Source organism: Neophocaena asiaeorientalis, unplaced genomic scaffold (genome assembly GCF_003031525.2).
Source record: "Neophocaena asiaeorientalis asiaeorientalis breed wild unplaced genomic scaffold, Neophocaena_asiaeorientalis_V1.1 scaffold87, whole genome shotgun sequence".
Classification (NCBI taxonomy): domain Eukaryota; kingdom Metazoa; phylum Chordata; class Mammalia; order Artiodactyla; family Phocoenidae; genus Neophocaena; species Neophocaena asiaeorientalis.
Window position 1 is genome coordinate 4214627 of NW_020175432.1, and position 72089 is coordinate 4286715.

Genomic DNA, 72089 nt, shown 5'->3' on the forward strand with positions numbered 1-72089 from the left:
TACAGTACCCTGTGCTATAAAGTAAGACCTTGTTGTTTATCTGTTCTATGTATAATACTTTGCATCTGCTAATTCCAAACTCCCAGTTCATCCCTCCACCATTTCCTCTCCCCCTTGGCAACCATAAGTCTATTCTCTGTGTGAGTCTGTTTCTGTTCCATAGATAAGTTCATTTGTGTCATATTTTAGATTCCGCATGTAAGTGATAGCATTTGGTATTTGTCTTTCTCTCCCTGACTTAACTTCACTTAGTGTGATAATCTCTAGGTTCATCCATGTTGTGCAAATGGCATTATTTCATTCTTTTTTATGGCCAAGTAGTAGTCCATTGTATATATTAACCACATCTTCTTTATCCATTCACCTGTCGATGGACATTTAAGCTGATTCCATCTCTTGGCTATTGTGAATAGTGCTGCTGTGAGCATAGGGATAGATGTATCTTTTTAATTTATTTATTTTTGGCTGCATTGGGTCTTTGTTGCTGAGTGCAGGCTTTCTCTAGTTGTGGCGAGTGGGGGCTACTCTTCATGGTGATGCACAGGCTTCTCATCGCAGTGGCTTCTCTTGTTGCGGAGCACGGGCTCTAGGTGCACAGGCTTCAGTAGTTGTGGCACGTGGGCTCAGTAGTTGTGGCTCATGGGCTTAGTTGCTCCGCAGCATGTGGGATCTTCCCAGACCAGGGTTTGAATCCATGTCCCCTGCATTGGCAGGCGGATTCTTAACCACTGTGCCACCAGGGAAGCCCCAGATGTATCTTTTAGAATTGTAGTTTTCTCCAGATATTAGCCTAGGAGTGGGATTGCAGGATCATATAATCTGCATGTTCTTTTTTTAAAATATATTTACTTGGTTGTGCCAGGTTTTAGTTGTGGCAGGCGGGCTCCTTAGTTGTGCTCACAGACTCCTTAGTTGTGGCATGCATGTGGGATATAGTTCCCTGACCAGGGATCGAACCTGGGCCCCCTGCATTGGGAGCATGGAGTCTTTATCCACTGCGCCACCAGGGAAGTCACTCATCTACATATTCTTAATTCAATACACCAGCTCTGGCTTCTCACTACAGGGGGAACAGGTTTTATTAAACTAATGCAAGCACTTGAGATTTCCCTGGTGGCACAATGGTTGGGACTCTGCACTTCCAATTCAATGGGCCTGAGTCCAATCCCTGGTCAGGGAACTAGATCCCACGTGCATGCCACAACTAAGAGTTCGCATGCCACAACTAAGGATCCCATGAGCTGCAACTAAGGAGCCCGCCTGCCACAACTAAGAACCAGCACAACCAAATAAATATTGAAAAAATAAAGTAATAAAATAATGCAGGCACTCACTGAACAAGCACATAACAATAAAAATCTCCAGAAGGAATGGGTCTAGTTCCCAAAGTTGCTACATTATATTTCCTAAACTATCTAGTTTATATCAAAAATATGAGACATGTAAACAAACAGGAAGGTAAACCATACAGTGAGAATAAAGAGCAATTGAAAAGTGACCCAACTCTTAATAAGGAGACCGCAGTAAAATTGCCAGGTGATGTCTCAGCAGAAAACAGGGAAGCCAGAAGGCAGAGGGAAACATTCGAAGTGCGCTAGGAAAAAAGGCTGTCAACCAACAATCCTATATTCAAAACTACCTTCTGAAAAAAGATGGCAAAATAAGGACTCTCTCAGATCAACAAAAAGTGAAAGAATATATTGATAGCCAATTGCCTCACGGGAATTACTGGAGTTCTTCAGGCTGATAGCAAGGGACTCCAGAAGATAATTCATATCAACATAAAGAAACAAAAACACCTGTACAGGTAATTCTGTAACCAGAAAAGGCAGAATCAATACATATTTTCTCTTTTAGCAGATGTCAAAAGTACTGTGTAAAATCCTATGTATGTAATGTGTTACTAGGCCATTATATATAGCAGTGTAATATCTATGTAGTATGTTTGCCATTAAGAAGCACAAAGGTGGGAGTAACTGTACTAGGCTAAGGAGATGACCACTGATTGTACATAAGTGTGAGAAAATATTTCCGGGTTATATCATAAGTTGATATAATTTGCATAACAATAATAACAAAAATGGCAAAAGGGAATAGAGCTTTATATGAGTAATGTTTCCATATATCACTGGAATTATGCTAGCATAAATCTGAGTCTCATTTTTTAAATTAATGCATATATGTTAAATGAGCAACCTCTAAAAAAAATTTAAATGTATACTGGAGATGTCATTTAAAAATGAAAGTGGATGGGCTTTCCTGGTGGCGCAGTGGTTGAGAGTCCGCCTGCTGATGCAGGGGACACGGGTTCATGCCCCCGTCCGGGAAGATCCCACATGCGGCGGAGCGGCTGGGCTCATAAGCCATGGCCGTTGAGCCTACGCGTCCGGAGCCTGTGCTCCACAACGGGAGAGGCCACAGCAGTGAGAGGCCCGCGTACCACAATTAAAAAAAAAAAAAAAAAGAAAGTGGAAACTTGAAAATATTCAACTTAATGTAAAAGAAGTTTATAAAGGAGGCCTTAAGAACTAAAAACAACATGAGAATTGTAGGATACAGAAAGTAAAATGGCAGGTATAATTGCCACTGTGTATTACTACTAAATGTGAGTGGTTTACATAGCTCAAACAGGAGGAAGAGATTGTCATCTCAGATTAAACAAAGAAACCATGATCTAAATATGTGCTATGTAGAGGAAGCACACTTTAGATTCAAAGACACCAACAAATTGAAAATAAAAGCCTGTGATAGATATATCGATATATCTGCCAACAACACCAACATGAAGACTGGAGAGATTATACAAATATTAGGCAAAATTGACTTGAATACAAAAGATATCATTAGGCATATTGAGGGACATTACATCATTCCAACAGGGTCGAACTTTATGGCTTGTATCTAAAACAGAACCTTGAAAAAATTATTATAGCCATTAATAGCTCTACTAGCAGAGAAGGAAGACCTCAAATCAGTACCCTGTATGTACTTCAAGAGACTGAAAAGATGAGGTCTTAAACACAAGGAGAAAAGGAATTAATACAAATTAAAGTAGAAATGAGTGAAACAGGGAATAGTAAAACTGTAGAGAAAACCAATGAAACCAAAAGTGAGTTTGTTACCCAAAAGCTGGGTTTGCCTCTTGGTGGGTGTTCAGCAAAAGACATCCAAGCCAAAGGTGTGGAGAGGAAAGGATTTATTTGCAGCAAGTAAGGAGAACACAGGGATCTTTCCCAAAGCAGTGTCACTCAGAACAGCAAAACTGGAGAACTTCTAAGCTATGGGTACATGCATATTCTGAAGGGGCTTGAGAAGAGGAGAATTCAGCCAGGAATTTGAGCAAAGGTTCACAGAGTCCAAGCTTTAGTTGACTGAAGTCAGGAGGGTCAACACCATCATTCCATCCTTCACTTGGGGGCCTTAGGTCCTGCAGAACTCAAAGACAGGTATCAGATTTTTATGTGTACCCTTGAGGAACTAGGACGCTGTTTTATCCCTGACCTATGGTTACTTGATCCTTTTCTTTTGTTCTTACATTCCCTTATTTTGGTTAATTACTGAGATCTATTCAAGGGCAAGCATTCCGGCCAAGCTTAGATGACAAAATGGCTTAGGCCAGAAATGACTTCTTGTCTGTCAAGAAAGTCATGCCTGGTTCTCTTTCTCTAGGGACCCCTTACCCTGTCTTCTTACAAGTTCTTACAAATTGACAAATCTTTAGCTAGATAGATCTAGAGAGAAAGAGGGTATATTCACATTCATAGAATCACAAAGAATGAGGGGTATGACTATGGACATTACAGAAATAAAAAGGATTATAAAGGAATTCAATGAACAACTGTATGCCAAAATATAAGATAACTTAGAAGAAATGCATAAATTCCACAGGAGAAACAAGCAACTGAGACTAACTCGAGACAAAAAGCAAAATCAGAATAGAACTATGAAGTGGTTGAGTTGGTAAACAAAAAACACCCATAAAATAAATCTAGGCTCTACTTTTGTGTAAGTGGCTTCTACAGTAAGTTCTCCAAAAATTTTAAAGAAGATTTGTTACTGCATTAGACTGGAGACTCCCCTCCTGGGCCCCTAGCTGAACCAACACACCCCTGCCCCCGAACCCTCACTGGGTCAGGGAGTTCTTTCCCGCTCAGGTTTGAGCTGCCAATAAGGAAACTGAGTTTGGTGCAAGCAAGACAGGCTTTTATTCAATGGCCAGAGAAAGAGAAGGGGGGGGCTAATGCTCTAAAGACACCTTCTCTCTGATTACAAGTGAGGACGAGCTTTTTATAGAAGTGGGTGGTGACTTCCCTGGCAGCCCAGTGGTTAAGACTTCACCTCCAAGGTAGGGGATGTGGGTTCAGTCCCTGATCCAGGAGCTGAGATCCCACATGCCTCACAGCCAAAAACCAAAACATAAAACAGAAGCAATACTGTAACAAATTCAATAAAGACTTAAAAAATGGTCCACATCAAAAAAAAAAAAAAAAAAGAAATGGGTGAAGGTGCTTATATGAGGCAGGAGTCTTTTGTCTTCCTGATTCATGGAAATGGGTGGAGATTTCCCAGGATGCAATTCATGCCTCTATTCTGACAGTCTGTGGTGCAGGGGGAGGGTGATATTATTATTACAATGATATGGTAAAGAGCTGTAAAGTGACATTTGTCCCAATTTTGAAGTTCAGTCAGATTATTCTGGATTCTCATCATTAATGTTTCCTGGGTCTGAGTCCCTACTAACGATTCCATGACCAGCACAGATCACAGGGCGACAGATGATATGTGACAGTCTCCAGAGCAAGTGAACCATACACAGCGTTCGACCTGTGCCAGGCCTTGGGAGAAAAAAAGGACATTCACGTGGGTGCGGAGCAACGCCCCACCAACCTGCCTCAGGGGACTCCGGGTTGGACAGATCGCAATACCCCGCCCCCTTGTCCTGAGTGACAACCTGCGAGAGGAAGCCTGACTCGGCAAAACCACGCTTAGGCGCTGGGATTGAACCTACACTCGCCTGGCACAATGTGGGGAAGAAGAGGGGCTACGGGTGCAGAGCTGCGGGGAGAGGCTCCAGGGTGGAAATTCCTGTGAGAAGTAACGGGACAGGACGCCCGGGGTCTGGGCTTCGGGGGCCAACCCCCTTCCCCCAGCCGGAGGGGACAAAGGTCCGAGCGGTACCCCAAACCCACAAGTATCCACTGATTCCAACGGTGACCATGAAGAGGCCAGTTCAAAAGATGTCCAGTTCCGACCAGCCCCTCTCCGCGTCTCGGCACCCCAGGGCACCACACTCACCATTTCGAGGTTTCCTAGGTCAGAGTCCCTCCTAACGACTCCAATGACTAGTGCATATATGTGAGGGTCTCCAGAGCCTGGGAAGCTTACACAGCGTGCTACCTTATGTGTGGTGGGAGAAAGGACTTCTAAGCTGGTCTGAGGGTCGCCCCACCCACCTGCCTGAGAGGCCTCCTGGTTGGACAGATTCCAATACTGAATTAAGGATATGCAGATTACGACCTGCTGAATAAGGTGGCACACCCCGTTATTGACCTTAAAAATAAAATGGTCATCTATTTTACCAGTAAAAATAGGTTTATGGGGAAATAGAAAAGGACTGCAGCTCCTGAGTTGCAAGCAAGCTACAACAGAAGCCATAGTCAAGACCAACAAACAAAGCAGAGGAACATTATTTCACTGAGAAAAAGAAGGAAGTTGGGAAGGGTTATTTTAATGGAAACTCCATTGGAGAAAAACAAGAGTTCAGGGTGATGACAGTTTCTCACTGGGTGAGTAGTTGAAGGGGTCGACTTATTGTAGGAGATATAATGTGCATTCTTTTTCTATGTGGCGTATAATGGGTCATTCTTTTGTGATGCAGATTCTATTGCTGGGGTGTGTAATTAAACTGACAATTCCTCCTGTAACTGAGGTGGAGAAGATCTGGGTTAGAGCTCCCCTGATTAACAGATTGAAGAATAAAAACCACACGATCATTTCAATAGATGTAGGAAAAGATTTTGAAAACATTCAACATCCGTCTATGAAAAAAACTTTTCAAAATGGGTGTGCACAGGGAACGTACATCAACATAATACAGACCATACATGACAAACTCACAGCTAATATACTCAATGGTGAAAAGCTGAAAGCATATCCTCTAAGACCAGGAAAAATACAAGGATGCCCACTCTCATCACATTTATTGAAAATAGCATTGGAAGTTGTAGCCACAGCAATCAGACACAAAAAAGAAATTAAAAGAATCCAAACAGAAAAGGAAGAAGTGGGCTTCCCTGGTGGCGTAGTGGTTGAGAGTCCGCCTGCCGATGTGGGGGACACGGGTTTGTGCCCCGGTCCGGGAGGATCCCACATGCCGCGGAGCGGCTGGGCCTGTGAGCCCTGGCCGCTGAGCCTGCGTGTCCGGAGCCTGTGCTCCGCAACGGGAGAGGCCACAACAGTGAGAGGGCACGTACCGCAAAAAAAAAAAAAAAAAAAAAAAAAAAAAAAGAAAAGAAGTAAAAATGTTGCTGCTTTCAGATGACATGATACTATACATACCAAATCTAAAGATGCCACCTAAACACTACCAGAGCTCAACAATGAATTCAGTAAAGTTGCAGTATAAGAAAATAATATGCAGAAATCTGTTGCATTTCTATACAGTAAAAACAAACTATCAGAAAGAGAAATGTAGGAAACAATCCAATTTACCATCCCATGAAAAAGAATAAAATACCTAGGAATAAACCTATGTTGTAGGTAAGAAGACCTGTACTTGGAAAACTGTAAGACACTGATGAAAGAAACTGAAGACAACACAAACAGATGTTAAGATATACTGTGTTCATGGACTGGAAGAATTAATACTGTTAAAATGACCATAACACACAAGGCAATGTACAGATTCAATGCAATTCCTTTCAAAATATCAATGACATTTATCACAGAACAGAAACAAATAATTCTAAAATTTGTTTGGAAACTCTGAATAGCTGAAACAATCTTGAGAAAGAAGAACAGAGCTGGAGGAATCATGCTTCATGACTTCAGACCAAACTACAAATGTACCGTAATCAAACATTATAGCATTGGCACCAAAACATCCACAAAGATCAATGGAAGAGAATAAGAGTCAGAAAAAAATCCACCCAATTATGGTCAGTTAATCTACAAAAAGGAACAAGAATATACAATGGAGAAAAGAAACTCCCTTCAATAAGTGGTGCCGGGAAAACTGGACAGCTACATGTAAAACAATGAAATTAGAACATTCTCTAACACCATGTACAAAAATAAACTCAAACTGGATTAAAGATCTAAATATAGTGCTTCCCTGGTTGCACAGTGGTTAAGAATCTGCCCACCAGTGCAGGGGACACGGGATCAAGCCCTGGTCCAGGAAGATCCCACATGCCATGGAGCAACTACACTACTGAGCCTGCGCTCTAGATCCCGCCAGCCACAACTACTGAGCCTGTATGCCACAATTACTGAATCCCGTGTGCCTAGAGCCCATGCTCCACAAAAGAAGCCACCGCAATGAAAAGCCTGCGCATTACAACGAAGAGTAGCCCCCGCTTACCGCGACTAGAGAAAGCTGGCACGCAGCAATGAAGACCCAAAAGCAGCCAAGAATAAAATTAATTAATTAATTATAAAAATAAATAAATATAAGACAAGAAACCAGAAATCTTCTAGAGGAAAAGACAGGCAGACTTGCACCTAAATCATAGCAATATTTTTTTGGATATGTCTTTGAAATCAAAGGAAATAAAAGCAAAAATAAACAAATTGAACCAAATTAAACTTAAAAGCTGTGACACAGCAAAGGAAACCATGGGCAAAACACAAAGAACACCTACTGAATAGGAGAAAATATTTCCAAATCGTGTGACTGATAAGGGGTTAATAATATCCAAAACACGTAAAAAGTTCACATGACTGGACAATCGATTTAAAACTAGACAAAAGACCTGAATAGACATTTTTCCAAAGAGGGCATTCAGATGGCCAACAGGCACATGAGAAGTTGCTCAATGTCATTAATCATCAGAGAAATGCAAATTAAAACCACAATTAGATGTCACCTCACATCTGTCAGGATGGTTATCACCAAAAAGAAAACAAATAACAAGTGTTGGTGAGGAAGTGGAGAAAGTGAACCCTCCTACACTGTTGGTGGAAATGTAAAGTGTTGCAGGCACTCTGAAAAACAGTATGGAGAGTTCTCAGAAAACTAAGAATAAAACTGCCATATGACCCAGCAATTCCACTCCTGGGTATGTATATCCAGAAAAAACTGGAAACACTAATTCAAAAACATACATGCACCCCAATGTTCACAGCAGCATTATTTACAACTGCCAAGATATGGAAGCAACCTAAGTGTCCATTAACAGGAGAATGGACAAAGAAGATGGGGTATATATATGTAATGAAATACTACTCAGCCATAAAGAAAGAATGTATTTTGTGATTTGAAACAACATAGATGGACTTAGAAGGTATTAAGTGAAATAAGTCACACAGAGAAAGACAAATACTGTATGATATCACTTATATGTGGAATCTAAAAAATAAAAAAAAAAAACCAAGAGGATATAACAAAAAAGACAAAGACTCATCGATACAGAAAGCAAACTAGTGCATACTTGTAAGGACAGGGTAAGGGGGCGAGGCAAGACAGGGGTAGGGAATTAAGAGGTACAAACTATTATGTATAAGATAAATAAGCTACAAGCATATATTGTCCAACATAGGGAATATATTCAGTATTTTATGACTGTAAAATTGTGAATCACTATGTTGTACACCTGTAACTTACATAATACTATATATCAAGTATACTTCAGTAAAATAAACTTCAAGTAAATAAATAAAAATAATGTCAAACACCACCCAGTTCTACAAAAAGTAAACCATTAGTTGATACAGTTGCTGACTTCCAACACACTATGACATGAATTCAGGGATGAGATCAGAAATGAGGCACCCTGTGCTCTGGGAAAAGTGGAAAAACCGGACGTTAGATAGTTAGACATTGTCAGTAAAAACTTTATGAACCCCAATTTTGCATTTTCCTATACTTAGAAAAGCGCTGAAATCATCAATGAAGGTATCTCTTCCTCATGACTAAAAGTAACCTTCGATTACAAAAATGTGTGCTTGAGTGCACGTACCCCTTCTCTAAATCACTGGTATATGGAACTTCAAACTTACTGTTTGGAGCAGTTCCTCAAAGCTACCTGAGAAGCTGTCTCCTGGGCTACAGTCCTCAGTAAGTCCATAAATAAAACAAAGTCACAGATCTCACATCATGTGTTTTTCTTTCAGTTAACACATGTAATCTCCAATCTGTCATGGATCTAAGAAGAGATATTCCTCTTCTGGTTGTTCAGTTTTTTTCCAGTTGTGAGAATGAGAATAATCACTCAGAGCTGTTTACATACTGGAAGAAAAACCATCCATTCGGTTTTTTTTTTTTCTATTTTTCCTTTCTAAGACTATACCACTTTCAATTGATTCTACTGCTAGTGCCCATGGAGTTGGTTTCAGAGTTTTTCTTTTGTGACCAATGTACCTAAATACATCATCCTGGGATTTCTACTTTTGAATTTCTTATCCTCATCTTCTAAAAATTTCCTATGCTGAATACCTGTCCAATACCCAAAAGGTATTTTCCATGGGTTATCTTCCATTTTATCATTGCCCTTTGAAGACAGGATTAACACCCAACCTAAAATAAATATGATCAGGTGTTAAGACTGTTGTTGACACATGCATTAAGTTAATAGAAGTAGTATTATACCACAAAAATACTTTTGAAGGAGAGTAGGGCAAGGTTAAGTGGGTTAAGCTGGCTTGTCAAAAGTTAATGTGTTGCCCCTTTAAGGTGTATAGGGGTAGAGCCTACAGGTTTTAAAGGTTTGACCCTCTTACACACTGGCACAGAAAAAGGAACATGAGTAAACCTTCCTAACTTGTTTATCCATTGTGGGCCAGGAAGGGTGACTAGGTATGTAAAGCCAATTAAAAGTCAAATATCAAACTCCCATGTAATTCTTTTTGGCTGCACCATTGTAAATATCATGGTGAATCAGGAAAACATACTCACTAGCACTGTGAACAGCATCAAGTGTTTCCCACACAAATTAGACATTATAAAGGTATAATCTAGAGAACAGTGGAATCAGAAAATACTCCCAATCGTAAAACTCTGAAATACTTTCTCGGTGGAGACATGAAGCCTTCCAGAAAAAAATCAGACTCTCATGGATCTTCATGTGGGACACCAGGGGAAAATCACTTCTATGAAAATGAAAATCAAAAAGTTGATGGTGGTTTGGGGGATGCTCTTGACTTCAAGGGCACCGAATCTGGAAAATAAGCTGGAAGATGGTGTCCTTGAAGTTTCTATGTATGTGTCTCTCTCCCAGTGTGGTGGCTCCAAAATCGGAAGAATGCCTTCTCTGCGTCTGCTTTAAAATCACACACAGATGAGCTGTTGGTAAATTCTAACAAGGAACCACAAAGAGGATTGATTCTGGAAAATCTAGGCCCTAACGTTACCCACAGGCAAGGTATCTCCAACTCTAGATTTTTTTTGTCCTATCGCAAGTCTCTCTTCTTAATTCAAATTCTATTCAACAAATACCAGTCAGAAGGAAAGACAAAAAGCAAACAGGAAAATCATAATTTACATAAAAGTGTAGTCTTTGACAACCTTGCCATGCATTAAAATTTATTCCAAGTGTTTAATAGAATGGAAAACTGAAAAAAGCTCCTGTATCCACAAGCCCCCCAGAAAGGACATTTCTCAGTATTTATTTATTTATTTTGGCTGCGTTGGGTCTTCGTGGCTGCGCACGGGCTTTCTCTAGTTGCGGTGAGCAGGGGCTACTCTTCGTTGCAGTGCACAGGCTTCTTATTGCGGTGGCTTCTCTTGCTGCGGAGCCCGGGCTCTAGGTGTGCAGGCTTCAGTAATTGTGGCACGCGGGCTCAGTAGTTGTGCTCGTGGGCTCTAGAGCACAGGCTCAGTAGTTGTGGTGCACGGGCTTCGTTGCCCCGCGGCATGTGGGATTTTCCTGGACCAGGGCTTGAACCCATGTCCCCTGCATTGGCAGATGGATTCTTAACCACTACACCACCACGGAAGCCTGTGAAATAAAAATTCTTAACAACTGGAATGTAACACTGGATTTTTGTTTTCCCCTGAAATTTACCCCTCTTGCCTCTTTGAAAATATTTTATACGGTCTTTCAAGCTCTATTAATTAAGTACATTTTACACTATTGAAAAAAGAAATTTAAATAAGTGAGTAAATCTTTTGAAGGGCACTAACCCAGAGATGGGCAGTTGTCACAGGTTAGCTCGTCCAGAAAAGTTTGAAAAAAAAAAAACCCTCCACAAAATGATTCCCCATAGGATGTCTCTTCCAAGAAAAAAAATTGGGAGAAGGGATTTCATACACCTACTTCCAAGTGGTTATTCTCGGCTTTCCCCTCGTGTAAAACATCCACAGACCGCCCCCCTCCCCAGTGCAATCCACGACTCTGCGCAAATAGGATACATAATTAAAATACTGGGTGTGTTTAAAATACACCACGGGAGACGAATAGTTGATAGATGATGTGAATCGGAGAGGGGAAACTGACTTTGGGAAGGCGGGGAGCGCTTTGGAAATTTCATGAGTTCTTGCCAGCCCTACTAAGAGCTATTCTGCAGGTCGGTTCCATGCCTGGCCACACAGCCTTACACCAAGCCCTTGACCCCTGGAGGACATAAGACCCTCTTGTTCCAGGCAGGACTGGCCTGTACTTGCTGCATCTGTACTTGCTGCATCTTGAAACAGAATCAGGAATCCCAGTGCAGGAGGAGCTGCGGAAGACAACTGAGACAATCCCAGGCCAGGAAATGTTGTTTTACCAAGCAAACGTGCCAGGCGGGGACAGGTCCCATCCCACCTCCCACAGGTTGTCACTCAGGCACTAGGGGGCGGGGTATTGAGATCTGTCCAACCAGGCGGCCGCTGAGGCAGGTGGGCGGAGCGGTCCCCCACTCAGGCGTGGACTTCATTACCTTCTACAGTGGAGGGGTCGCGTGTCTTTCTCGGTTCACTAACATGTTAACTCTCGCGTACCTTCTGTTGCCCTGTGTTCTGCACTAGTCCTTGCAGTCGTTAGGAGGGACTCAGACAGACCCAGGAAACCTCGAAATGGTGAGTGTGCTAAGCCGGGCTGTGGACGCTGCGAAGGGACTGGTCGCAACCGGCCGAAACCGGCCATCTTTCTTGACCCGGTCACTTCGCGGTCAACTCCGGAGTTTGTGGATACGCGGGGGGCGCTGCTCGGACCTCAGTCCCCTCCGGGTCTCAGTGGCGGGGTTGGCCCGGCAGCTCGGACCCCGGGCGTCCTGTCCGGTCACTTCGCTGCAGGAACTTTTGCCCCGGAGCCTCACCCGGCTGCTCTGCAGCCGCTCTTCTCCCCCCAGATTGTGTGGTGACCTCAGGCACAGTCTTCAGGTGACAATTGGGACTCGTTCTCCAGGGTTCGGTCGTGGGATTAGCTGTGGTCTGAGGGGTCTCAGCCTTTCCTTTCTGCCCCAGGGGCACCCGTTTTGATAGGGATAGAATAGAATAGTTACACTGGTAGTTGTAGAAGTCCCAGTAGGGGATTGTAAATAGAGAGGGAAACCTAGGGAACTTTGGGAGACCACTGTAACTTATTGATCTCTCAAGAAAGCTATCGGAAATGTGGAACCAAGCAGTCCTCCTTAAGTATAAAGCCATAAATAAAAGCATGAGATATGCCCCAGATCATTAAGTGAAAGAAAAAATGAGGCCTGCATTCCGCTGGTCGAGTTCAGCAAGGTAATGATCCTTAACACCAAGGACAGGAATTTTAAGAGAAACGTGACATTCCAAAGTAGGAGACCCTCATTATATGGAGACTTGAGACGATACAACATACTTTAGTGTATGTTACCACCTTTCTCCTGATTTGAATAAGCTCTATGACAGTCCTAGTTTGACCTCATAGGGTCAGACACTCTCCTATGTCATAGGAAGGAGGAGCTAGTGACCTAAGCCTGACTTCTACCCGAAGAATGAGGAAGAAGGCAGTCTTTTTCCCCTTCCCCACTTTCCTTTGACTATAAAAATATAGCCCGGTTAATCCTCAGGGCAGAGCCCCCCTGCCTGCTTGCGTCTCTTGCAAGCGTCCTATATTAATAAATCTACCTCTTGCCTATCTCTTTGCCTCTTGCTGAATCCCTTCTGCACTGTGACACAAAGAACTCGAGCCTCAGTAAGTCCAACACCAGGTGAGTGATTCTAATTAAAAGACCATAGGTTCAAGTCCCAATCTGGGTTTAGGCAGGGTTCGAGTCCCGGCACGTGGGTTCAAGTCCCCTCTGACTTACACGGTTTCATTTTTTCTCTGAGTTTTCCAAACGTTTGGGAAGCAGAATTTCAAAGACCTTAGCCCTCCAGAGGAGCTCTTTGTAGGGCTGGCAATAAATCATTAAATTTCCAGATCGCTTCCCTCATTCCCAAAGTCAGTTTCGCCTCTCCGATTCAAATTACCTATCATCTATTCGTCTCCGCAGTGCATTTCAAACAAATATTTTAATTGTTTATCCTATTTCCTTAGTGACGTGGATGGTATTTTTTGGGGGGGCGGGGGGTGGTCTGTGGATATTTTACAAGAGCAGAAGCCGACAATGACCATTTGGAAGTGGGTTGTATGAAGTCCTTTCTTCTGATTTTTTTACTGGAAACAGATATCCTATAGGAAGTCCTTTCGTGGAGGTTTTTTTTGAACTTTTATGGACGATCTACCCTGCCCATTCCTAGGTTAGTCCCCTTCAAAAGATTTACTCGCTTATTTAAGTTTCTTTCTTCAGTAGTGTAAAATAGAGCTTCAAGGTCCATATAAAATATTTCCAAAGAGGTAAATGAGGTGAATTTCAGGGGGAAAAAAATTCCAGTATTACATTCCATTTGTTAAGAATTTTTTGCTTTTATTAAGTCCCTGAGGAAGTGTGGTTAAGTTTTTGTGGCCTCTCCTTTACTTTTGGTGGATTTCAAATGAAGTTCCAAGATTTAGACTTGTAGAGAAGAAGTATTCAAGCGTGATTAATTATGTAGTAAATGAAATTGCCTTGGGAGTAATTGACTGACTTTTTTTTCTGGAAAGGAATAGATATTTGGGGTTTCCTGGTGAACTAGTAGAAGTGGCTTATAATTTTCTTCTCTCATTTCCACATAAACACTGGATTTGAGTGATTTTGCTGAATTGTTCAAACAGGGTTTGTGTATTTAAAGTATCAGTGGTGGTGGAGAGCACCTGTAGCTGGGAGCAGAGCCTGAGGTCAGTGTCTTCAGGCCAAGGCCCCCTTTGAGCCTGCGAGGGGAAGTACTTGAAGGCCCTCCTATACTTGGAATCATACAGTATATAGCTCTGCCAGATTGGCTTCTTTCCGGTAGCAATATACTTTTGAGCTTTGCTTCATGTGTTTTCATAGCTTGATACTTTATTCCTTTTTATTCATCATATGGATATACCACTGACTATTTGACTCTTGCAAGATATCTTGCTTACCTGTTGACTCATGCCAGTTATGAATAAAGCCCCTACAGGTATTTGTGTATGAGTTTTGTGTGAATATGAGTTGATCTCATTTGGACAAATAACAAGGAGTGTGATTGCTGGGTCTTAATATACATACTAAGAGTATATTTTGTTTTGAAAGAGAGCTCCTGTCTTCCTTTGTAGGGGTACCAAGTTCCATTCCCCCCAGCAATGAATGAGGATTACCTTCACATCCATTTGGTGTTTTGCATTTTGGTTATTAAATAGGTGTGTAGTGATAGCTCGTTTTATTTGCAATTTCCCACTGACATTTGACATTGAGCATGTTTTCATATTTCCAGTTTCCCTTCTATATATCTTTTTTGGGGAGCTGTTTGTTCAGATCTTTTGCCCATTTTCAATTGGATTATTTATCTTCTTACTATTGAGTTTTAATAGTTCCTGGATATTTTGAATACCAGTTATTTATCACATAAGTGGTTTGCAAATATTAATATTTTTTCATATCCTGTGACTTGGCTTTTCATTCCCTTAACACTGCCTTTCTGAGAGGAGACGTTTTTTATTTTAATGAAGTGAAATTATCCTTTTTCTCTTTTACAGACCTTGTGTTTGTTGTTATATTTGAAAATTCATCACCAAACCCAAAGTGACCTAGATTTCCTTCCATGATATTTTCGAGGAGTTTATTACTTTTGCATTTTACATTTAGATCTGTGATGTGTTTTGAGGCTTTTTTTGTAAAACGTGTAAGTGTTTACATTTGCTTTGTGTGTGTGTGTGTGTGTGTTTGTGAATATCCATTATTTACAGCACTATTTGTTTAAAAGATATTCTTTTCATTTGAATTGCCTTTCCTTCTTTGTCCAAGTTCAGTGTGGGTCTACAGGAAAACAGTTGATTATCTTTCAATCTTGAGATATGTCTTCTATTTTTTTAATAAATTTATTTATGTTATTTATTTATTTGGCTGCTTTGGGTTTTCGTTGCTGCGCGTGGGCTTCTCCCTAGTTGTGGCGAGCGAGGGCTACTCTGCGTTGCGGTGCGTGGTCTTCTCATTGCGGTGACTTCTCTTGTTGTGGAGCACGGGCTCTAGACGTGCAGGTTTCAGTAGTTGTGGCACGTTGGCTCAGTAGTTGTGGCTCACAGGCTCTAGAGCGCAGGCTCAGTAGTTGTGGCACACGGGCTTAGCTGCTCCACGACATGTGGGATCTTCCCAGACCTGGGCTCAAACCCGTGTCCCCTGCACTGGCAGGTACCTTCTTAACCACTGCGCCACCAGGGAAGCCCAGGATATGCCCTCTTAATTCCAAGAGTTATCTGTTGTTGGAGAATCTTTAAGATGTTTCACAGAGATAATTATGTCCTAGAGACCAAATATTTGAATTTACCTACAGGATACATGAATATGTTCTTTTTCAGGAAGTAGAAGTTCCCTCTATTACTTGTTTGTGATTAAAAATGGATGCTGTATTTTACCAAATCCTTTGAAATTTTCATTTCCCCCTTTGTTCTTTTCTGATATTTCCTTTTACCCTCTGTCTTCCCTTATAGGCATATTGATTAGATGTTTATCAGTGTTATTAATCTTGTCAAAGAACTAGCTTAAAAGTTTTTTTCTCCTTCAATTACCCACAATTACATTAATTTCCTTTCTGATTTTTATAACTTTATTTTGCTTATTTTGTGATTATATCGTCTTCTCTTTATTGTTTTTTTTTTTTTTTGTGGTACGCGGGCCTCTCACTGTTGTGGCCTCTCCCGTTGCGGAGCACAGGCTCCGGACACGCAGGCTCAGTGGCCATGGCTCACGGGCCCAGCCACTCCATGGCATGTGGGATCTTCCCGGACCGGGGCATGAACCCATGTCCCCTGCATTGGCAGGTGGATTCTCAACCACTGCGCCACCAGGGAAGCCCTCTTTATTGTTTCTTAAGGTAGATGCTTGTGTTGTTGTTTACAGACCTTTTTTCCCAGTTGATGATGACATAAATTTCTCTGTAGGCACTGCTTTTGCTGCATGCCACAATTTACCTCAAAACAAATCTTAATTTCTCTTGAGACTTCTTCTTTGATCCCATGTATTACTTAGAAATATGTTGTTGAACCTTTGTGTGTTAGGGGTTTTTCCAAATCTCTTGCTTGTATTGATTGCTAGATGAATGCCTTTGAGTTCTAGGAGCATGGTTTGTATGATTTTTCTTCTTTCAGATTTGTTAAGGTATGCTTTATGTCCCAGAAAGTGTTCGGTCTGGTTGAATGTTTCATATGAATTTTAGAAGAATGCGTTTTCAGCTCTTGTTGCATGAAGTGCAATTACATTTAGTTATTTCATAGTATTCTTCAAAGCAAGTCTGTCCTTCCTGATTTTCTGCCTGCTGTTGTATACAGCTTATGAGAAGGGGGTGTTGATGTATGACTATAATAATGGATTTATGTATTCCTCCCTGCATTCTTCATGTCTTGCCTTATGTATTTTGCCGCTTTGTTGCTATGTATGTACACATGAAGGACTGTTATGCCTTCTTGCAGAATGGACCTTTTTGTCATTATGTAAAGTCCTTTCTACCCCTGAGTTTTCCTTGGTCTGAAATCTGCATTCTCTAAAGTTCATATACGAGTGCCAGCATTCTTTTGGTTAGTTTTGGCATGGTGTATTTATCCCCATTGCTTTATTTCTCATCTACCAGTGCCTTCATATTTAAAATGAGTTTTTGGTAGACTACATATAATTGTAATTTTAAAAATCACATATTACGATATCAGAAAGGGAAAGTAAAAAAAAACAGTATGCACTGAAAAAAATAAAGTACTTTGGAATAAACCTGACCAAGGAGGTGAAAGAGATATGTTGAGCACCATAAAACATTGATAAAGGAAATTGAACTGAATCAAAAAATAGAAAGCTGGGCTTCCCTGGTGGTACAATGGTTAAGAATCAGCCTGCCGATGCAGGGGACACGGGTTTGAGCCCTGGTCTGGGAAGATCCCACATGCCATGGAGCAACTTAGTCCATGTGCCACAACTACTGAGCCTGCAGTCTACAGCCTGCACGCCTAGAGCCCGTGCTCCTCAACAAGAGAAGCAACCACACTGAGAAGCCTGCACACCACAACAAAGAGTAGCCCCCGCTCGACACAACTAAAGAAAGCCCGCGTGCAGCAATGAAGACCCAATACAGCCAAAAATAAATAAATAAGTTTATTTTTAAAAAAATGGAAAGCAAACCCATACTCTTGGATTGGAGGAATTATTTTTGTTAAAATGGACATAGTACCCAAAGTAATCTACAGATTTAATGTGATCCCTATCAAATTACTCATGACATTTTTCACAGAACTAGAACAAATAATCCTAAAAGGTATATGGAACTGTAAAAGACCCAGAATTGCCAAAGCAATTCTGAGGAAAAAGAAAAAAGCTAAAGGCATAACCCTCCCAGACTTCAGACAATAATACAAAGTTAAAGTTGTCAAAACAGTGTGATACTGCCACAAAACGAGAAATATAGACTCAATGGAACAGAATAGAGAGGCCAGAAATAGACCCACACACCAATGGTCAATTAATCTTTGACAAAGGAGACAAGAATATACAATGGGGAAAAGAAGGTCTCTTCAGCAAGTGGTGTTGGGAAAGTTGGACTGCCTCATGTAAATCAATGAAGTTAGAACACACCCTCACACCATATACAAAAATATACTCGAAATGGCTTAAAGACTTAAATGTAAGGCATGACATCATAAAATTCATAGAAGAGAACATAGACAAAACATTCTCTGATATAAATTATACCAATGTTTTCTCAGGTCGGTCTCTCAAGACAATAGAAATAAAAGTAAAAATAAACAAATGGGTCCCAAACAACGTATAAGCTTTTGTACAGCAAAGGAAACCATAAACAAAATGAAAACACAACCTACGTACTAGGAGAAAATATTTGTCAATGATGCCACCAACAGGGGCTTAATTTCTAAAATATACAAATAGCACATACTATCCAATAACAAAAAAGACAACCCAATAAAAAATGGGCAGAAGACCTAAATAGACATATCTCCAAAGAAGACATACATATGGCCAATAGGCACATGAAAAGATGTTCAGCATTGCTAATTGTTAGAGAAATGCAAATCAAAACTGCAGTGAGGTGCCCACCTCACATTGGTCAGAATGGCCATCATTAAAAGTCTGCAAATAACAAATGCTAGAGAGGGAGTGGAGAAAACGGAGCCCTTTTGTACTGTTGGAAGGAATGTAGATTGGTGCATCTTCTTTGGAAAACAGTATGGAGGTTCCCCAAAACACTAGAGTTGCCATATCATCCAGAAATCCCAGTCCTGGGTATATATCCAGAGAAAACGAATTCAAAATGATACAGGCACCCAAATGTTCATAGCAGCACTATTTACAGCAACCAAGACATGGAAACAACCTACATGTCCATTGGCAGATGAATGGATAAAGAAGATGTAGTATATATATTCAGTGGAATACTACTCAGCCATTAAAGGTGAAATAATGCCATTTGCAGCAACATGGATAGATGTACAGATTATCATACTACATGAAGTAAGTCAGATGGAGAAAGAGAAATACCATATGATATCACTTATATGTGATATCTAAAATATGTCACAAATGAACTTATTTTCAAAACAAAAACAGACAGACATCAAAATGAAAGTTATGGTTACCAAAGGGGAAAGGGGGTAGGGGGGAGATAAATTAGGAGTTTGGAATTAGCAGAAACAAGCTATTATATATAAAATAGATAAACAACAAGGTCCTATTGTATAGCACAAGGTACTGTAAAATCCTGTAGAAAACCTTAATGGAAAAGAATATGAAAAAGAATATATATATATGAATATATATATATATCTGAATCACTTTTCTGTACACCAGAACCTAACACAACTTTGTAAATCATCTATACTTCAATAAAAGTGAATAAGTAAATCTGATATTACTGTAATTTTCTTTCATTTGTATTGAGACCATTGTTGACTGAAATGGTGACTAATATGGTTGGATTAATATCTAACACTTTTTACTCTATTTGTTGCCCTTATTTTTTCATTTGTCTTTTCTCTTTTTTCTACCTTCTCTGGATTTAACTGAGCATTTTGTCTGATTCTTCCTTTTTTCCATTCTTAACCTATACCTTTGTAAAGAACTTTTTTAGTGGTTGCCCTTGAGTTTTCAGTATACATTTAGAACTAACCCACATCAGTCTGCAACTTAATGCAGTACCTCTTCAGTGGCTGTTCAGGTACCTCATACCACACTATTCCCATTTCCCCTCCTCTGTCCCTATTGATATAGCTGTCATTTATTTCACTTATCCACAAGGTTATCATTATCAATGTCATTCTTGCTAATATGATTTTAGACAAAGTGTCATCTATTATAAAAGAAATATAAAAGATGTTTACCTTTATTTATTCCTCTTTTAATTCCCCTACGTAATTTACATTCTTTCTGATGAATTTTAATGTCTTTCAAAGTTGCCATACTACTGACAAGTTCCATCAATTTTTGTCTCAAAATGGCCTTCTATTTTTTAAGGATAATTGTGCTTCCTAACAGAATTCTAGGACACTGTTTTTTTTTTTTAATTTCAAAACTTTAAATGTTTCAATCCACTTAGTTCTTTCATATATACGTATGTATATAATTATTATTATTGGTTTTTTTTCCTGAAAAGAAGTCCAGTTTGATTCTAATCTTTATTTCTCTATACCTAAAGTGTACCTCTGGCTTCTTACAATATATATTCTCTTTGCCTTTGTTTTTCTCTCTACTTTAAATATAATATACTTTGGTCTCCATTTTAGGTGTTTTCATTTTTATTGTTCACTGAGCCTCATGGATCTATGGGTGTTGTCTATCATTAATATTAGGAACATCTCAGTGGTCGTTACTTATTTCTGTCTCTCTTTTCCTTCAATTATTTTCATTATATGTATCTTAAATCTTCTGTTAAAGAAGGTCATGCCAGAGTTCATGGATACTGTGTTCTATCTTTTTTGATCCTTTTTGTCTTTGTGTTAGACTACAGTGAAGCAGTTTTTTTGGGTACCGGCCTTAAGAACAGAATCTTTGGGGCATATTTAAAAAATGTCTTTCTGGGCTTCCGTGGTGGCGCAGTCGTTGAAAGTCCGCCTGCCGATGCAGGGGACGCGGGTTTGTGCCCTGGTCAGGGAGGATCCCACATGCTGCGGAGTGGCTGGGCCTGTGAGCCATGGCCGCTGAGCCTGCGCGTCCGGAGCCTGTGCTCCGCAACGGGAGAGGCCACAAAAGTGAGAGGCCTGCGTACCGCAAAAAAAAAAAAAAAAAAAAAAGTCTTTTCTCTTTCTCAGTTTTAGGGCACCAGTTTACCCTTTGAAGTCAGTGCTTTCATGGCTCTGGGAGGACATCTTTATTTCAAGCTTTTTCATTCTCTTCTTGTGAGATGGAGAATCACAACTTCTAATTTCATAAATCCCAGACTAGATTTTCACTTAGCAGTTGCAATACTGGCTGCTTGGAAAACTCCTGTTCCTGAAATATCAGGATGGAGACTTTATGTTCTTTTGGAGGAAGCCAATGATGAAACCCGTACATAATTTATAATCATGGGAAAATTCACCATCAAAGTGTTACAGACTTTGGTGAGCTCCCTTGTAAACGGTAGCTCTTAACATGTTCCTTGAGGGCAGTAAGACCCAGAGTATACTGTTATGGTGTGAAGAGAAAGAGTTTTTTTGGGCATGTAATTGCACTGTGTGTTCTAAAATTTGGCTGGAAGCGCCTTGAGGCACCTGAGTATAGGGATTTTGTGATCTAACATTAATGCTTCTTCCCCATGTCTGAGCTCTAAATTTGAAGTAACTTTCTACCTGCATCAAATTATATGTAGAGAGGAAGGAAAAACAGTCTGTGCTAATCATTATACAACTTAAAAGCAGTGCATCTGCAGAAGAATATTTATATTCAGGCAACTGTGTGTGATTGTGATTTCTTCTAAAGGCCTGGAGGACTTTGGGACAGTGTGGCCAGCTGGGCTTTGTTAAAAGTTTGATTTCTACAGGTCACCTGGCCTCTGATGATAGGTGATAGGATTAGAAAAAAGCTTCCAGTTCTTCACTGTGTGCCTATTTATTAAAACCTCATGCAATCTTGATCCTCTGCCTCATGGAGTACTGTAACTGGTGGATCATAAGAAGACGAAAGAATTTTTTCAGCAGAAATCGTTGTTCTTAAAATGATGTTTCTTTCATTTGTAAAGTATTTCTCATTCTCTGGGCTCTGCCATTATTGTGATATAAGCGATACTGTGACCCCAGAAGTTATGTGTAAAGAATTTCCATTTGTTCATGATGCTGTTAAATTATTGAGGAAGTGTGGAGAATAAGTTTATCATGACCAAGTCATAGAATAACTCTTTGTAAACAACAGAATTGTATGTAAACTTCCTATAAATCGAGTGTGGGTGTCTAGTTCTGTCGGTCTCATGCATCTCAGTGTGCCCCTATTTTGGGTGTTTTAGGACTCATTGGCCTTTGAGGATGTGGCTGTGAACTTCACCCTGGAGGAGTGGGTTTTACTGGATTCCTCACAGAGGAAACTCTACAGAGATGTGATGTGGGAAAACTTCCAGAACCTGGTCTCAGTAGGTAAGAATGAAAAATTCCCTCCCTTTGTCAATTAGAGAACAAGTGTTTCTTACCTGTCAATATTGTTCAAAGATGTGGAATGTGGAAAGGGAAAACTTTGGTAAAGAAGCTAGGGGAGGTGGGGATCAAAGGGAAATCCCCAGCGGTGCAGTGGTTAGGACTCGGCACTTTCACCACTGCTGTGGCCTCAGTTCAGTCTCTAGTCAGGAAACTAAGATCCTGTAGGCCATACTGCACAGCACCCGCTCCCCCAAAATAAAGAGAAGAAGAAAGAAAGGAAACTAGACATGGTCAGAGCTCATCATGGGCCTAAAGTCCAATAATTTTTCTATCATTTTTAGTACTTTGGGATCATTTTTCTGGTTCTGCATTTCAGAAACAAAACAGGAAGATCATGACATTGAAGATCAGTACAAAAACCAGGGGAGAAAATTAAGGTGAGTCACACCCGCAATTCAAAGCATTGTCTTGTGAGAATCATGGTATATTCTGAAAATTTTAAAGAAGTCAACAAAAACAAATAGCCCAGTCTTCAAATTTAGTTATTCTATTCTCAGAAAATGTCTCCGAAAAAGTATTTTCTTAAATGTGATATAAATGTTCTTTGCTTCCAATATAGTTCATGTGCAGTCAATAAACCCTATATTTGAATATCACTTTTTAATAGAAGAGGTGAAGTCCTGTTGCAGAGCATTCAGTTTATTCAACTTCTTTTTTTTTTTTTTTTTTTTTTTTTTTTTTCAATTTTTAAAATTTACAACAAAAAAAAAAAGGTTAGCTATCTGATGAACCTGTCTGTCATTAGCACTTTCATTTTTTTCTAATTTTTTTTTTTTTTTTTTTTTTTTTAGTTTATTCAACTTCTAACAATTCACACAAGATAGAAAACCTCACTGTTCCTATAAATCATAATAAATACAATAAATAAATGATTTCTTAATAAAGAAATCATTAATAATCTTCTCATTGTTTACAGAAGTTCTATGGTAGAGAGACTCTATGAAAGTAAAGGCAGTAGTTTCTGTGGAGAAAACTTCACCCTTATTCCAACTCTCAATCTGAAGAAGAAAACTCCTGGTTTAAAACCATGGGAATGCAGTGCATCTGCAAAAGTCTTCATGCATCATTCATCCTTTAATAGACACATGAAATGTCACATTGAAAACAAACGAAGAGAGTATCAAAAGTACCATGAGAAGGTATATAAATGTAAAGAATGTGGGAAAGCATTCATTTCTCCTAGTTCTCTTAGAACACATGAAAGGAGTCACACTGGAGAGAAGCCCTATGAATGTGAACAATGTGGAAAAGTCTTTCGATATCAAAAATCCTTCCGAATACACAAAAGAACTCACACAGGAGAGAAGCCCTATGAATGTAAGGAATGTGGGAAAGCCTTCATGTGGGAAACAACTTTTCGAAAACACATGGTAACTCACGCTGGGGATTTACCTTATAAATGTCAGAAATGTGAGAAAGCATTCATTTATCCCAGTTGTCTTCAAATGCATGAAAACAGTCACAATGGAGAGAAACCCTATCAATGTAAACAATGTGGAAAAGCCTTTAAAAGTCCTGAAACTATTCAAATCCATGAAAGAATTCACAGGGGAGAGAAACTCTATGAATGTAAGCAGTGTGGTAAAGCCTTCAATCATTTCAGTTCCTTACAGCTACACAAAAGACATCACACAGGAGAGACACCATATGTGTGTAAAACATGTTCTAAAGTATTGAATACTGCCCGGTCTCTTCGAAATCATGAAAGAATCCACACTGGAGAAAAACCCTATGAATGTAAGGAATGTGGGAAAGCCTTCACATGGAAAATAACCCTTCAGAAACACATGATAACACACACTGGGGATGGACCTTATAAATGTAAAGAATGTGAGAGAGTATTCATTAATCCCAGTTCTCTTAAAACACATGAAAGGAGTCACACTGGAGAGAAACCATATCAATGTGAACAATGTGGTAAAAGTTATAGCTATCTAGCGGTTTTGAAAATACATCGAAGGACCCATACTTGAGAAAAACCCTATGAATGTAAAAATGAAGGGAAAACCTTCACTTCTGCATATGTTCAAGTGCATGAAAGAATTCACACTGGACAGAAACCCTACCAATGACAGGAATGTGGGAAATCCTTCATTTGCCTCTCAGTCGTTCAAAGACCTGAGACTGCCCACTGGACAGAAATCATATAAAATATGACGAATGTGGGAATAGCTTTTCTGATCTTTGTAGTTTATGAAACCATAAAAGGATTTACTAGATAAAACCTTATTTGTAAACAGCCTGGGAAACACTTCAATTGATCGATATCATTACATGTAAAAACTCCCATGGAAAAGAAGTATAAATGTGAGTAACATGAGATAACTTGATGGAAAGTAATCTATGCCTAATGTTCCAAAAAACCTTCAATATGAAAGTTTTTAAAATTTTTGTTTATTATTATTATTTTTTTCCCAGGCTGTGCAGCATGTGGGGCATCTTAGTTCCCCAATCAGGGATCAAACCTGTGCCCCGTGCAATGGAAGTGTGGAGTCTTAACCACTGGACTGCCAGTGAAGTCCAGAAAGAGTTGTTTTAAAAGTTTATAGGACTTCCCTGGTGGTGCAGTGGTTAAGAATCTGCCTGCCAATACAGGGTACATGGGTTCGAGCCCTAGTCCTGGAAGATCCCACATGCCACAGAGCAACTAAGCCCATGTGCCACAACTACTGAGCCTGGGCTCTAGAGCCCATGAGCCACAACTACTGAGCCCACGTGCCACAACTACTGAAGCCTATGCACCTAGAGCCCATTCTCCACAACAAGGGAAGCTGCCACAATGAGAAGCCCGTGCACTGCAATGAAAAGCAGCCCCTGCTCACCACAACTAGAGAAAGCCCATGTACAGCAGCGAAGACCCAATGCAGCCAAACAAACAAACAAACAAAAATTTATAAATATGTTGTGTTTACTCAGGATCTTTCTTCAAGTGTATCCTTCAATGGTGGATTTCTACAAATTTCACAAACAAATATTAATGTGAATTCATTCTGTAATTCGTCTTTCAACAATAGTACATAACGTTTAAAGGTAGTGATTTTTCCTTTATTTGGATAGTTACTTTGTTCTATTTACTTCTGAAGCCTGTTGGATTCATGGATGAATTTAAGTGTATTTCGAGTATGCAGTGAGACTTAAATTTTTATAATGTTCTATTCATCCTCTGTTAATGGGCCATTGAAAAATGGCAGTTAGGTATTTGTTGGGATTTCCTAGTAGTTTTGTGTGGCAGTTCCTAGGTATATAATATATTGTATATATTGTATCCTTTTTACTGAGAAAGATCCTTTCTGGTGGTGGTGTGTATAGGAGACTTTTCCCATTTTCCATTCCATTAAATACTTGGAATAAATTTTATGTATGACTGATATGTCAAAGAGTATACTGTTATGTAAATTATGATTTTTCTTATTTGCTTTTTGTGTTTCCTTCTGACTGGTATTTGTTGAATAGACTGTGAGACTTGTGATAATACAGAAAATCTGGAGTTGGAGTTATCTTGCCTGTGAGTCATATTAGGACCTAGACTTTCCAGAATCTATCCCTTTTGTGGTTCCATGTTAGCATTCACCAACAGCTCACCTGTGTGCGATTTTAAAGCAGATGCGGAGAAGACATTCTTCAGATAGTGGATTCCCCACACTGGGAGAGAGGCAGATACGTAGGAGCTTCAAGGACACCATCTCCCAGCTTATTTTCCAGATTCTGTGTCCTTGTAGTCAAGAGTGTCCTCAACACCATCAAAAAATGTTTGATTTCCATTTTTATAGACATGTAGGTTCCCCTGATATCTTCACAGCTTACACATCAAAGATCCATCAGAGTTTGAATTTTTTCTGTAAGACCTCTTGTGTCCACTTTGAAAGTTATTTCAGTATTTTATGGTTGGTAATAGTCTCTGATTACACTCCTCTCTGGATTATATCTTTATAGTGTCTAATATGTGTAGGAAACACTTTATGTTGTTAATAATACTAGTAATACTAGTATGTGTTCCTGACTCACCACAACATTCACAATGGTGCCACCAAAACGAATGACATGGGAGTTTGTTTCTCTACTGCATTGCACAGGGGCATTGGTGACCCATTGTTTCCATGTGAGAATAAGCACCTCCTTCTGTCAAGATGGCTATGGGTGTTTCCTGTTACTTGTAGCTGAATATAATCCCCCAAAATGTTTTTTATTGCCTTTTATTTTACATGATTGAAACTGTTTGAATTTTTTGTGAAGCAGTAGTTTTTGTAGTCTTTTCAAATATTTTACCAACTCTTTTTGAAGCTTTCATTAGCTAATAAATGTTACTTTTCATTTCCTCAAAGAATATATTAAAATACCCTTTTTATGTATGAATATTCAGAAAAACCTTGCAGCTTTCTTCATTTAATCATTATGCAATGTGAGTAAGTTTTTAAAAAATATTAGGTTGGCCAAAAGGTTTGTTTGTTTTTTTTCTGTAAGATGGTCTAGCAGAGCTTCCCTGGTGGCACAGTGGGTAAGAATCTGCCTGCCAATGCAGGGGACAAGGGTTCAATCCCTGGTCTGGGAAGATCCCACATGCCGTGGAGCAACTAAGCCCATGTGTCACAACTACTGAGCTTGAGCTCTAGAGTCTGCAAGCCACAACTACTGAGCCCACATGCCTAGAGCTTGTGCTCTGCAACAAAAGAAGCCACTGCAATGAGAAGACCACGCACCACAATGAAGAGTAACCCCTGCTGGCTGCAATTAGAGAAAGCCTGTGTGCAGCAACAAATACCTAATGCAGCCAAAAATAAATAAATTTAAAAAAAATTTTTTTAATTAAAAAAATGGTCTAGTAGCACTAAGTTGTCTTTAACTTCATTTGAAACAATTTTGTTAGATTGTATTGTGGCAGTTCTCATATCAGTAAGCATTAAAAAAAATCAAAATTGGTGAATTTTTGTGTAGCCATTTTAATATTGGTGATGTAAGAAAAAAAGTAACATTTTCGGCATATTATGCTTTATTATTTCAAGAAAGGCAAAAACGCAACTGAAAAGCAAAAACAAATTGTGCAGTTTATGGAGAAGGTGCTGTAACTGACCAAACGTGTCAAAATTCATTTACCAAGTTTCATGCTAGAGATTTCTTGCTGGACGATGCTCCACATTGGGGTAGACCAGTTGAAGTTGATAGTGATCAAATGGAGACATTAATTGAGAGCAATCGACATTATACCACTTGGGAGATAGCCTACATACTCAAAATATCCAAATCAAATGCTGAAAATCATTTGCACCAGCTTGGTTATGTCAATCGCTTTGATGTTTGAGTTCCACATAAGTTAAGCGAAAAAAACCTTCTTGATCGTACTTCTGCGTGCGATTCTCTACTGAAATGTAATGAAAACGTTCCGTTTTTAAAACAAATTGTGATGGGTGATGAAAAGTGGATACTGTACAATAATGTGGAACAGAAAAAATCGTGGGGCAAGTGAAACAAGCCACCACAAACCACACCAAAGCCTGGTCTTCATCCAAAAAAGGTGATGTTGTGTATATGGTGGGATTGGAAGGGAGTTCTCTATTATGAGCTCCTTCTGGAAAACCAAACGACCAATTCCAACAAGTACTGCTCACAGTTAGACCAACTGAAAGCAGCACTCAACATAAAGCATCCGGAATTAGTCAACAGAAAATGCATAATCTTCCATCAGGATGACGCAAGACCACATATTTCTTTGATGACCAGGCAAAAACTGTTACAGCTTGGCTGGGAAGTTCTGATTCATCTGTCGTATTCACCAGACATTGCACCTTCGGATTTCCATTTATTTTGGTCTTTACAAAATTCTCTTACTGGAAAAAATTTCAATTCCCTGGAAGACTGTAAAAGGCACCTTGAACAGTTCTTTACTCAAAAAGATAAAAAGTTTTGGAAAGATGGAATTATGAAGTTGCCAGAAAAATGGCAGAAGGTAATGGAACAAAATGGTGAATATGCTGTTCAATAAAGTTTTTGGTGAAAATGAAAAATGTGTCTTTCAGTTTTACTTAAAAACCGAAGGAACTTTTTGGCCAACCCAATATTTATTTATTTATTTTGCTATGCTGGGTCTTAGTTGCGGCACGCAGGATCTTCGATCTTCATTGCGGCATGCTGGATCTTTGGTTGCAGTATGCAAACTCGTAGTTGCCACATCTCATAGTTCCCTGACCAGACAGAGAGAATGGACTTGAGGACACGGGGAGGGGGAAGGGTAAGCTGAGACGAAGTGAGAGAGTGACATTAACATATATACACTACCAAATATAAAATAAATAGCTAGTGGGAAGCAGCCGCATAGTACAGGGAGGTCAGCTTGGTGCTCTGTGACCACTTAGAGGCGTGGGATACAAAGGGTGGGAGGGAGACGGAAGAGGGAGGGGATATGGAGATATATGTATACGTATAGCTGATTCACGTTGTTATATAGCAGCAACTAACACACAGTGTAAAGCAATTATACCTCAATAAATATGTTAATTAAAAAAAAACCTGAGAAACACTTTGACCCATATCATTACATGTGAAAACTCCCATGGAAAAGAAGTATAAATAGTAGTAACATGAGATAAGTAGATAGAAAGTACTCCGTGCCTAATGTTCCAGAAAACCTTCAATATGAAAAAGTTGTTTTAAAAGTTTATAAATATTTTGTTTTTACTAAGGGTATTTCTTCATGTGTATCCTTGAACGATGGATTTATACTAATTTCAGAAATGAATATTAATGTGAGTTAATTCCATAAGTTGTCTTTCAACAATAATACATAAGGTTCAAAGGTACTTATTTTTCCTTTAATCAGACAATGATTTTTTTCTCTTTACATTTGAAGCCTGTTGGATCCATGGGTGAATTTACGTGTATTTCTAATATGCAATTAGGCTTAAATTTTTATAATGTTCTATTCATTCTCTGTTAATGGGACACTGAAAAATGGCAGTTTGGTATTTGTTGGAATTTTCCTAGTAGTATTGTGTGGCAGTTCCTGGATATTCATAATCCATTATATATGTTTCACCCTTTTTAGAAATATTTATTTATTTATTTTTGGCTGCGTTGGGTCTTTGTTGCTGCACGTGGGCTTTCTCTAGTTGTGGCGAGTGGGGGCTACTCTTCATTGAGGTGCGCAGGCTTCTCGTTGCAGTGGCTTCTCTTTGTTGCAGAGCCCGGGCTCTAGGCACGTGGGCTTCAGTAGTTGTGGCTCGCGGGCTCTAGAGCGCAGGCTCAGTAGTTGTGGTGCACGGGCTTAGTTGCTCTGCGGCATGTGGGATCTTTCCAGACCAGGGCTCGAACCTGTGCTCCCTGCTTTGGCAGGCGGATTCTTAACCACTGCACCAGCTGCACCACCAGGGAAATCCCTATTTCACCCTTTTTACTGAGAAAGATCCTTTTTTGTGGTGGTGCGTATAGGAGCCTTTTTCTATTTTCCATTCTATTGAACACTTGGAATAAATTTTATGTATGGCTAGGATGTCAAAGAGCATACTGTTATGTAAATTATGATTTTTCCTATTTGCTTTTTGTGTTTCCTTCTCACTCATATTAGTTGAATAGACTATGAGACTTGTGATAATACAAAAAATCTGGAGTTGGAGATATCTTGCCTGTGAGTAATATTAAGACCTAGACTTTCCAGAATCCATCCTCTTTTTGGTTCCATATCATCATTCACCAATAATTCACCTGTGTGTGATTTTAAAGCAGGTGCAAAGAAGACATTCTTTAGATGTTGGAGTCCCCAGACTGGGAGAGAGGCAGACACATAGGAGCTTCAAGGACACCATCTTCCAGCTTATTTTCCAGATTCTGTGTCTTTATAGTCAAGAGTATTGTCAACACCACCAACAAGTGTTTGATTACCATTTTTATAGATGTGTAGTTTCCCCTGATGTCTTCACACCTTCCACATAAAAGATCCATCAGAGTTTGAATTTTTTCTGTAAGTCTTCTTATATCTACTGTGAAAGTATTTCAGTGTTTTATGGTTGGGAATATTCTCTGATTCCACTCTTCTCTGAATTATATCTTTATAATGTCTAATTTGTGTTGAAAACAGTTTATGCTGTTAACAGTGCTAGTGAGTATGTGTTCCTGACTCACCACGGCATTCACAATGGTGCCGCCAGAAACAATGACATGGGAGTTTGTTTCTCTGCTTCATTGTGCAGTGGCTTCCTTGACCCATTGTTTCCATGTGAGAATAAGCACCTTCCTTCTGTCAGGATGGCTATGCATGTTTCGTATTACTTTTAGCTCAATATAATACCTCAATGTGTTTATTTTATTGTATGTGATTAAAACTATTCTATTCAGAATGATTATAGACAAACAACAAGGTCCCAGTGTATAGCACAGGGAACTGTATTCAGTATCCTTTAATAAACTATAATGGAAAAAATACTAAAAGGAATATCTATGTGTATAACTGAATCACTTTGCTGTACAGCAGAAGTTAACACAAAATTGTAAAGCAACTATACTTCAATTTAAAAAAATGATTACAAACCCTATACGACTGTGGTGTATAATAGTAACAGTGTGCTTGAGAGGACTTCTTATAGCATTTTCACTTGTGTTAGAGGATTTGATTGCTATTCAAGATAGCAAGACATTTTTCTTTATTGAATGCTTTCAGGCAGTTTATTTTATCGTTGGTGTTCATAATCATTTTCCTGAAGGCAAAAACAGTGTTGTGGAGCTAAACTTAATTAGTAAGAAGCTTCGTTCAATTATATTAGTAAGAAGAGGGGACTATTGGTCATTTTTATGGTTTTGCATTTTATCTTTTATCATTGTTAGAGATAGGGTTATAAAATACATAAATTCACTTCTTAGTATACTAGGTAATATTTTTTAAATCATTTTAATGACTTAACTGAGGTCTATAAATTTAGGTAAATTGTGAGGCAATACAAAGCTGGCAAGGGAGAAAGATAGGACTACTTTGCCAGTGATCCCTTTCTGAAAGACTATACTCTTTTTTTTTTATGTTTATCTTATTGAAGTATAGTTGATTTACAATGTTGTGTTAATTTCTGCTGTGCAGCAGGGTGGTTCAGTTATACATATACACATTCTTTTTCATATTGTTTTCCATTATTGTTTATCACAGATATTGAATATAGTTCCCTTTGCTATACAGTAGGACCTTATTGTTTATCTAATCTATGTATAATAGTTGGCCTCCGCTAATCCCAATCTCCCAATCTATCCCTCCCCCCCACCCCCTCTCCCCCTTGGCAACCACAAGTCTGTTCTCTATGTCTGTAAGTCTATTTCTGTTTCCTAAATACATTCAGTTGTGTCATTTTTTTTACACGTTCTCCATCCCTTTAATGTGCATAGAGTAACCAGTGTATGTAAATAGGCATAGCGCCTTGTCCCCTATTCCTGTTTTTTTTTTTAATTTTAAAAAAATTTGATTGAATAGTTGATTTACAATGTTTTGTTAATTTCTGCCATATAGCAAAGTGACGCAGTTATATATATGTATATATTCTTTTCCATATTGTTTTCCATTATGGTTTATCACAGGATATTGAATATAGTTCCCTGTGCTATACAGTAGGACTTTTTTTATCTGTCCTATATATATAATATTTTGTAGATATGTTGATTTGTGTGATATTTTAGATTTCACATATAAGTGATATCATATAGTATTTGTCTCTCTTTCTGACTTACTCCACTTAGTATGATAATCTCTAGGTCCATCCATGTTGCTGCAAATGGCATTATTTCCTTCTTTTTTCTGGCTGAGTAGTATTCCCTTGTTTATATGTACCACATTTTCTTTGTCCATTCATCTGTCGATGGACATTTAGGTTGTTTCCATGTCTTGGCTATTGTAAATAGCACTGCTCTGAATATAGGGATGCATGTATCTATTGAATTATAGTTTTGTCTGGATATACGCCCAGGAGTAGAATTGCTGGATCATATGGCAACTTTATTTTTAGTTTTTTGAGGAACCTCCATACTGTGTTCCAAAGTGGATGCACCAATTTACATTCCTACCAACAATGTAGGAAGGTTCCGTTTTCTCCACACCTTCTCCAGCATTTGTTATTTGTAGACTTTTTAATGATGGACAATCTGACTGCTGTGAGGTGGTACCTTATTGCAGTTTTGATTTGCATTTCCCTGATAATTAGCAATTTTTTTTTCTGTTTCTTCCTGATTAAATCTTGGGTGTTTGTACATTTCTAAGAATTTGTTCATTTCTTCCAGGTTGTCCATTTTATGGGCATGTAATTGTTCATACTAGTATCTTATGTTATTTTGTATTTCTGTGGTATTGGTTGTAACTTTTTTCCATTCTGATTTTATTGATTTAGGCCCTCTTTTTTTCTTGATGAGTCTGGCTAAAGGTTTATCGAAGAACCAGCTCTTAGTTTCATTGATCTTTTCTGTCTTTTTAGTCCCTATTTCACTTATTTCTGCTCTGATGTTTTTTTTTTTTTTGGCTACATTGGGTCTTCATTGCTGTGAGCGGGCCTTCTACAGTTGTGGCAAGCAGGGGCTACTCTTTTTTTTTTTTTGTGGGACGCAGGCCTCTCACTGTTGTGACCTCTCCCATTGCAGAGCACAGGCTCCAGGCACGCAGGCTCAGCGGCCATGGCTCACGGGCCTAGCCACTCCACGGCATGTGGGATCTTCCCAGACCGGGGCACGAACCCACGTTCCCTGCATCGGCAGGCGGACTCTCAACCACTGCGCCACCAGGGAAGCCCGAAGGGGTTACTCTTCATTGCTGTGCGCAGACTTCTCATTGTGGTGGCTTCTCTTGCCGTGGAGCATGGGCTCTAGGCACGCGGGCTTCAGTAGTTGTGGCACGCAGGCTCAGTAGTTGTTGCTCGTGGGCTCTAGAGTGGAGGCTCAGTAGTTGTGGTGCACAGGCTTAGTTGCTCTGCCACATGTGGGATCTTCCCGGACCAGGGCTCGAACCCGTGTCCCCTGCATTGGCAGGCAGATTCTTAACCACTGCACCACCAGGGAAGCCCCTGTAGTTCTTAACAGAACAAAAACTGATCTTCCCTGAACCAGAAGTATTCTGCCACTATACTGCGTTTGGACTTCGACTACAATTCTTCCCTTAGGTTTCCAACGTGCCCATTTAGATTGATTTTTTTTTTTTTTTTTAGCTGCGCCACATGGCTTGTGGGAACTTAGTTCCCTGACCAGTGTTTGAATCTGGGCCCTCAACTGTGAAAGCGCAGAGTCCTAATCACTGGACTTCCAGGGAATTCCCTCGATTGCATATTTTTTATTTAGCCAATCCTCCATAAGAACATGAGCCACTTTCTTAAAGAGGAAAAAAAAGGAAAAGGAAAATTAATATATGTGTATAAACACATACACTTACACACATCATGATGGTTCTGTTTATGTGAAGGATCATGACTAACATTGTATTTTAATTTTTATCTATTAGAAATCAAATTGTGCCTTATAATTGAGGAGTCATTTTTTTCTGTGTAATCTCCTAAACAGTAAATTTTGTGAAGTGTTCAGTATCGTTTTGGAAATCATAAAAAATAAAATTTCTCAATTTTGATCACATGTAAAATGACAAGTGATTTTAGAGCTATCACTTTCATTCTCTATTGACTGGAATGGGCTTCATACTAAATGTATTAGGATGTCCTTACAGTATGAGGAGGTCTTCAGACTCACTCCTCAATAAAACTGGTGAAAATTATTTTAATAACAAGTATTTCAAGCTGCCGGAAATAGTCTTAAAGGCAAACAGCAGATGAAGAACAATTTGTTCAAGTAAATCTAGGAAGAGTCAATAACCATGTAGTATCTTTGTAAGGTGGCATATTGTAACTAGATTTATCACAGTGATCATTTTGAAATGTATAGAAATATTGAATCACAGTGTTGTGTAAGAGGAACTAACATAGTGTTGTAGGTCAATTATATTTCAAAAGCAAACAAACTCATAGGAATAGAGAGCAGATTTGTGGTTACCAGAGGTGGGGGAGGGGAATTCAATAAATGCAGTCAAAAGGTCAAAACTTCCAGTTCAAAGATAAATAAGTACTAGGGATGTAATGTACAACATGGTAAATATAATTTGCACTGCTGTATGTGGTATATGGAAGTAGCTGAGAGAGTAAATTCTAAGAGTTCTCACCACAAGGAAAAACTTTATTTTCTATTTCTATTTCTTATTTTTGTATCTATAGATGACGGATGCTCACTAAATTTAGTGTGATAAGTTTGCATTGCATTGATGTATGTGGGTCAAATTATTATGTGGTACACCTTAAATGTATACAGTGATGTATGCAATTATATCTCAATAAAACTTGAAGAAGAGAAAAACTCATAGATTTGTATGAAATATGAGTCTGTATTATTTGAACCAAGAGCACTCCCTGTCAATGAAAAATTAATCAGTCAATCTAAGAAAGAATTGGAAAATTTCATTTGAGCCAAATTTGAGGATTGTAACCTGGGAAGAGCATCTCAGAAAGCTCTGAGAACTGTTTCGCTCGTTAGAAGTCACGGCACAGGCTGGAGGGTTGTGAGGATGCTTGGTGCCCAGACGAAGTATCGGCACAGGCCGGAGGTCTGTGAGGATGCTTGGTGCCCAGACCAAGTATCTGAAAGACCTGGTTGAAGAGGAAGCCAAGGAGGCTGGGGTGGCCCTGAAAAGCACCCAGACCACACTCCAAGCAGGTCTGGCTGCAGGTGCCTGGGCGGCCCCGATCTCCACCCAGATCTACAAGAAACACCTGGACCCCAGGCCCGGGCCATGCCCACCAGAGCTGGGCCTGGCCCTGGGCCATCTGGCTTGCTGCTGCCTGCACCACCGGACCAAGAGGAGACCGCCCCACCCCCTCACCCCACCACGAGCCAGGTGTACCAGAGGCTGGAGAAGCTGCAGGCAGCAGTGGCAGGGCCGTCTCTGGAGCCAGAAGCCACCAACCGCCGACCCCTTCCCTGCAGGAGAACTCCTACGTGTCCACCACCAGCAGTGCCCTGAGCGGTGCCAGCCCATGGCCCAGGCTACAGAGTGGCTGGAGAAAGGTGCCAGCCAGCCTGTGGAGAGAGACAAGAGCATGTCCAGCCTATCTGCTGCCCTGCATTGCTGACCCCAAGCTGCCCCCTGGGCCCAGCCCAGCCAGACAGCCCTGGCCCAGGGACCGCGTGTGTGCACCAGCACCCCTCAGGCAGGCTGGCTGTACTCAAGGGGGTGCCACCTGAGAGTCGAGCTGGGGGAGCGGCCCGGGGCTCCAGCCCACAGCTATGGAAGGACCACTCCTGGGCGGCTCGATGTCGTCACAGCCCCGCAGATCGTCGTCACGCCGGCACAACAGAAGATGCTGCAGAAGCTGGCCTTGCACGAGGATGGGGTCCTAGACAGCCTGCAGCTGCTGTCGTCCAGCTCCCTCCCAGACTTGGGCCTGGAATACCAGAACAGGCAGGGCCCCGAAGAGAGTGATGAGTTTCAGAGCTGAACTGTCCACCTGGTCAGATCCCTAAACCCGGAGGTCAAAATTCTCATGGTTGGAAGTTCTCACAGCTCGCGAGCCCTCTGCAGTCTGCGGGCAGGGAGGTGGGGGCTCCGTCCTCACGGAGGAGGGCAGGTAGTGGCCCTGCTGCTCTTGGGGTGTGGGCACAGGCAGGGCTCAGAGCCCCCCGGGCTGACTGCTGCTGGCTGTCAGTAGGGCAGGACTTCTCAACAGCCCGCCTTGAGGCCAGCATTCACGGGAGAGGAAAGCCGATGTCGTTGGAGGGGCCGGTGGCGGGGAGGAGGGCAGGTCTGAAGGCTGCTGGCTACACAGGCCAAGGAGGAGAGGTGAGTGGTCCAGTGGGACTAGCGGGGTGCCAGCTCCCCTGAGAGTTGGGCAGGGTTTCTGCAGCCCAGGCCTACAGCAGCAGCCCTTAGCCGTCCTTTTCGGACTTTGCTGAAGCCCTGGGGAAAAGCAGCCACTCTGATGACAGAGCTGATGAGGCCAGGGGCCCTCCCAGCTGCTTGTAATTGGGAAAAGGAAAAGTGACGTGTGGCTGTCCCGTGTTTCGGTCCACTAACTAGAAGTGGGAGTTCTGAGAGGCCCCAGGGAGTGCAGTAGCGCCTCCCATCAGGCCAGTGTCCTCAGGCTTCCCCAGGGAGCCGGGAGCTAGTCTAACAGGCCACCCCTTGGTGCTGCACCAAGCCAGGTTGGGCTCCAGAGGCCACAGGCTCAGCCTCAGGCCCAGGCACTGCTTGTGACAGAGGGGTCTCACTACCCCAGGTTTGGCTAGGCCCAAGCTTTGTTACCCAGACAGTGAGAAGCCCCAAGAAGGTGGGAAGTAGGGAGCAAGACAGAGAGGAAGGAAAATAAAAATGGGACTCACATTTTTAGAAGCAAGTCACAGTGCGTGTAACTGAATGTCTTTGAAAGTAGCCCAGAGCTGTAGCACAGGCTTCAAATGATTTTGTGTCTGCAATCATGAGTCACACTACATGCCCCACGAAGGTAGGCATTGGTGAAGTCCAAGCTGTGCTGGAGTAGTAAAAGCTTACACTTCGAAAAAAAAAGAAATCAAGGCACCGTTATATAAGGTTTTTGAGGTAGAGGGCTGTACATCAAATGACATATTATTGACAGTTTACATAATCCAGATCTAAGCAGGATCATGGTGGGTCATGTGACCCCTTACAAGATCAAGAAGAAATGTTATCTTTTAAGGAGTTGTCTTGATGCTAGAAAAATGTTACTCTTTATGGTTGAGCAGACATTCCTGCTGATGGGGGAGGTCTAGCTGAGGCATAATGCAGATATACAATGCACAGTGGGAGGAGGGAGGAAGCCAAAGGGCAGAGAAGAATTTATGTTTAAATTTTTCTTGACTTGCCATAAAATACGCATCTTATTTCACTCCCTCTCTAGGTCCTCTCAGCTTAAGTTGCTGAAGATTCCGCTTTAGACTACTGTGACCTAGAAAACATGGCACACCGTTACCCCAGCTCCCACTCAAGAGGACTGTTTTCCTAGAAAGGACAGACTTCAACTTTTCAAACCGGCCCCCACTGCCTGTTGCTGGGGGTTAATACTTGCTGGATGACTCTTCTTACAAACTTGGGACACGATTCTTTTATTCCCTACACATGGAACAGAGGTGATGCCTTTGTGTGCACTGACAGTACAGGGTGTTGATTGCCCTTTTCCCAGCAGGTGAGGTGGCTGTATCATAAGTCATTCCTGAGGTGCCTGAAGATACAATCAAGAGGACCACTGGCTGCTGTCTCCCCTCCACTGAGCGCTCAGCTCTTAGGATGGGATTGTCATTCAGAGAGGCTTCCTATTACCCCCAAACAGCTCCAGGATTGGCACAGAGGTTTTTTCCTGAGTACGGGGTGGTGGGGTGTAGGTGGGTGGGTGGGAAGCGAGCTCTGACTACCTTTCCAAAGAATTAAAGTGCCTGGCAAAAGATTATGAAAAGTGGAAGTCAAAGGACCCTAGCAAAAAAGTGGAAAATGAGGTGAAAATCAGTTAGGAGTAGATTCTGTATTTAATGAAAGTAGCCTACCTGTACACTGCCTAGTTTTCTGGGTAGAGTTGGGAACTTAGAGTGCTGACAGGAGGATTCCAAAGGTTAAACAAATATCACGTACTGATTTTGGGAGATATTTCTACAAAGGAACCAGAATTGCATTGAATAAATTGGAGAGTAAATTATGCCCTTTCCTGCTCTCCTCCCCCTCTCTGCTCCATGTCGGTGAAAACAGTCAAGTCATCAGCCACAGATTGATTTAATTTCACCACTGGGTGAGGTCTGTGAAAGAGCAAGAGAGCCTCACCAATGGTCCTGTCATCCCAGGATACAGCGGGTTTACCCAAAGCTGCGTCCAACCTGAGGACCTGTGTTAGAGGTTTCACTCTGTCTGGGGTGTGGTGAGAAAAAGCACTTTTCAAAAAAACTGCTTTTGTCTTTCCTAGTTACTGCCTAGGCATTTTGCAGTATGATAACCCTGCTCACACCCAGAATCTGGACATTTAGATAAAGACTTGAGTTTAGGATTCCACTCTTGGTTCCTGCTAAGGTTTTCTCAGGACATTTATTAAAATAACCACTTAGGGGGACTTCCCTGGCGGTCCAGTGGTTGAGACTCCTCGCTTCCAATGCAGGGGGCGCAGGTTCCATCCCTGGTTGTGAAAGTAAGATCCCACCTGCTGCCAGGTGTGGCCAAAAACAAACAAACAAACAACATAAACAAACAAACAATAAAACCACTTAGAGTTATGCTTGTGAAAAGTTAGTGACCTTTGCACTGTGGATGAAGACTGTTATCTGCCATATCAGTAAACAAAGGATGTTGGGGCCATCTAGCCAGCAAGCGCTGCTGCCACCCCCAAGGGTGCTCCCTGAGGGGATTCAGGATGGAGAAGAGCAGGATACTGGTCCTAGATAGTAAGGACCATCAAGGATAGTAAGTTAAGGTGCATATCAAAGGAACGATTTCAGTGAGCCAGACTATTGCATCTTCCTGGACATGGAAACGTGCTAAATTCGTTAACCTGAGATATCTGGTTTTCTTTAACCAGACTACCTGATTTTCGTGTTCCAACTACCTGGTTTTTATTGTAAAAATTCCTATGTATTCTGTCTCCTCCCTAACCTCTTCAGAGCAGTCCCTCAGAGTTATCTGAGAGGCTGTCTCCAGGGCTTGAATCCTCAGAAGTTCTGCCAAATAAAACATATTTCTCGGGCTTCCCTGGTGGCGCAGTGGTTAAGAATCCGCCTGCCAATGCAGGGGACATAGGTTCGAGCACTGGTCTGGGAAGATCCCACATGCCGTGGAGCAACTAAGCCCGTTCGCCACAACTACCGAGCCTGCGTTCTAGAGCCCGCAAGCCTCAACTACTGAAGCCCATGCGCCTAGAACAATGAGAAGCCCACGTACTGCAACGAAGAGTAACCCCCACTCGCCACAACTAGAGAAAGCCTGTGCGCAGCAACGAAGACCCAACGCAGCCAAAAATATAATTAATTAATTAATTGAAAAAAACATATTTGTCAACTTTTAGATTGTGCACTGTTTTATTTTTTTTTGCGGGACGCGGGCCTCTCACTGTTGTGGCCTCTCCTGTTGTGGAGCACAGGCTCCGGACGCGCAGGCTCAGCGGCCATGGCTCACGGGCCCAGCCGCTCCGCGGCATGTGGGATCTTCCCGGACCGGGGCACGAACCCGTGTCCCCTGCATTGGCAGGCGGACTCTCAACCACTGTGCCACCAGGGAAGCCCTATGCACTGTTTTTTTACTTGACAGCGCCATCCGTCTTATAATTGGTAGGTGCCTACTCTCTCTCCTGCTTGCTCCTGACCTGGGACTGAGGACTGCCCTTTTCCCAGGGTCATTGTAAACCCCCCCTCAGCCCCCAACTTCTGGGATGTGTAAGTAATAGATCTCCTGGCTGTACTTGCTTTCTCTGGGTTTATTGAAACTGCACCTTCAATCAAAACAACCCCATGGGTTTCACTTACCCAAAGTGGGAACTCATTTGCTGAGGGAGATACCCGCCCACCCCATGTGGATGGTTATGAGGACTTATAAAAGAGAACCTCACTAAAATGGAGTTGGGAGCCTATGATGGGGACCTGTAGCCCAGTACCTCTCCACATCAGTTGTAGGAGGAATTGTCATTTACACACCTCAACAGTAGAATCTTCATCAGGAAAGAATCATCCTTTATAGGTCACAAAGAGAAGAATGTACATTGCATTTCCTACAAAAAATTGAGTTGCCCAGCAGTTCAGCCAATGAGAAACTGTCATCACCCTGAACTCTCACTTTTCTCCAGTGGACTTTCCATCAAAGCAACTTCTCCCGACTTCCCTGGTGGTCCAGTGGTTAAGACTCTGTGCTTCCGATGCAGGGGGTGCAGGTTTGATCCCTGGTCAGGGAACTGGGATCCCGCATGCTGTGCGGCACAGCCAAAAAAAAAAAAAAGCTCCTCCCAACTTCCCCCTTTATCTCAATAAAACAACATTCCTCTCCTTTCTTTGTTGGTCTTGACTATGGCTTTTGTTATAGCTTGCTTGTCCAGAGTCACAATCCTTTGCTGTTTCTGCATAAACTCATTTTTACTGGTAAAATAACTTTTATTTTTAAGGTCAAGAACAGGATGTGCCCGTTATTCAGCAGGTCATAATCTGCATATTCTTAATTCAATACACCAGCTCCGACTTCTCAGTACAGTGGGAACGGGCTTCATTCATATAATCCAGGCAGTCACTGAACAAATAAATAGGCACATAACCATAAGAATCCCCAGAAGGAATGGGTCCAGAACCCAGAGTTGCTGCAATATATTACCTAAAATGTCTAGTTTACAACAAAATATGAGACATGTAAAGAAATAGGAAGGTAGGAACCAGATGGTGGGAATAAAGAGCAATTGAAAAATGACCCAACTCTTACAAGGAGACCCCAGTAAAACCAGGTGATGTCTGAGCAAAAAACAGGGAGGCCAGAGGCAGAGGGAAACATTCAAAGCGCACTAGGAAAAAAAAACCTGTCAACCAACAATCCTATATTCACCAAAACTGCCTTCTGAAAAAAATGAAGGCTGCCCTTCGTTTTTCAGATCAACAAAAGCTAAAAGAATATATTGACTGTCAATTGCCCCACAGGAATTACTGGAGGAGTTCTTCAGGCTGATAGCAAGGGACTCCAGAAGGTAATTCATATCAACATAAAGAAACAAAAACACCCATACAGGTAATTCTGTAAGTAGAAGAGGCAGAATCAATACCTATTTTCTCTTTTCTTCTTTTAACTGACGTCAGAGGAACTGTATAAATCCTATGTATGTAATGTGTTACTAGACCGTGTGTAGTAACACACGGTCTAGTAACTGTAACAGTAACAGTCTAATGCGTAACATAGAGCGAATATCTGCGTAGTGAGTGCGTTTGCCATTAACGAGCACAAAGATGGGAGTAAAGCTGTACTGGGCTAAGGAGATGACTACAGATGGTAGATAAGTGTAAGAAAATACTCTGGGGGTTATTTCATAAGTTGAAGTAATCTGCGTAACACTAATAACACAAAAATGGCAAAAGGGAATAGAGCTTTATATGAGCAATGTTTCCATGTATCACTGGAATTAAGCTAGTATAAATCTGAGTCTCATTTTAGTAATTTAATACATCAATGTTAAAACGGCAACCTCTGAAATGTTTTTAAATATATAATGGAGAAGTCATTTGAAAATGAAAGTGTTACACTTGAAAATATTCACTTAATGCAAAAGAAACTTGTAAAGGAGGACTAAGAACTAAAAACAACATGAGAATTGTAGAAAACAAAAATGGCAGGTATAATTGCAACTATGTCAAAAATACTAAATGTGAATGGATTACATGATCCAGACAGGAGGAAGAGATTGTCACCCCAGATTAAACAAACAAACTATGATCTAAATTTATATTCTGTGTAGAGGTGATCTCAGAGAGACAACAGCAAGTGGTCTTGAAGCTAGGTTTTAGTTCCCTGCCCGGGAATTGAACCTGGGTAGCCTGGATGAAAAACCAGGAATCCTAGCTGCTAGACCACCAGGCTAGAAGCAAAGTTCCCCTGGCTCTTGCCCCATTTGAAAAATGGATTTCTCAAAGAGGCAAAAACTGTAAAAACAGGTACAGAGTTTATTATCCGAGACACAGCATATCATGTGGGAGAGCACACAGAGAAACAGTTTGTTTAAGACAGAAGCAAGGCAGAAATACACACCTGGAGAGAAGGGGTGTGGGGTCCTCCCTAATGAGGAGCACAGTAAAGAGGTGGTTACATCATTTATACAGGGCAGTTCTTCTGGATCTTTGTTTACGTTTGGCCAGTTATCTCATTTGTTTTCCACACTTGACCTGTCCTAGAGCTCGCCCCAATATGCATGCGCAACTTTTTGCCAAAATGGATTCCAACACAGAGGACTTCAGGAGTATGTCCACACTTTTTGTGGGGTGGTGCCCCCTCCCTTTTTGACCTCCAAGGAGCCTTCCTGCACATGTGCAGATAGGGAGGTTTCCTTGACCTCAGGATTGATAGATGTGGTCCTCTTATCTCATTACTCCAGCAGAGCTCAGCTCCTGCCATTAACTTTGTCCTTGGTGTGTCTAAGGAAAACAAAGCTCCAATCTACTCTGCTTGACACACTCCCAGCTGCTCAGCCCAGGGACCCAACTACCTTCTACCTGAGAGGAAGCACACGTTAGATGCAAAGATACCAACAGATTGAAAGTAAAAGCGTATGATAGGTACATCTGTGAACAGCACCAACATGAAAACGGGAGAGATTATATAAATACCAGGCAAAATAGACTAGAAAACAAAACATATTAGTAGAGAATTAGCAGATGCAAACTATTATATATAGAATGGATAAACAATAAGGTCCTACTGTATAGCACAGGGAACTAGATTCAATATCGTGTGATAAATCATAAAGGAAAAGAATATAAAAAAGAATGTATATGTATAACTGAATCACTTTGCTGTACAGCAGAAACTAACACAACCGTGTAAATCAGCTATATTTCAATAATAAGTTTAAAAAATACATATTAGTAAAAAGAAAAAAATAACGGAAAAAGAAAAAACCCCAGAAAATCAGAATAGAACTATAAAAAGTGAAGTGGTTGAGTTAGTAAACAAAATCCACCCGTAAAATAAACCTAGACTCTACCTTTGCGTAGCTGGCTTCTACACAAAGTTCTCCAAAAATTTTAAAGAAGATTTGTCACTGAATTAGACTGGAGACTGTCATGTAAACACAACTAGTAGATACAGTTAGTTCTGGTTTTCTGCAAGTTTGCCAGGAGGGAGGTTTTTATTAGAATGGGAGGGTGGGGCGGTTGGCTTCCTTGCCTCCTTGCCTAAGACAGGTGTACTTGTTTATAGAGACAATTTAGGCATGGTGGGTTAGGGACGGTCGGGTTGCTCCCCTGGGTGACAGGTTTATTGCTGATTTTCACAAAGTCTTGTAAATAATAGAATGAAGACAATACTTCACACTCATTTTGTGAGGCCAGAACTACTCTAATACCAAAGCCAATACATGAAGTACCAAAAAAAAAAAAAAGACACACCAATTTCTTTTGTGAATATGGGTGGAAAAACACCCAACAAATACTAGCAAACCCAATACAGCCACCGATAAAAAGAATTATACATCATGATCAAGTGGGATTTGTTCCTGGGATGAAAGTTTGGATTAACATCTAAAAATCATTAATGTAATGAGTGAGGTCAATAGATGCAAGGTCTTCTAAATAGACTCAAAGAAATAATTGACAAAAGAAATAATACCCCTTCATGATTAAAACACTCACCAAAAATAGGAGGGCTTCCCTGGTGGCGCAGTGGTTAAGAATCTGCCTGCCAACGCAGGGGACACATGTTCCAGCCCTGGTCCGGGAAGATCCCACATGCTGCGGAGCAGCTAAGTCCGTGCACCACAACTACTGAGCCTGTGCTCTAGAGCCTGCGAGCCACAACTACTGAGCCCACATACCATAACTACTGAAGCCCAGGTGCCTAGAGCCCGTGCTCCACAACAAGAGAAGCCACGGCAATGAGAAGCCTGTGCACCGCAACGAAGAGTAACTCCTGCTCACGGCAACTAGAGAAAGCCCTCGCGCAGCAATGAAGACCCAACGCGGCCAAAAATAAAAAAATAAGATAAAATAGAAGGAAATGTCCTAACCTCATATTGAGCATCTATGGAAAACCCACAGCTAATATTATATTTAATTGTGAAAAAGTGAATGCTTACCTCCAGCCATAACTAACCAAAGATGTCTACTCTTGTCACTTCTGTTTGACAGTTTATTGGAGATTTTAGCCAAGAACTCATTAGGCAAGAAAAGGATTAAAATGCGTGCATATTGGTTAGGAAGATGTCAAACTGTCTCTACTTCCAGTCAGGTATCTTATATATAATAAACTATAGGGTCTGCTAAAAAAAACTATAGGAACTAGTAATTGAATTTAACAAGGTTAAAATCAAAATAAAATAAAAATAAAAATAAAAACAACTGCATTTTTATACACTTGCAATGAACATTCTGATAATGCAATTCAGAAAAGAAATGTATTTACAATAGAATCAAAGGCAATAAAACAGAATAAATATAACAAAAGAAGTATAAAACAAATACTCTGAAAACTACAAACATGTTTGAAAGAAATTAATTAATGTATAAACAAATGGGAAAACATCCCAGTTTCATGGATCAGAAGACTTAACATTGTTGAAATGGCCCTTCTCTGCAAAATGATCTAAGGTTCAATAATCATAATCTGAACAGTAATTTGATTGGCAATCTGTTTCATAAATTTATAGGGAATTGTAAGGAAACCAGAATAGTCACACCATTCTTGAAAAGAAAAAAAAATTGTAGGATTAACATTTCTTGATTTCAAAACTTTGTACTAAACAAAGGTAATCAAGATATTGTGGTAGTAACAGAAGGATAGACAATTTTGTTAGTCAATGATACCTCAAGAAAGCTGTGGGGGAAGAGTTTCCGGGATGATTTATTGTTTTTCTTGTAACAGAGATAATAGGAATCAATTGCCTTAGGGATGTCATAGTCGTTTACATTTCAAAGTTCACTAGGGTTTGAAGCAAAAACTGATGTAAAATACATTTCCTTTCAGTGTAAAGGTAGACATGAGAACTTAATGAACACATCTCACACCCTATGGTTAGACTGAGCAGAGTCCTTGCACCCAGCTAGGACGGCGGGCTTCAAATTTCTCACCAGGGCCAAGTGTTCTGGGATTCTTTACCTTAAGTACCAAAAGAGTGGGGGTTGAAAAGGGATGAGGGAAATCTCAGTGCTCGCTAAGATCAAAGACTAAAATGGACCAGCCTCTGTTACAGACGGTGAGGTCACACTTAAGTGTGTTCCTTATGAAAAGAACTGTGTCAGGAACGAGTGAGATGTGACCAAAGGACCCCCATCTTTGCTTCCCGCGTTGGAATTTTGCTGAGCTCTCTAAATAAAATGGCTGAATAGTTGCTGAGTTGCCAAATAATGATGTTGATGATGATAACTGGACTTATTCTGGACTAAAGAAAACATACCTCTCCCTAGAAACGGATGAGATGTGTTCCGTAACCCAATGGTATGTATAGACGAATTTTACCCTCCAATCCAAATTCTTGGTAAAGAAGTTTTTAAGCCTGAATGAACAACCCCTTTTTCCTAGAAAAACTTTTACCCATTTTCTTCGGGTCGGACACCATTCTGGGTCTCTCCAGAATCTGTGACCCCTTGAATTGCAATTCTAAGATCCCTCAATAGACTGCCATTTTGCCTCTTTATAATTGGTGGTCCTTATGGTTGACATTCTAAACAAGGGTCATAGTTCCATGAGTGGTTCGCCGCAGCCTTACGCCAAGCTCTTGACCTGCAGAGGACAGATGGCCCATTTGTTACAAGCAGACCTGGCCTGGGCCATCCTCTTGCTCTGTATTTCTCCAACCTGAGACTGAATCGGGAATTCCCGGCGCACATCTGAGCCCACACTTTCACAAAAAGCTGGGTGAAAACACCATAGGCAGCCTCAGGCCAGGAAAACTTTCTGTTTAAATGCAAATGGAGCTGGCTGGCGAGGTTACCACCTAGAGGAGAAGATGTTTGGGCGGAGCCCAGCCCTCCTGCTCTGCAGTCACTCAGGCACGAAGTGGCGGGACTTTCGAACTGTCCAATCAGGGGCGCCGCTGGTGGAGGTGGGCGGGGCGACGCACAGCACCCGCAAGAAAGTCGCCACGGACTCCGATGTCCCAGGGAAGATATCTGGCGCTCCCCGCCCATAATGGTCCCAGTCGTTTCTGCAGTGGTCGTAGGAGGCGTAGGAGGGACTCGAGGAGACCCGGAAAAGCTGGATATGGTGAGTGTGCCTCCCCGGCGTGTGGAGTCGGAGCGGAGAAATTGGTAGCAACCGGCGGGAACAGGCCGAGGCGGGACCCGGGCCTCCCTGCGTTCAACTCCGGAGTCTGCGAACCCGTGTCCACTTGGACAGCCACTGGGACCTCATTCCCTCCGGCTCGCAGCGTGGGGACGGGGCCTGCAGTCGGGACCCCGGGCGTCCGGTCCCGTCACTGCGCGCCACGACTTCGGCCCCGCCTCCTAGCCTCTCTGGGCAGCTCTGCGCCCGCAGCCCGCGTCTCCCCAGGGTGTGCGGTAACCGCGAGGAGGATCATCAGGGAACAATACTGACTCGGTCCCCGGGGTACCTGTGTATGAGGAGCTGTGTGGGGTCCCCAGTCCCTCCTTTCTCCCCAGGGCGGGACCTGTTTTCTCCTGAGTTTTCCAAATGGTTGGGGAGCAGGGTCTCAAATCCACGACCCTGTCCCTCTAGCCTAGCTCTTCCTAGAGTGGCAATAAATGCCTCAATTTCCAGATTCCTTCCCGAATTCTAAAACTCCAGCTTCTCCTCTTCGATTCACAGCATCATTATCAACTATTTGTCTTTCGTGGTGCATTTCAAGCAGACCCAATTTTTTTTTGTTTTAATTTTTTCCCCCACAGAGTCATGGATGACTCCTTTTTATAGATTTATATTCGTTGTGGATATTGGACATGAGAGGACAGCCATGAATAACTACGTGGAACTACTGTTTGAATCCTCATGCCTCTCCCTCAGAATCTTTTCTGGGTACAGACATCCTATCCGAAATCCTGCCAGTGATGGTCCTCTTTGGAAGATTTCCTGGTTGATCTGTCAGCCTTGCCCCTCTCTGGCTTTGTCATAGGACATTTTTCTTCATCCTTTTAACATTCGTCTGTCTGTGTCTTTAGGTTTAAAGTGGATTTCTTGTGGACAACATACGATTAAGTGTGATTTTTAAAATCTGTCATTACTGTATTTGTCTTTCAGTTGTATTGGGACCTTGATTAAAGTGGTGGCTAATACAGTTAGATTAATACCTACCACACCTTTTATTGCTTTTATTTGTTACCCTTGTACTTCGTTTCTTTTTGTCTTCCCACTTTTTCTGCCGTCTCTGGCTTTAACTGAGCATTTTACCTGATTGTTTTTCTTTTCTTTTTTTTTTTTTTTTCTGATTGTTTTTCTTAATCCTCTGTTAGTATATCAATTACACATATGTTTTCACTTTTTTAGTGCTTGCCCTTGAGTTTTCAGTATACATTTACAACTAAGCCACATTTGTCAAGTGCCACTATACCACTTCATTGGGCATGCAGGTACCTCATATGAAGTTATTCCCATTTCCCCCATCTCTGGTCCCTTGTCACATGGCTCTCATTTATTTCACTTATCCATAAGTTTATAATTGCCATACATTCTTGTTCATATTTGAAACAAAATGGTTATCTGCCATATTAATTATAAGAACTACAGTAGATATTTTACCTTCATATATTGTTCTTCTAATGCTGCATCTTCATCATTTACATTCTTTCTGATGAGTTTCTGAATGTTTCTTTCAAAGTAGGTCTATTAAGACAAAGTCTCAATTTTTTTCTGAGAAAGTCTTTATTCCTCCTTTATTCTTGGAAGATAATTTCGCTTGACACAAAATTCTAGGAGAGTTGTTTTTTGTTTCAAAACGTTAAATATTTCACTCCACTCTTGTTTCTTGCGTGGTTTCTGAAAAGAAGTCTGATTTAATTCTAATCTTTGTTTCTGTATAACTAAGGTGTTTTCCCCTCTGGCTTCTTTCCATATATATTCACGTTGTCTTTGGTTTTTGTGTAGTTTGAATACGAGCTACTTGGTTGTGCATTTTTATTGTTTATGTGTTTAGTGTCCTCTGAGCTTCCTGGATCTACAGTGTGTCGTGTATCATTAATTTTAGGAAAATCTCAATGATTGTTACTACACTAATTTCTTCTGCTCTTTTCTGTCTTTTCCTTTCGTAATCCCATGATGGTTATAAATCTTCTATTTAAGACAGTTTATGTTAGGGTTCATAGATATTGTTCTGTCATTTTGTGTTTCCATTAAACTCTGCTGAAATAGAATTTTTTGACAGGCCATGGTAAGAACAGAATATTTGGGGAATATTAATAATGTTGTATTTATTTTCTCTTTCCCAATTTTAAAGATCGTGGGTTGCCCTGTGGCCTAAATGCTGTGAAGAATCTAAGAAGAGAAGTTTATTTCAAGTTATTTTGCTTTTCTCTTGCAAGGTTGGGAATGATAGCTTCTACGTTATTAAATGCCAGAGCTGGAAGTAGAAGCTTCTGACTCCAATTTTTTTTTAGAGAATATGTTGGGTGTAGGAGTTTATTAATTAATTAATTTATTTTTGGCTGTGTTGGGTCTTCGTTTCTGTGCGAGGGCTTTCTCTAGTTGTGGCAAGCGGGGGCCACTCTTCATCGCGGTGCGCGGGCCTCTCACTGTCGCGGCCTCTCTCGTTGCAGAGCACAGTCTCCAGACAGGATCCTCCCAGACCAGGGCTCGAACCCGTGTCCCCTGCATTAGCAGGCAGATTCCTGTGCCACCAAGGAAGCCCTGACTCCATTTTTTTTTTTTTTTTTTTTTTTTTTTGCGGTACGTGGGCCTCTCACTGTTGTGGCCTCTCCCCTTGCGGAGCGGAGGCTCAGCGGTCATGGCTCACAGGCCGAGCCGCTCTGCGGCATGTGGGATCTTCCCAGACCAGGGCACGAACCCGTGCCCCCTGCATCGGCAGGCAGATTCTCAACCGCTGCGCCACCAGGGAAGCCCCCAATTTTTTGACAGTTGGCTGTGGACAGCTTTAGAGCTTCATCCCTCCTTCTTCCCCTTGTGACCCACATGTATCCAAGGCAGTGAGAAAGGCTTTCCTCCTACCTTTGGCTTAGGAAAAGATTGAATCCACACATGCTCTGCCCTTGTGTATAAACTCTCACTTTATCCCACCACAAAACCAAAATAAAAAAGTCCACACACGTTTCCTTGCTCTCTCAAGCTGTTTCACGCCTGCTTGAGAGCCCTGCCTTACACTCGCCAGAGATCTCAATTATGGAGGAATATACCCTTTTATAGCCTACTGGCAGTGTGTGCTGTCTTCAGCTAAGGGATTCTTATGCTTAGGGGTTAAACTGCATGTTCCTTTTCTCCCTAGATGAGCTTGACAATGGCAGAGGAAGGAAGGACACCTCTACAGTGGCTGGTCACAGAGGACTTCCTTCTGATTAGAGGATGGTGATTTTACGTTCTTTGGGAGGAAAGCACTGTGAACAGATTTATGTATTCTATAATCATGGGAATATCCACCATGAAAACATCATGGACTTCAGTGAGCTCCCTTACAATCTGCAGCTCTTAAATTTTTTTTTTCAGTTTATAAATTCCTTATACTATACGCAAATCCTTGTTGTTTATCTATTTAATATGTAGTAAACTGCATGTGTTAATCCCATACTCCCCATTTATCCCTTTTCCCCCCTTCCCTTTCGGTAACCATAAGCTTGTTTTCTATGTCTGGGAGCCTGTCTGTTTTGTAAATAAGTTCATTTGTACTCTTTTTTAGATTCCACATATAGGAGATATCATATATTTGTCTATCAATATCTGATTTACTTAGTCTAATAATCTCTAGGTGCATCCATGTTGCTGCAAATGGCATTATTTCCTTCTCTTTTATGGCCGAGTAATAATACATTGCATATATAAACCACATCTTTGGAATCCGTTCATTTGTTGATGGACACATAGGTTGTTTCCATGTCTTGGCTATTGTAAATTGTGCCGCTGTGAACATTGGGATGCATGTATCTTTTCAAATTAGAGCTTTCCTCTTTTCTTGATAAAAGCCCAGGAGTGGGATTGCTGGATCATATGGTAACTCTTTTTAGTTTTTTAAGGACCCTGCATACTGTACCAATTTACATTCCTACCAGCAGTGTAGGAGGGTTCCCTTTTCTCCACATCTTTTCCAGCATTTATTATTTGTAGACTGATGATGGCCATTCTGACTGGTGTGAGGTGTTACCTCAATGTAGTTTTGATTTGCATTTCACTAATAATTTGTGATGTTGAGCATCTTTTCCTGTGCTTATTGGTCATCTGTATGTCTTCTTTGGAGGAATGTCTATTTAGATCTCCTGCCCATTTTAAATTGGGTTATTTGTCTTTTAGATGTTAAACTGTATACGTTGTTTGTATAATTTGGAAATTAAGAGCTTGTCGGTTGCATCATGTGCATATTTTCTCCCAGTTCCTAAGGAGGAATGTCTATTTAGGTCCCTTTTTTAAAAATAATTAATTAATTAATTTATGGCTGCGTCGGGTCTTCGTTGCTGTGCGTGGGCTTTTTTCTAGTTGCAGTGAGCGGGGGCTACTCTTCATTGCAGTGCGCGGGCTTATTGCGGTGGCTTCTCTTTGTTGCAGAGCACGGGCTCTACGTGCACGGGCTTCAGTAGTTGTGGCACACGGACTCAGTAATTGTGGCTCGCCGGCTGTAGAGCGCAGGCTCAGGAGGTGTGGCCCACAGGCTTAATTGCTCCATGGCATGTGGGATCTTCCTGGACCAGGGCTCAAACCTGTGTCCCCTGCATTGTTGGGCAGATTCTTAACCACTGTGCCACCAGGGAAGCCCTGTTTGTATATTTTAGAAATTAAGCCCTTGTCACTCACATCATTTGCAAATATTTTCTCCCGGTCCATAGGTTGTCATCTTGTTTTGTGTATGGTTTCCTTTGCTGTGCAAAAGCTCATAAGTTTGATTAGGTCCCATTTGTTTATTTTTGCTTTTATTTCTATTGCCTCGGTAGGTTGACCTGAGAAAACACTGCTACAATTTATGCAAAAGAATGTTTTGCCTATATTTTCTTCTAGGGGTTTTATGGTATTAGGTGTTATATTTAAGTCTTTAAGCCATTTTGAGTTTATTTCTGTGTATAGTATGTGGGAATGTTCTAACTTCATTGATTTACATGCGGCTGTCCTGTTTTCCCAACACCAGTTGCTGAGGAGAATATTTCTCCATTGTTTATTCTTGCCTCCTTTGTCAAAGATTAATTGATCATAGGGTTTATTTCTGGGCTCTCTATTCTGTTGCATTGATCTCTATGTCTGTTTTTGTTCAGTACCACACTGTTTTAATTACTGTAGCTTTGTAGTATTGTCCAAAGGCTGGGAGGGTTATTCCTCCAACTTTGTTCTTTTTCCTCAGAATTGCTTTGACAATTCTGGGTCTTTTATGGTTCCATATAAATTTTAGGATTATTTGTTCTAGTTCTTTGAAAAATGTCATGAGTAATTTGATGGGGATTGCATTAAATCTGTAGATTGCTTTGGGTAGTGTGGCCATTTTAACAATATAATTCTTTCAATCCTAGAACATAGGATATCTTTCCATTTCCTTGAATCATCTTTGGTTTCCTTTATCAATATTTTATAGTTCTCAGCATACAAGTCTTTCACCTCCTTGGTTAGGCATATTCCTAGGTATTTCATTTTTTGGTGATTTTATTTTATTTATTTTTAAAAATTAATTAATTAATTAATTTTTGGCTGCATTGGGTCTCTGTTGCTGTGCACGGGCTTTCTCTAGTTGCGGTGAGCAGGGGCTGCTCTTCGTTACAGTGCATGGACTTCTCATTGCGGTGGCTTCTCTTGTTGCGGAGCACAGGTTCTAGGTGAGTGGGCTTCAGTGTTTGTGGCAAGCGGGCTTCAGTAGTTGTGGCTTGTAGGCTCTAGAGTGCAGGCTTAGTAGTTCTGGTGCACGGACTTAGTTGCTCTGTGGCATGTGAGGTCTTCCCAGGCCAGGGATCGAACCTGTGTCCCCTGCATTGGCAGGTGGACTCTTAACCACAGCACCACCAAGGAAGTCCTGATGTAATTTTTTTTAAATAAATTTATTTATTTATTTTTGGCTGCATTGGGTCTTCATTGCTGTGCAGGCTTTCTCTAGTTGTGGCGAGTGAGGGCTACTCTTCGTTGCAATACGTGGGCTTCTCATTGTGGTGGCTTCTCTTGTTGTGGAGCCCAGGCTCTAGGCACATGGGCTTCAGTAGTTGTGGCATGTGGGCTCAGTAGTTTTGGCTTGCAGGCTCTAGAGTGCAGGCTCAGTAGTTGTGGCACACAGGCTTAGTTGCTCTGCAACATGTGGGATCTTCCTGGACCAGAGTTTGAACATGTGTGCCCTGCGTTGGCAGACGGATTCTTTTTTTTTTTTTTTTTTTTTTTTGCGGTACGCGGGCCTCTCACTGTTGTGGCCTCCCGCTATTGTGGCCTCTCGCGTTGCGGAGGACAGGCTCCGGACGAGCAGGCTCAGCGGCCATGGCCCACGGGCCCACGGGCCCAGCCGCTCCGCGGCATGTGGGATCCTCCCAGACCGGGGCACGAACCTGCGTCCCCTGCACGGCAGGCGGACTCCCAATCACTGCGCCACCAGGGAAGCCCCGGCAGACGGATTCTTAACCACTGCACCACCAGGGAAGTCCCTGATGTGATTTTAAATGGGATTGTCTTTTTACTTTCTCTTTTTTATATTTCTTTTTTGGTGTAAAGAAATGCAACAGATTTCTGTATGTTTATCTCATATTCTGCTGCCTTGCTGAATTCATTTGTCAGTTCTAGTAGTTTTTGTGTGGAGTCTTTAGGGTTTTATGTCGTCTTCATATAATGACAATTTTACCTTTTCCCTTCTGATTTGGATTTCATTTCTTTTTCTTCTGTGATTCCTGTGGCTAGGACTTCCAATACTCTGTTGAGTAGAAGTAGTGGAAGTGGGCATCCTTGTCTCATTCCAGAATTTACTGGGAATGCTTTCAGCTTTTCACCATTGAGTGTTATGTTGGCTGTGGGTTTGCCAAAAATGGCTTTTATTATGTTGAGATATGTTCTTTCTGTAACCAGTTTGGTGAGAGTTTTTATCATGAATGTGTGTTAAATTTTATCAGACACTTTGTCTTCACCTGTTGAGATGATCATGTGGTTTTTGTCTTTTCTTTTGTTGATGTCATGTATCACATTGATTGATTTGTGTGTGTTGAACCATCCTTGTGAGCCTGGGATGAATCCAACCTGATCATGTTGTGTGGTCCTTTTTGTGTATAGTTGGATTTGATTTGATCACATTTTGTTGAGAATTTTTGCATCTGTATTCATCAAAGGTATTGGCCAGTAATTTTCTTGTTTATGTAGTGTCTTTGGTTTTGGCATCAGGGTGATTGTTGCTTCATAGAATGACTTTGGGAGTGTACCCACCTCTTCAGTCTTTTGGAATAATTTGATAAGGATCAGTATAAGTTCTTCTTTGTATGTTTGGTAGAATTCCCCAGGGAAGCTCTCTGGTCCTGGACTTCTGTTTGCAGGGAATTTTTTGTTTTTGTTTTTATATTGCAGCTTCAATTTTTTTTAATTAAATTTATTTATTTATTTTTGGCCACACCACATGGCTTGTGGGATCTTAGTTCCCCGACCAGAGGTTGAACCCAGACCACAGCAGTGAAAGTGTTGAACCCTAACCACTGGACCACCAGGGGATTCGCACAGTTTCCATTTAACTCCTAGTGCTTGGTCTGTTCAAATTATCTCTTTCTTCTTGACTCAATTTGGGTAGGCTGTATATTTCTAGGAACTTGTACATTTCTTCTAGGTTGTCCATTTTGTGGGCATATACTTGTTTATAGTATTCTCTTATGATTTTTTTGTATTGCTGTGGTATTGGTTGTTGTTTTTCCTCTTTCATTTCTCATTTTGTTTCTTTGGGTCCTCTCTCTTTTCTTTTTGATGAGCTTGGCTAGAGGTTTGTTGATTTTTTTTTTTACCTTTTCAAAAAACCAGGTCTCAGTTTTATTGATCTTTTCTAATTTTTTTTAAAATCTCTATTTACTTCCTCTCTGATCTTTATTATTTTCCTCTTTCTGTGACTTTAGGTTTTGTTTGTTCTTTTTCTAATCTTTGTAATGGTAGGTTAGGTTATTTATTTGGGATTTGTTGTTTTTGTTTAAAGAAGCCGTGTATCACTATGAAATTCCCTCGTAGAACTGCTTTTGCTTCATCTCATAGATTATGTATGGCTGTGTTTTCATTTTCATTTTTCTTGAGGTATTCTTTAATTTCCTCTTGGATTTCATTGTTGACCCATTGGTTTTTTTAGGGACATGTTGTTTTTAGTCTCCATGTAATCATTTTTTTCTCGTTTTTCTTTCTGTGCTTCATTTCTGGTTTCATGCTGTTGTGGTCAGAAAAGATGCTTGAAATAATTTCTGTCCTCTTAAATTTGTTGAGCCTTGTTTTTTGTTCTACTATGTGGTTTATCCCAGAGAATGTTCCATGTGCACTTGAAAAGAATGTGTATTCTGGTTTCTTTGGATGTAGTGTCCTATATATAGCTATTAAGTCTAACTATTGTGTCATTCAGAATCTCTGTTGCCTTACTGATTTTCTGTCTGGAAGATCTGTCCATTGATGCCACTGGGGTGTTAAACTCTCCTACTATTACTGTATTCCCATCAATTTCTCCTTTTATGTCTGCTCATATTTGTTTTATGTATTTAGATGCTCCTACATTGGGTGCATGTATGTTAATGAGTGCAATATCCTCTTCTTGTATTGATCCTTTTATCATTATCCAGTGTCCTTCTTTGTCTTTCTTTATTGCCTTTGTTTTAAAGTCTATTTTGTCTGATATGAGTATTGCTACCCCTACTTTCTTGTAATTTCCATTTGTATGAAATATCTTTTTCCATTCCCTTACTTTCAATGTTTATGTTTCTTTTGCCGTAAATCGGGTCTCTTGTAGGCAGCATATTGAATGTTCTTGTTTTATTGTCCAATTTACCACTCTGTCTTTTGATCGGAGCATTTATTCCATTGACACATAAAGTAGTTATTGATAAGTATGTACTTATTGACATTTAAAACCTTGTTTTCCAGTTGATTTTATATTTCTTATTTGTTCCTTTCTTCTTTTTGTTTTTCCCTTTGTAGTTTGATGGTTTTCTTCGTATTATGCTTGAGTTTCTTTCATTTTGGGTTTTGTGAATCTATTGTATGTTTTTGGTTTGTGGTTAGCCTGATTTTTAAGTTTGTTAACCTGTAAATGTATGTACTTGCTTTAGACTGGTAGTCATATAAGCTCAAACACATTGTAAAAGATCTACATTCTTACTCCCCTCCCACACGTTTTGTGATTTTGATGTCTTATTTTACATCTTCGTGTTTATTACCCTTTTGCTGTTCCTTATAATTGCTTTCACAGTATTCTTTTGATTCTTTTTTAATCTATGTACTGGTTTATTTAAGTGATCTTCAGTCCTCTTATATATTTACCTTTACTATTTTGGTTTTCCCATTCATATAGATTCTTGCTTTTCCATTTAGAGGGGACCTTTCTATATTTCTTGTAAGATAGGCTTAGTACTGCTATATTCTTTTAGTTTTTGCTTTTCTGAGAAATTCTATATCTCTCCTTCTAGTTTAAATGATAATCTTGCTGGGTGGAGTATCCTAGGTTGCAGGTTTTTCCCTTTCAGGACTTTCAGTGTATCTTGCCACTCCTTCTGCCCTGCAAAGCTTCTGTAGAGAAATCAGCTGATAGCCTTATGTGGATTCCCTTGTGATTGACTCTTTGGTTTTCTCTTGTTGCCTTTAGAATCCTCTCTTTATCTTTACTTCTTCCCATTTTATTTATGATATATCTTAGAGCAGGTCTGTTTGGGTTCATCTTGTTTGGGACCCTCTGTGCTTCCTGTACCTGGATCTCTGTTTCCTTCTTTAGGTTTGGGATGTTTTCAGCCATAATTTATTCAATACTTTTTCAATCCCCTTTTCTCTTTCTTCTCCTTCTTGGATTTTATTATGCATAAATTGGCATGTTTTATATTGTTCCATACATCTGATATGTTGCTTTCATATTTTTCATTTGTTTTTCTGTCTGCTGTTCTGATTGGGTGATTTCCATTATTCTTTCTTCCAGGTCACTTGTTCATTGTTCTGCATTATTAAGTTTGCTATTTATTATGTTTAACTCAGTATTCATATTGGCAGTGGAGTTGTCTAATGTTGATTGGCTCATCTTTATAGTTTCTAGTTCCTTGTTGCAGTGATCCATATTTTTATTGGTAGCCTTTCTTAATACCTTAAGCATTTTTATTACCTCCTTTTTGAACTTGGGGTTTGGTAGACTGGAGAGGTCTGTTTTATTGTTTGTTCTTTAAGGGGATTTCTCTTGTTCTTTTAATTGGGAGTAGTTCCTCTGCTATTTCATTTTTCTTATATTTCTCTGATTCTGTCAGTTTAGGAGAAACAGTTATCTACTGTGGTCTTGCAGTGCTGATGTTTTGTGGGAGTGTCACTGTGTAGACTGCTTGAGTCCAATATTCATGGTGCAAGGGCTGTTTTTAGTATGTATGCTTGCCATGTGTCTCATCAGGTTCTGCTGGCCCTTGTTGGTGTGTTTGGCCTTGTGGTGACCAGAGACTGCACTGGATGTTTGGCGGGGCCTCCTCTTTGCTCTGTGGTTGTCACAGGTCTGTTGGGGGCAGGGTCTGCTCTCTAGTTGTTGGAATAGAAGCTCCTAGATCCGGTTCTAAGCTGTGGTGTGAGGTAGGTGACACTGGAGGCCTCCCACTGGGAGAGGAGCTGCTTCATCTTCATCCCCAGGAGATGTCTGTGGGGTGTGTGATTCAGTGGTGCTACTTGCCACCTGGTGTGCGTACCCACAAAGATCACTGCTGCTGGCACTGCCCTTGATGGCCACCTTCCCTTGGGGGCTCTGGTAATCAGGTTAGAGATTCCTTAGATGTGTATGTGTGCCCAAAGGGCCACCAATGTTTAAACCCGCAGAGTCATGTCCCCTTGAGCCAGCAGATAGTCGGCTCAGGTGGTTCTCAGGCAAGCACAAGCAGTCCCGGTCCCAAAATCTGTTGGAACAAGAACCCGCTGGAGCTGCATCCCAGCACCCGCAGTAGGACTGCCTGCAATTGGCTCAGATTTCAGCCCTGCCTCTGCTTGTGCAGGCCCAGAAAGTTCAAAGAACCCACTGCAGCTAGATCCCTTCTATGAGCATGCTGACAATGATGCTGCTATGGCAGACCTGTTCCCCTCCTGCCCGTGTTGACAATGGGGCTCCTATGGCAGACCCACTCTCCGTCCTGCTCATGCCCCCAGTTGCGACCCAGACCACAGTCCAGGCCCTGTGGGCTGTCTCTGTGCAGGCAAGCTGAGTCCTCTCCCTGGGTCTGTCCGTTGAAGCCACGTTTCTGCACCCAGTCATTGCACACACCAGCAGGCACGTGTCTTGGGCTGAGAAGTGCGGGCACGTTACCAGGTCCTTCAGTTCCGATCTCTCTCTACCCTGCCACGCTACAGGCCAGCTGCCACACTCTCCTTTTCAGCCTTTGAAACTCCCTATCTATCCTGGTGGACCTCCCAGCTGGTGAAGGAGGTTCCCTGGCTTAGGGGACCTTGCCTTTTTTACAGCTCCCTCCCAGGGGCACAGGTCCCATCTCAGTTCCTCTTCTCTCTTCTCCCTTCATCCTACCCAGTTATGTAGGGATCTTTCTTGCAGCTTTGGTTATATGAGATCTTCTGCAAGCTTTAAATAAGTATTCTAAAAAAACTGTTCCATATGTAGATGTACTGGCGGGAGGAGGTGAGTTCCATGTCCCTCTATTCCTCCATCTTGTTCTCCTCTCCTTAAATTGTTTTTTAATGTCAGCAGGGATGAGGATCGACTGTCATGGTGTGCCACATGGGCTCTTCTGACATTATTATCTCAGTGTGTATGCCCGTGTGTTCCCAGAATTGGCAGGAAGCTGCCCTGAGGTGCAGGAATGTAGGGATTTTGTGGTTTAAGTTGTCATGCCTTCTTTGTCATGTCTGAATTCTGTTCCAAATAACTTTCTAGTCCATTAAATTGGACAGAGAGACAAAGGAGGTACTGAATCTGTAATACATATGACACAGGGCAAAAGCAGTGCTTCTCCCCAAGAATATTTTCATTCAGCCAGTTGTATCTTGTCACTTTTAATGTCCTAGAGGACTGTAGGATCTGTGACTAGCTGGACCTTGTTAAATGTTACATGCCAGAGGCCTCCTGGACTCTCATGCCTGGTAATGGGAAGAGAAGAAAAAGCTTGTAGTTATTCACAGTGGTTTATGCATTGAAACCTCACACAGATTTGACCCCTTGTCTCTTGGAGTGCTGGAATTGGTGGGTAATAAGGAAGGAAATGAAATAATTTTTCTCATAAGGAATTGATGGCCTTAAAATGATAATATTGGTTTCATTTGTATAGCATTTCTGTCATTTCCCAGTATTCTCTGAGCCCTGCCATTAGAGAGAAATAAAATGTAATGTGATCACAGTAAAAATGTGTAAATAATTTTCATGTCTTTATGGTACTGATAAATTAATGAGGAAGAAGGTATGGACAGAGGGTGAGTAAATGTTTGGAAAGGACAGAATCACACATAACCTTCCCATAAATGGAATATAGGTGTCCAGTGCTGTCACTCATCCTACTGTACACATACTTGGGATGTTTTAGGACTCAGTGACCTGTGAGGATGTGGCTGTGAACTTCACCCTGGAGGAGTGGGCTCTACTGAATCCTACACAGAAGAAACTCTACAGAGATGTGATGCAGGAAACCTTTAGGAATCTGGCCTCAGTAGGTAAGGATGGGGACTTTCCATCAGTTACTCAGATAGAGATCAAATGCTTCTTGCTCATTGATGTTCTAAGTTGTGTAATGTGAGAAGGGAGGATGTTGGTATATAAACCAGGCATGATCACAGCTAACAGTGTACATAGAGTCAAATAATATTTCTTTAATTTCCAATCTTTGGAATCATTTTACTGGGTCTGCATTTTAGGAACAAAATGGGATGATGATGACATTGAAGAGCAGTACAAAAACCAGGGGGGAAAACCAAGGTAAGTCACACTGACAATAGAAAGCTTTGACTCACGTGAGAATCCTGGTATATTATGAAATTTTAAAAACGTGCAAACGAAACAAATAGCCCTTTCTTCTAATTTAATTATTCTTAGAAAGTTTCTTTCAAAAATATTTTCTTAAATGTTATATAAATGTCCAGTATTTGCAAAATAATTCACTTGCAAGCAGTATTAATAAACCCTGTATTTGAATATTACTTTTCAATAGAAAGGGTGCAGTCCGTTGCGGAGCATTCAGTATATTCAATTCCTAACAATTCACACAAATTAGAAAACCACACTATTCCTATCAATTGTAATAAATGCAATACATATAAAATGATTAATAAATCATTAATAATGTGCTTCTCACATTTTCAGAAATCATACGGTAGTGAGATTCTCTGAGCATAAAGACCATAATCCATGTGGAGGAAATTTCAGCCTTATTCCACCTCTTGATCAGAACAAGAAAACTCCTGGATTAAAACCATGTGAATGCAGTGAATGTGGACAAGTCTTCATGCATCATTCATCTCTTAATAGGCACATGAAATGTCACATTGAACACAAACCTCAAGATTTTAAAAAATATGATCAGGGACTGTATAATACATATAAATGTAAGGAATGTGGGAAAGTTTACAAATATTACAGTTCCTTACAGAGGCACAAAAGAACTCACACAGGAGAGAAACTGTATGAATTCCAGCAATGTGGAAAAAGCTTCAGTAATCATCAAGGTTTCCAAACACATGAAAGAATTCACTCTGGAGAGAAGACCTATGAATGTAAGCAATGGGGTAAAGGTTTACGTTCTCAAAAAGGTTTCCAAAAACATGGAAGAGATCACACTGGAGAAAAACCCTGTGAATGTAAGGCATGTGAGGAAGCATTGATTAAGCCCAGTTCTCTTCAAATACATGAAAGGAGTCACAGTGGAGAGAAACCATATGTGTGTAAAACATGTTGTAAAGCATTTAGTATTCCCAGATACCTTCGAGAACATGAAAGAACCCATACTGGAGAAAAACCCTATGAATGTAAAGTATGTGGGAAATCCTTCGCTTCCACTTACGTTCAAGTGCATGAAAGAGCTCACACTGGACAGAAACCCTATCAATGTCAGGAATGTGGGAAAGCCTTCGTTTGTCCGTCAGGCATTCGAAGGCACATGAGACTGCACACTGGAGAGAAACTATATAAATGTGAAGAATGTGGGAAAGCATTCAATAATCCCAGTTCTCTTCACATACACAAAAGGACTCACACTGGAGAGAAACCGTATATGTGTAAAACGTGTTCTAAAGCATTTAGTATTCCCAGATATCTTCGAAAACATGAGAAAACCCATACTGGAGAAAAACCCTATGAATGTAAAATATGTGGGAAAACCTTCAGTTCCACCTATGTTCAAGTGCATGAAAGAATTCACACTGGAGAGAGACCCTATAAATGTAAGGAATGTGGGAAAGCCTACATATCTCTCTCAGGCATTCAAAGACACATGAGCCTGCACACTGGAGAGAAACCATATAAATGTGTAGAATGTGGGAAAGCATTTATTATTCCCAGTTTTCTTCAAACACATGAAAGGACTCACACTGGCGAGAAACCGTGTGTGTGTAAAATATGTTCTAAAGCATTTCGTTTTTCCAGTTCTCTTCAAAAACATGAAAGAACTCATACTAGAAAAACCCTATGACTGTAAAATATGTGGGAAAACTTTGCTTCCACTAATGTTCAAGTGCATGAAAGAACTCACCCTGGAGAGAAGCCTTATGAACGTAGGAATGTGGGAAAGCCTACATTTCTGTCTTAGGCATTCAGAGACACATGCATACTACAGAGAAACCATGTAAATATGAAGAATATGGGAAAACCTTTTCTGATCTCTCTACTTTGCAAAAGCATGAAAGGGTTCACTAGATAATAAATATAGTTTTTAAAGCGCCTAGGAAAGACTTCAGTGGGCCCACATACTTATATGTGAAAACTCCCATGAAAAACAAATATAAATGTCAGTAACATGAGGTAACTTGTTGGAAAGTAATCCAAGAATAATGTTTCAGAAAATCTTCAATATAAAAGACTTGTTATAAAAATTTATAAATATATGTGTTTACTAAGGATCTTTATGAAAGTGCCTTTCTTGATGTTGGATTTGTACAAGTTACCCTCAGAAATGAATATTTAGGTGAGGTAATTCTGGAAGTCATCTTTTAATAATAATTCATAAGGTTACAAGGTAGTGATTTTTCCTTTAATCAGGTAATGATATTTTCTTTTTCCATTTTTAAGTCTGTTGGACCTATGGGTGATTAAAGTGTAGTTGTTGTGTTTTTTTTAACATCTTTATTGGAGTATAATTGCTTTACAATGGTGTGTTAGTTTCTGCTTTATAACAAAGTGAATCAGCTATACGTATACATATACCCCATAAGGTGTAGTTCTAATAGGCAATTAGGCTTGGTATTTGTTGAGATTTTCCTACTGGCCTTGGGTGGAAGTTCTTGGATATCCTTGATCTGTTATATATACTGTACCTTTATTACAGGAAGATCTTTTCTGGGTGGTGGTGAGTATAGGAACCTTTTTCCATTTTCTATACTGTTAAACACTTGGAATAATTTTTTCTGTATGGCAAGGTTGTCAAAGGGTGTACATTCGCGTAAATTATGTTTTTCCATTTGCTTCTTCATTCCTTCTGACTGGTATTTGGTGAATAGACTTTGAAGAAGAGAGACTTGTGATAGGGCAAAAAATCTAGAGTTGGAGATATCCTGCCTGTGAGTAATATTAGGACCTAGATTTTCCACAATCTATCCCCTTTGTGGTTCAATGTTAGAATTAACCAATAGCGTCACCTGTGTACAATTTAAAGGCAGATGAGAAGAAGGCATACTTCAGATTTTGGAGCCACCATGCTGGGAGAGAGACAGATACCTAGGAGGTTTGAGGACACCACCTTTCATCCTGTTTTCCAGATTCTGTGCCTTTGTATTCAAGAGTATCCTCAAAACCACCACCAACTGTTTGATTTCTATTATCAGAAGTGTAGTTTTCCTCTGATGTTTTCACAATTCTACATCAAAATCTGTTAGAGTTTGAATTTTTCTGTGAAGCCTTCTGTGTCCACTTGGAAAATAATTCAGAATTTCATGGTTTGGAGTATTGTTTGATTACCCTCTTCTGTAGATTATAGCTTCATCATGTCTAACTTGTGTAGGAAACACCTTATGCTGTTAACATTGCTGGTGAGTATGTTTTCCTGATTCACCATGACATTCACAATGGTGCAGCGATGAAAAATGACATGGGAGTTTGCTGCATTTGTGCAGTGGCTGCCTTGACCCACTCCTTCTATATGAGAATAAGCCCCTTCCTCATATCAAGAAAAGTATGGGTGTTTTCTGTTACTTGTAGCTGAATATAATCCCTCTTTGTTTTCAGTTATGTTTGATTGTACATGATTAAAAGTATGTTCATTTTTTGGTGAAAGAAATGATTCTGTAGTTGTTTCGGAGAGATATTTTATCAACTCTTTCCTAAGCTTTCGTATGCTAACAAATACTATAGTTTATCTTTTCTCAGAATATATTTTAAAATACCCATTATAATTATGGATATTCAGATAAATTTGCATTTTTCTTCATTTAATCATTATATTTTTGCATTAGTATTATCATGTTCAAGTATTTTTTTCTCAGAGAAATTTTACTTTTTTGTAGTTAAAATTTTTGATTTGAAATTCATTTCTCATTCACTCTTAATACCAAAAATGTAAAAATTTTTCAGTGCCCTCTGCCACTGACCCATAGGATCACACCTGTAGTCAAAGAGGGGAGTAGAGGGGGCTTCCCTGGTGGCGCAATGGTTGAGAGTACGCCTGCCAATGCAGGGGACACGGGTTCATGCCCCGGTCCGGGAAGATCCCACATGCCGTGGAGCATCTGGGCCCGTGAGCCATGGCTGCTGAGCCTGCGTGTCCGGAGCCTGTGCTCTGCAACGGGAGAGGCCACAGCAGTGAGAGGCCCGCGTACCACACACAAAAAAAAGGGAGTATAATGAATTTTAATAAGAATGAACACAGACCGCAAAGGACTGTGAAGTATAATAGCAACAGGATGCTGAAATGGACTTCTTATAGGATTTTGACTCTTGTTAGAGGATATGATTGCTATTTAACCAAGCAAGATGTTTTTCTGTATTGAATGCTGTGAGGAGGTAAACTTTTCTCTCATTGGTGATCGTAATTGTTGTTTTCTAGAAGGTAAAAACGAGAATTAGAGCAAAAGTTTTTTCATAAGACATTCCAGTCAGTCATATTAGTAAGAAAAGGAAAGTACTGGTCATTTCTATGATTTGGAACTTTTATCTTTTACCATTTTTAGAGATAGTGTTACAAAATATCCATATAAATGTCTTGGTCCTTCATGGCCACTGAGTGCCTTGATGAAGGAGGTGTATGACATTTTTCTTTTCAACAGGAAAAGACTTGTTCTTACAAAGAATACAGGCCAGCTCCTGGTCCTTTGGAACAGCTTTTGCCTTTCCTACTTGTTATCTAAACACTGATGTATTTCCTGAGATACCAGGCAGTACCTCAGTTATAATATATAAATTTACTGTTTAGTATACTATGTAATATTTTTAATATCTCCTTTATGACTCAAGTGAGGCCTATAAGTTTTGGTGATTTGTGTCATTTCATGTAATATCATAATTGAGTATAAAAGGAGATATGGGAAATTTTAAATGTTTTTTCCTTTAAGCAGGACGCCTCTCATTTCGATGATCCACAAAGCCCACAGCACATTTTGCTGTTCACAGGTTTCATTTCCATATGCTTAGACTTCCAGCACATTTTCTGGAAACCTGGAAAATAAAAGTAACAACTTCAATTTTTATTAAAGAGCAGAAGAAATTAAATATTTTCCATGGTGTTTAGTATTAAGTAAAAACCAGGAGAGAAATATACAAGGACAGTTGTATGCAGCATAAGGAGTAGTAAAAGGGAAGGTTGTAGTGATATACACCATGATTAAAACACTCAGAATAGAAAGAAATTTCTTACCCTCATAATGAACATCTGTGGAAAACCCAAAGCTAATATTTTTAATGATGAAAGATTGGATGCTTTCATCTGAAGACATGGAACAAAACAAGGATATCTGGTCTTGCCACTTCTATTTGAGAATGTACTAGAGATTTTAGCCAAAACTATTATACAAGAAAAGGCAATAAAATGCTTAAAGATTGGTTAGGAAGATGAAAAACTATTTCCATTTCCAGATGAGATATCGTCTATTCAGAAAAGACTAAAGAATTTTTTTTTAACGTATTAGAGCTCATTATTGAGTTCAGCAGAGTGATAATATACAAGATCAAAATATAATAATTATTTTTAGTGTATTTCTATACACTTGGAATGATATAATGAAGCTAAGACATGCACTTCTAATAAGATGAAAAGGAATAAAATAATTAGGAATAAATTTAGCAAAAGGAATACAAAATGAATATTCAGAAAACTACAAAGCATGGTTAACATAAATAAATGAATGTAAGATAAATGTGAAAACATCCTAATTTCTTGGATCAGAATATTTAACACTTGAAATGGCACTGTGTGGTTTCATTGGTATGAGGTACCTAGAGTTGTTGAATTCCTAGAGACAAAAAGTAGAATAGTTTTTGCCAGGGGCTGGGCAATGGGAGAATGAGGACTTGTTGTCTTACGGATGTAAAAAATTAATAAACAGAAACCTAAATTAAATAGGAGACCAGAAGGGAAGCTATCACACCCTATGAGGATAGCTGAGCCCAACAGAAAGAAGGAGGGCTTTTTCTTCTTGCCTCAAGATCTTGGCCAGTGAGAAACTGTCATAACTCAGCCAATGAAAAGCCACTGTACTTTGAACCCTCAGTTGCTCAGATCATTCTTTGTTTACGATAGCCCTCCCAACATCCTTTTCCCTTCTTTAAAAGAGTCGTCTCCTTGCTCCAGGGATCTCGCATGCCAAGGTTGCAGATCCCAAATTACAATTCTTTGCTCGTCCTGGATAAACCCATATTTTGCTGGAGAAATAACTGGCAGTCTATTTGTTTATCTCAACATGTTTGTGGAAGATGAAAATTGGAGATTGGTTTCACAATGGCAGTGTATTACATAGTACTGAACTTATACACTTAAAAGTGGTGAACATGTACATTTTATGGTATGTGTATATTACTACAATTATAAGTAAAATTTTTAGGGCAAGAGAGTGAAAACACAACCCACAGAATGGAAGAAAATTTTGCCAATCTTATATCTGAAAAGGAACTTGTAATGAAAATATCTAGACATAACAATTTATAAAAATCAAATAATTCAATTTAAATATGACAAAGGATCTGAATACACATTTTCCCAAGTAAACTACACAAATGTTCAAGGTCATATGAAAAGATTCTGGATATCATTAGTCATCAAGGACATGCAAATCCAAACCACAGTGAGATTCCACTTGACAACAATTAGGATGGCTAAAATTAAAAAATGAGGCAATAAGTTTTATCGAGGATACATGGAGAAATTTGAACTCTCATATGGGGTGGAATGAAGATAAAATGGCGAAGCTGCTCTGGATAAAGGTCTGGGAGATCCTTAAATATTAAACCTAGAATTATCATATGACCCATCAATCCCACCTAGGTACATGCTCAAGGAAATGAAAACACATATTTGATCAAAACTTATATATGAATTTTGTAGTAATGTGATTCATAGTGAGCAAAAGGGAGAAACATCCAAATGTCAATTAACCGGTGAATAGATAAACACAACATGTTTTATCCAATCAGTAGAATATTATTCTGACATAAAACGAAGGCAATATTCACGCATAGTTGTCTCTTGAAGAAATTATGCTGAGTGAATGAAGTCCTTCAAGAGGCCATGTATAATTCTTTTAATATGAAAGAGCAGAATATGGAAATAGAAAGTAGAGTAGTGGTTTTCTAGGCTGGGGGATTGGAATAGGAGGATAAGAAGATTAGCAGTGATAGCTAAAGGGCAGAAGAGTTTCTTTTTGAAGTAACAAAAATCCTCAAAAATTGTGATAATTGTGTGTATCTGCAAATATACTGAAACCATTAAAATGTACACTTAATGGATGCCTTCTAAAGTATGTGCATTATATCTCCATAAAGCTGTTCAAATAAATCAATGCATGAAGTATTTTACAATGTAAAGGAGTTTGCAGTTCAATCTCTTGGGAATATAAGACTTTCCAGGTTAAACACATGCATCACCTCAGTTAGTCCCCTTTATTTTTGTTGCATGGTGAGTATGCTTAAGATCCACTCTCTCAGCAAATATCTATTATACAATACAGTGTAAGTATCAGAATCATCATGTTTTCATCTTTAGATGCAATTTTATTAGTCAGTTATATTTCAATAAAGATGGGGGCAGGAAGAGTTTCTAGGTGCATTCCAATTTTAGGTACAATTTATAGTTTTTCTTCTGTCAGTGGAAATAGGAATACAATTGCCATATATATATATATATATATATATATATAATAGCTGTTGACATTTCAAGTTTTTATACACACACAGGGAACACTGATCTAAAATAAATTTCCTTCCAGTGTAAAATGTACGCCTGAGAAGTTAATGCACACACCTCACAGCCTGTGGTTTGACTGAGATTTGTCCTGGCACCCAGCTGACTGATTCAGACCTCCTACCAGAGCCAAGAGCGCTGGGATTAGGTACCTTAAATACTTAATGAGTGGGGATGGGGCAGGGATGGGTGGAAGGTTCAGCGCTGTCAAGGACCAAAGATGAAAATGGAGCCGGCCCTTTACTACAGATGGTGAGTTCACATTTAAATGTCTGCGTTTCTTAACAAGAAGCACAGCTCCATGAATGGCCATACAGCCAGCCTTACACCAAGCCCTTGAGCCCTGGAGGACATAAAACCTTGTTCCAGGCAGGGCAGGCCTGAGCCATCCTCTTATCTGTACTTGCTCCGTCTTAAAATTGAGTCAGGAATCCCAGTGCACGAGGAGCTGCGAAAGACAGCAGAGACAATCCCGGGGCAGGAACATTTTCTGTCACAAACCAAAAGTGCCAGGCGGGGACAGGTCCCATCCCAACCGCGGAAAGTGGTTCCGCTGACTCAGGCTTCCTCTCCCAGGCTGTCACTCAGGCATGAGGGGGTGGGGCACTGGGACCTGTCCAATCAGGAGGCCGGTGAGGTGAGTGGGCGGGGCGACGCGGCGCACCGGCGTGGACGTCGGTTCTTCCCACCGCGTTGGGCTGGCGGCTTACTTACCCTTCAGGGTCTCTGGTAGAGCTTCCGTCTCTTCTGTTCCGCTCTGACCTGCTCTGGTGGTTGGAGTCGAGGGAAGGACGCAGGAAGACCTAGGAAACCTCGCAATGGTGAGTGTGCTGCCCCGGGGAGCGGAGACGGGGCGGAGGGACTGGTCGGAAGCGTCCGGAACCGGCCTCTTCGCGGTCAACTCCGGAGTCTGCGGACCCGAATCCACCGGGAGCGCCGCGCGGACCTCAGTCCCCTCCGATTTGCAGCGTGCGGGCTGAGCCGGCAGCCGGGACCCGGTCCATGCGGGTGGCGTCTTCAGCCCGACCCCGGAGCCCCTCTGGGCAACTCTGCACCCGCAGCCCCGTGTCTCTTCCAGATTGTGCGTTGACCACGGGGAGGGTCATTAAGGGACCATTCTGTTTACTATAGTGGAGGGACCAACTATAATGTCCCTTGTTCTTTTAGTTTGAAAGGAGGTTTTCATTTTTTATGGATTACAAGTTTATATCCATTACTGTTTAAAGGATCAGATCTTGCAGTAGTTTCCATTGTAGAAAACTCCTAAGGGAGGAAAGTATCTAAGGACTCCCTGCCCGCATATCCTCCTACACTCTTCCACTGTTAACTCCAGCCACCCTCAGATAACTAGTTTTGATTACTACTTCATCATCCTTTTAGCGTTTCTTTATACACAAACAATCCAGTGCGAATGCCTGTTTTCCTTACAGTTTTTGCTCTTGGAATGATTACTTGGGATCCACATATTTGATATTTGACTACTGAAAGTTAAGCCTCACCCCTCCCTTTTCCCCTAGTGCTTCTTACCTGGACGGGCTGATAAGAAAGCCTGGAGGCTCCTGCCCTGTGAGCTGCTGTTTGCTGGGGTCTCCTCCTGTGCACTGTGCTGCCCTGTATTGCATTGTTGACCCCACCAAGCCTGGGTTGTATACACTTAGAACTCCGAGTTGGCAGTTTCTGTTAATCCCTTGTTACCGAGGTCCAGCCTCAGCAGGACAGGATTGCCTGAGGGGAGACGGAGTCGGCGAGGAATAAGTAACTTTTAAGAGGCTGTTGCCCGTTCATCTATTACAAAGCTCCTTACCCTCTGGGTTATGATGGACAACACCCACTGTCTCAGTCTGGCACAGCAAAGAGATTAGTTCAAACCCAACATAAGTGAGTTCCTTAAATTCTATAAAGCAGTCAGTGTCATGAGGAGGCCTCTAAACCCGCTGGCAGTGATGGGAGGCTCTCTGGAGGAGGGCCTTAAGTTGTCCATAGGCTTCTGATGCAAGGCACTGCCCAGGTCCCATCTTAATATGCCATTAAAGCTGTAATTGTCTCCAGGTACTGGGATCTCTTAAAAATAGAGGGCTCCACTGAGGTGCCTGTTATGGCTTTGGTATTGGAAAGAGCATGCCAGTCAGTTCAGACTGACTACTCACACCTACTTGTTATATGATGGAGCTAAACCTTGGCCCTCTGGCTTATGCCTCCCGGTGGAGAGATGACATTTCTTTCAACAGTCCTTTGGAACATGCTGTGGTGGTGGAAGAGCCATTGTCTCCAACACCTTCTTTCCCTGGGTAGTTGCTTGGGATTAACTGAATGCACAGGTCTGGGGAAGTGCATAGACTAAGGATGACAGTACACCCTGAGATATTGTCAGGGTGTATTGGAACTCCGTGGAGAGTTGCTGCCCTTCATCCCTCAATTGGGACAGCCTTGGTAGATAAGCACACCCATGGTTCACCACACCTAAGGAAAAATCAGAAAGTCCTCAGGGGTGAGCTGTACAGATCTGTCATCGTCTTCTTCTTCTTTTGGTGTAGACTTCAGCGTTTTAGATCGGTTTTAGGTTTAGAGAAGAACTGAACAGAAATTATAGAGAGTTCTCACACAACCCTTCTCCATCCGTACAGTATTCACTGTTTTTTAAATCTTGTAGGACTGCTACATTTGTTAGAATTGCTGAACCAATACTGATGCATTAAAAATGCACAGGTTGGGCTTCCCTGGTGGCGCAGTGGTTGAGTGTCCACCTGCCGATGCAGGGGACGTGGGTTCGTGCCCCGGTCTGGGAGGATCCCACATGCCGCGGAGCGGCTGGGCCCGTGAGCCATGGCCGCTGAGCCTGCGCATCCGGAGCCTGTGCTCCGCGACGGGAGAGGCCACAACAGTGAGAGGCCCGCGTACCGCAAAAAAAAAAAAAAAGTGCACAGGTTGTATTAGTGTGGACTTTTGTATTGTGTTATGTAATGTATGGATTTGACAAATACACAATATGTGTCCATCATTTATGCACATGTAGTGTAATTTTACTTACGTAAAAATACTCTGTGCTCAACCTGTTGATTCATCTCTTTCTCTAACCCTCAAATCCTTTAAAACAAAAGCCAAAAATCTTCACAGCCAAAGATATTTTTATGGTCTCATGCTTTTGTTTTTTCCAGAACCTCATATACTTGGCACCATACAGTATATAACCTTGTTAGATTGGCTTCTTTCACTTAGCAATATACTTTTAAGCTTCCTCCATGTATTTTCAAAGCTTGATACCTCATTTCTTTTTATCACCAAAGAGTATTTCATTGCACTGATCATTTATTTATTAGACTCTTGAAGTATATCTTGCTTAACTCTAACTCTTGCCAATTATGAATAAAACCTCTACAGATTTTTGTATACAGGTTTTCTGTGAACATAAGATTTCAATTTATTTGGACAAATAGCAAGGAGTGTAATTGCTGAATCTTACTATACATAGTAAGAGTATATTTTTTGAAAGAAAGCTCCTGTCTTTCATCGTTAGGGTACCAATTTCCTTCCACCTCAGCAATGACTGAGGATTATCTTCCCATCTTCACCAATATTTGGCATTCTGAGTATTTTGAATTATAGCCATTTATAAGTGTGTCGTGATACCTCATTGTTGTTTACTCAATTTCCCATTGACATTTGATGTGGAGTATGTTTTCATGTAGCATATTTCTTTTTGGTGTCTCTTCTTTGGGGAGCTGTTTGTTCAGATCTTTTGCCCATTTTTAATTAGGTTGTTTTTCTTCTTACTGTTGAGCTTTAAGAGTTCTTTGCATCTGTTGGATACCAGTCATTTATCAGATAAATGTTTTGCAAAGATTTTCTCCTACTCTCTGACTTGTCTTTTCATTTTCTTAACACTTTTCTTTCTCAGAGCAGGAATGTTTTCATTTCAGTGAAGTGAAATTATACCTTTTTCTTTTACAGACCTTGCATTTGGTGTTATATTTCAAAATTCATCACTAAGCCCAGAGTCACCTACATTTCCTTCTGTATTATTTTCTAGGCGTTTATTACTTTTGCATTTCACATTGAGATCTATGATGTGTTTTGAGTTATTTTTTGTGAAATGTGTAAGGCCTGTGTCTACATTCATTGTTGTGTGTCTGTGTGTGTGCATGTGTTTTATGTGGATATCCGTTATTTCCAGTGCTATTTGTTTAAAAGTTTCCCTTTTCATTTGAATTTCCTTGCCATCTTTCTCCAAGTTCAGTTGAATGCATTTGTGTGGGTCTATAGGAAAGCAACTGATTAACCCTCAATCTCAGTCTCTTATTGATTCCAGGAGCTATCTCTTTCATTGTTTATTCTTTCAGATGTTGCACAGGGATAATCATGTTATACAAACAAATGTTATAGATTTAGCTACAGGATTCATGAAGATGTTCATTCTCAGGAGGTGAAAGTTCCCTCTGTTAGTAGTTTGTTTTCATAAATGGATGTTGGATTTTATCAAATTCTTTTTCATTTTCATTTCGCCCTCTGTCCCTTTCTGATATTTGTACTTTTTCTCTTCCCTATTTTCTTAGTTATCTTGACTAGATGTTTATTAATGTCATTAATCTTGGTAAAGAACTAGAGTTAGGGACTTCCCTGGTGGTCCAGTGGTTAAGGCTTCTCGCTCCCAATGCAGGAGGCCTGGGTTCCATCCCTGGTCAGGGAACTAGATCCCACATGCATGCTGCAGCTAAGAGTCCGTATGCTGCAATGAAGACCCCATGAACCGCAACTAAGACTGGGTGCAGCCAAATAAATAAATAAATATTAAAAAAAAAAAAAAGAACAAGAGTTAAAAATTCTTTTTCTCCATCGATATCCCACAGTTACCTTACTTTTTTTCTAATTTTTATTATTTCTTTTATTCTGTTTGCTTTGCGTTTCATATGCTCTTCTTTTTATCGTTTCCTAAAGTACATGCTTTTACGTTATTGTTTACACATCTTGGTGTTTTTCCAGTGTATTTGTTTTATGGCATAAATTTCCCTCTAGGCACTTCTTCTGCTGCATCCCACATCCTTTGACACATTATGTTTTCATTTCATTTAGTTCAAAATAAAATTTATATTTCTTGAGACTTCTTTGATCTTCTATATTATTTCTAAGGGTGTTGTTGAATCTCCAGGTATTGAGAGGTTCTCCAACTCTTGCTGTTATTGATATCTAGATTAATTGCCTTTGAGGTCTAAGAGCATAGTTTGTATGATTTTTCTTCTTTCAGATTTGTTAAGGTATGTTACCTATCCCCGAATGTGTTCTGTCTTAGTGAATGTTCCA

General features: G+C 40.6%; 3 protein-coding genes across 3 annotated transcripts in view; all 3 read left to right on the forward strand.

Annotated features, from left to right (window-relative positions):
• The first annotated feature begins 12094 nt into the window (after nucleotides 1–12094).
• LOC112414744 (zinc finger protein 709-like) lies at nucleotides 12095–24751 on the forward strand. The gene is made up of 4 exons (XM_024767382.1): nucleotides 12095–12217; nucleotides 22127–22253; nucleotides 22630–22690; nucleotides 23230–24751. Exons 1-4 carry the CDS (start codon nucleotides 12215–12217, stop codon nucleotides 24284–24286), a joined length of 1248 nt encoding a protein of 415 aa, XP_024623150.1. The 5' UTR covers nucleotides 12095–12214; the 3' UTR covers nucleotides 24287–24751.
• Nucleotides 24752–46096: 21345 nt separating this feature from the next.
• On the forward strand, nucleotides 46097–61379 carry LOC112414743 (zinc finger protein 709-like). The gene is given in 7 exon segments (XM_024767381.1): nucleotides 46097–46221; nucleotides 58788–58914; nucleotides 59116–59176; nucleotides 59561–60868; nucleotides 60870–60907; nucleotides 60910–60966; nucleotides 60969–61379. Coding segments are annotated over 7 exon segments (1806 nt in total). The 5' UTR covers nucleotides 46097–46146; the 3' UTR covers nucleotides 61109–61379.
• Nucleotides 61380–67489: 6110 nt separating this feature from the next.
• Nucleotides 67490–72089, forward strand: part of LOC112414778 (zinc finger protein 709-like) — an 11721-nt gene continuing 7121 nt past the window's right edge. Inside the window, 1 exon segment of the mRNA XM_024767440.1 lies at nucleotides 67490–67615. Coding sequence (XP_024623208.1) covers nucleotides 67613–67615 — 3 coding nt within the window. The 5' untranslated portion in view covers nucleotides 67490–67612.

Excerpts from the sequence above, each read along its gene's own strand:
- LOC112414744 (XM_024767382.1), top strand. Across the intron at positions 22,254-22,629 it reads CCAGAACCTGGTCTCAGTAG|AAACAAAACAGGAAGATCAT; the intron begins GTAAGAATGAAA and ends TCTGCATTTCAG. Across the intron at positions 22,691-23,229 it reads AACCAGGGGAGAAAATTAAG|AAGTTCTATGGTAGAGAGAC; the intron begins GTGAGTCACACC and ends CATTGTTTACAG.